At 32.1% G+C, this 72,089-nt stretch overlaps 3 protein-coding genes and 1 long non-coding RNA gene across 7 annotated transcripts; 3 read left to right on the top strand and 1 right to left on the bottom strand.

Moving 5' to 3' along the window:
• The first annotated feature begins 35,468 nt into the window (after positions 1-35,468).
• Positions 35,469-38,823, top strand: LOC128280727 (uncharacterized). Its single transcript, XR_008270857.1, has 3 exons — positions 35,469-35,603; positions 36,757-36,842; positions 38,482-38,823. It is a non-coding gene; the product is annotated as an uncharacterized LOC128280727 (long non-coding RNA).
• Positions 38,824-44,719: 5,896 nt separating this feature from the next.
• LOC108469857 (endoglucanase 6) lies at positions 44,720-48,764 on the top strand. Its single transcript, XM_017770926.2, has 8 exons — positions 44,720-45,535; positions 45,626-45,838; positions 45,979-46,179; positions 46,635-46,724; positions 46,856-47,020; positions 47,105-47,738; positions 47,823-47,897; positions 47,975-48,764. The coding sequence occupies exons 1-8, from the start codon at positions 45,338-45,340 to the stop codon at positions 48,271-48,273; spliced, it is 1,875 nt and encodes a 624-aa protein (XP_017626415.1). The 5' UTR covers positions 44,720-45,337; the 3' UTR covers positions 48,274-48,764.
• A 64-nt stretch (positions 48,765-48,828) lies between these two features.
• Positions 48,829-50,364, bottom strand: LOC108469858 (protein phosphatase 2C 51-like). Its single transcript, XM_017770927.2, has 3 exons — positions 49,598-50,364; positions 49,398-49,503; positions 48,829-49,314 (listed from the first exon to the last, which is right to left on the bottom strand). Exons 1-3 carry the CDS (start codon positions 50,210-50,212, stop codon positions 49,013-49,015), a joined length of 1,023 nt encoding a protein of 340 aa, XP_017626416.1. The 5' UTR covers positions 50,213-50,364; the 3' UTR covers positions 48,829-49,012.
• Positions 50,365-53,253: 2,889 nt separating this feature from the next.
• LOC108469936 (receptor-like protein 53) lies at positions 53,254-63,208 on the top strand. 4 transcript variants are annotated; one of them, XR_008283100.1, is made up of 9 exons: positions 53,254-53,678; positions 53,910-54,064; positions 54,265-54,482; positions 54,920-55,529; positions 55,721-56,230; positions 56,325-56,405; positions 58,490-58,601; positions 62,567-62,654; positions 62,971-63,208. XR_008283100.1 is itself a non-coding variant. In XM_017771066.2 (8 exons), the coding sequence occupies exons 1-7, from the start codon at positions 53,503-53,505 to the stop codon at positions 58,564-58,566; spliced, it is 1,827 nt and encodes a 608-aa protein (XP_017626555.2). In that variant the 5' UTR covers positions 53,254-53,502; the 3' UTR covers positions 58,567-58,601; positions 62,567-63,208. The 4 variants fall into 4 exon arrangements, 1 of the variants encoding a protein (XP_017626555.2); XR_008283098.1 differs by having other exon boundaries at positions 62,943-63,208; XR_008283099.1 differs by lacking the exons at positions 62,567-62,654; positions 62,971-63,208 and adding an exon at positions 59,814-60,159 and having other exon boundaries at positions 58,490-59,185.
• The last annotated feature ends 8,881 nt before the right edge of the window (positions 63,209-72,089 follow it).

The raw sequence follows: 72,089 nt of genomic DNA, 5'->3' as shown, positions 1-72,089 counted from the left end.
ATTGATTCAGATTAGAAAAAAATTAATTGAGCAACTAATTTTTCAAGGACTGTGAAAGAACTAGAAAATATAATAATTAGGAACAATAACAGTGAAAGTAACAGCCCTTTTCTGAAAATTTTAAAATTAGCTTGAATGAAACATGTTTCTGGTTCTATTTTATGAGATGTCTACTGACGCAAAATAAAATACATGTTTACAAATAATTTCAAAAAGTAGAAGAAAATATGAAGAATTTTAATTTAGGGTTTTCATTAAACAATAAAAAATCTATTATTTTATTTTTCAACATTGAATAAAAGAGATAGAGGAATGCAAAGAAGACATACCTAAACCCTCCATTGAATCTATTTTTATGAAGCAGTCAATTTGATTTCAACTATTTTGATCTTAATAATAGTTTTTCCAGTCAAATGAGAAAAAAAATATTGAAAAAAAGAAGAGGTGGAAGAAAAATTAAAAAGAGGAGATGAACAGTTTTTTTAGTTAAGGTTTCGGTTTAAAAATTTTAATTAATTAAATTTTTTAATTAAAAATTTATTTTTATCCCATTTAAAAATTCAAGTTGGCACTTAAAATCTAGTTGGACTGCCACGTAGGATTACCGTTAGCGAGATAACGGAACTCAACGGTAGAGTGATCACTTCGTAACAAAATAATAACATAAGTGACTAAAACGTAACATTTCAAACATAAGTGACTAAAATATAATCTGAGACAAACAAAAGTGACTATTTTTGTAGGTTATCCTTTAAGATGACATGCTACTTTCAATCATAAGCTTTTAATAACAAAAATAAATAAAATTTTAGAAAGGGTTAGTTTATTCTTTTATTTAGTATATAAAATTTATTTATTTATTTTTAATAAAAAATAAAATATAATTTAACTTTTCATAGTACTTTTATTCATAAACTATTTACAAATTAATTAACATGAGTAAAAATTAATATTATATAACAAACCGTATCCTGTGTTACATATATTTTCTTTTTATATAAAAATAAAATAATAAAAATATCCTCAAAATAATAAAATATTATTGTGTAATTAAGTTAATACAAATCAATAAAATATTCAATATATAGATATAGATATTATTTTGTTTCATTGATAAACATTAACTGCATTCACAAATAAAAATTCAACTGGAAGTGTAAGTTTTTCCTTTTTTTTTTTTTCTTATTTTTCTTAAAGAAAAAAAAATTGGGAGATTGAAGTATGGAAAATGATTGGAGATGAAGGTGGAAAACCTACTTCATTAAAATGACATCCAACAATTAATACATCGTTGCACGTGGAAACGGAGAAATATAAAACCAAAAGAAAAACTATTTACTTATCATTGTTGAACATGATGATGGGATGGGATGGTTTCTTAGATTTCCATCTCAGCAATCAATTACCAATTTTTTAAATAGAATATTGATTTTAATTAGTTATGATAATATAAATTTTGAATTTACTGCCGCCAGCCATGTGAGAAAATCCTACTCCTTTAATACCTTTCTTTACCTTACCCACGTACAAATTAAAGCACTTGTTTTTAAAATACTTTCAATTGCAATTTTATTTGAATTAAAAATTGATTGAAGCATTGATTTTAAAAATAACATTGATTAAATTGAAAATTGATACAAATCGATTAAAAAATAGATAAATTAGCAGTTGGATTGGTTGAATTAATATTTTTGAAGATTTTTAAAATATTTTAATCAAATTGGTCAAACTAGTAAATTGGTGATCCGATCGATTCAACTTATATGTTTTAGTTAATAATCATTTTTATATGTACACAAAGGAATTCATTTATACCAATGTAAAACTTAAATGATTTTATATCATTTAATATCTTTTTATCGATTAATATTTTAATAAATTAATCAATCATATTTTTAATTGAGCAATTGGGTCACAATGATACAAATTTTGATATAAGCATATGAGGGATGAAACTATTTGTGTTGAACATTCAACTGGGAATGATGGTGTATTTAATATTTGACAAGTTTCTGGTCCAATAATTCACCTTTGTAATCACAAATTGATTAGAGTTTTTAGAAGGAGAAATTCTCTCTTGGATAATCCATAGTTTTTCCAACAAGTGTCCAAATTCTCTAAATCTTGCCACACAGACATTAAAAATCCCAAACTTCTGTCTTTATTTCCATAATTCATTCTTTAATTTACTTTTTAATTCTAACCTGCATTTTCTACAAATTTTTAAGGCTTACTTTGGATGTCATCCCATTTTTGGTGTGATTTATTTCCAAGGCAAAATATGCCCCCATTTAAATGCACCTTCATTTCTGGCTGTGTTTGGCACACCTTCAACGAGGTGTTTCTATTTCACATGCACAATCTTTCCTTCCTTCTTTTTTTAATATTCGAATTTAAATTCATAAATAATTCAAATATTATTATAAAAATTAATTTCAAATTAAATTTGATGAAAGTTAAAAGATAATTTCATTAAAGGATATTTTTCAAAATTAAAAATCTTAATTCAAGATTTGATTTTATTACTTTTTTATTATTGGAAATCATGATTTTTCAGTTATAAACAAAGCTTTAATATATTATATCTTTTAGTAAATATAAACCAAGAGTGTTGGCCTTCTTAATTCGAATAAAATTTCAACAATAATAATTTTATTTCAAAGTCGAGAGATTCAATTTTGATGGTTATGGATGCCACCAAATATAAATTTCTTTCACTCTAACTAAATTAAACAATAGTATAGAGAAGTAGGATCGATCCCACAAGGACTGAGATTCCTAATATCGTTTTTTGCATGATCAAATTTCAAAGCCATGGTAGCTGTTGTGCCCACAACTTGTAATGTGTTGAGCTAAAAATAAAACGAAGGAGTTTTAGTTGATCAGGGTTAAAATATAAATAGAATAAAATAATAATTGAATTATAAATGCAAAATTAAATAACCGAAATTAAATTAGATAATCAAATGTACAAATTCTTAGCCTTAAACTCGGAATATTTCAAACTCGAGTCAATCATTGAAAGTGATTTTTTCCTTCCAAAAGATAAGCTGGTTATAGCGATCAAGGATGCCTTAACTGCCAACTTTTCCTTGTGTAGTTGATTTCGGTACGCCCTGTAAATCATCTATTTAACCACATAACAAGCGTTCACAATTTAAGATCTCGACAGCCTTGCGATCTAGAAGAATCTAACTCAAATTCACGGCATCAACCGCGTGGGTCATTTAAATCTGATCACTATCTCCCTTAACAGAATCAAATTGAAATTTTCCCACCTGGACATGCCAATTTGTTCGCGAGAACCCGAACGCGGTAGACAACCGTCTCATTTTCCCAACTGTACACCAAACTACTCCAACCCAACGTGCACTTTTTGAGTTGAAATTAAATTAACTTTAAGGGAAAATTGTAGCCATCCCATGTTCCGAAGAGATAATAAATATCATGTTGTAAGGTTTTAGAGCAAGTTCATTTCTCACGATTCTCAATCGAAATAATAACCGGCCTAAAGCTAAAAGGATATTAGTTGAGCATGAAACTAATCATGCTTGATTGGATTATGAGAGTGGATTTCAATGAAAGATAATAAGTAAAGAAGGGAGAGGACTAAAAGGGCAATTGCTCCAAAGTATAAAAAGAGGAAATAAATGGTAAAATGCTTGACGCAAGAATATGCTAATTGCCTTTTTAAATTCAAGTTTGTTATAATGCCATAGTTACAAGCGTTTATATGCCTCTCAAATAACCAATTTCACATGATTTACTCCAAGAATCATGCTTAACATGTAACACCCTTTACTGTATTCACTATCAGAATAGGGTTACGAGGTATTTCCGAACAATACACATCATTTATCCAACATATCTCATACATTTAAGAATTTATATTCAAATACCATTCAACACAATCACATTTTCCCTTATAAGGGCCTACAAAGCCTTAAACATACATTAGAAATGGTTCGAGACTAAACCAGTAACATACAAAAATTTTGGAAACTTAGAAAAATTTCAAACATATAAGGGTCACACGCTTGTGTGAACAGGTTGTGTGCCTCACACGGCTTCAGACACGCCCGTGTCTCAGGCCATGTGAAAACAGGGCATACATACTGACTTGGGTCACACGGCTGACCACACGCCCATGTGTCTAGCCCGTGTGCTTTTCGAAATGGCCACACACCCCATGTGCCAGGCCGTGTACTTGGCCGTGCCAATCCTGTAGGGTATATTGACTTATGCAACACAGCCAAGTCATACGCCCATGTGCTAGGCCGTGTGCCATTTAAGGGGGTATACTGACTTGTGCCACACGGCCAATCACACGCCTGTGTGTGAGACCGCGTGGAACATACTGACTTGATTTCAATTTCAACACTAGGGGATACACGGTCGTGTAACATGACCGTGTGTCACACACGACTGAGACACACACCCTTGTCTCTGCCCGTGTGAACAAAAATAGGCTATTTACCAGGTCATTTTGCCAGCCATTTTGCACATACCTATACAAGCTCAAATGATACCATTTCCATATATAATTAAACAACCAAATCAATCTCAATGCATCACATTATAAACCATTTCAATACCAATCTGTTCAAAGCTTATATCACAATCATTTACTTGACTAAATGACATACCAAACAACAAGATTAATAAGCCAAAATTCACACACACATATATATATATATATATATATATATATATATCATATACTAAATCAACATACTTTATTAACCAATTTGGCATTCAAATACCAAATAAAAACCAAGCACATCTCAAGCTATTACACAACACTTACCAGATGGCTATTTGATTATCTTAAACCATCATTAAGCTTACCAAAATAACCCAAATCACATAGGAATATATATAATTTAAACCACATAACTTAATCATGCCATTTCAGATAGCCATCACATTTATATATATAATCAATTAAACCGTATGAATTCTCATAATTATACACTTACTCATCATATAAAATTCACTTTTAACACTTACTTGTCAATTTCTGTCACGAATACCTCGACTGAGTTATACCATTACTTGTAACCACATTTCATCAACATTTCCCGTTGAACCATTTGGAATACTAAAGGATACTCGGGAATCTCATACACATAGTACCGTACCAATGCCATATCCTAGTTATGGTCTTACCTGTAATCTCGTATTGATGTCAATAGCCCAGCAATGGTCTTACATGAAGTCTCATATCGATGCCGTATCCTAGATATGGTCTTACACGTATTATAATCTTGCACACTAAGTGCCATATATAGCCGAAGCTATTCCGAATCGCACACTAAGTGCCATATATGTCCGAATCATCGTCAAACATGATTACAATCTCATATACACAATTTATGCAATATTAAAGCATTAAAAGAATAATTGTAACAATGCTTATTAAACATCAGAACTTACCTCTTTCGCTGTAATGACGAATTAGGTCGACTAATCCGATACTTTGTTTTCTCTTGTTCTATATCCAAATCTCGTTTATATCAATCTATATAATATAAAAATTTACTTATTTAGTCATCATTTCATTCAATTTAGCACAATTTACATATTCTAGAAAAATTCATTTTTGCCCCTATTATTTCACATTTTTGCAATTTAGTCCTTATCACATAAAATCACAATTCATTCAATTTAATACAAATTCATGCTGGCCGAATATTACCCATTCTCATATCAGCCCATATTTTTCATTTATTTTAAAATTCAACCACTAAATTTTCATGTTTCACAATTTAATTCAAAATTGACATTTTTACCAAAATTCACTTTACAAAACTTGTACATCTAACAACAATGATTTATTTTCCATCATCAACTAAAAAAATACTCATGCATTCAACAATGGCAACATTTAAATACTTTAACAGTTTTGAAATCGGAGATACGGGCTAGCTAGATTAAGCTGCAACGATCTCAAAAACATAGAAATTATTAAAAACCAAGCAAAAACGGACTTACATGCTTGGACAATAGGTGGCCGAACCTTGAAGCTCATCCATGGCTTCCTTTATTTCTTCATTCGATGGAAGAAATGGAAGAAATTAAGAAAGATGATAACCTTATGCATTATGCTATATTTTACTATATTATTACAAAAATTACTACTTTAACCTTAAATAAAAACCATGAATATCATCCATTTAAAGTCCATAATTGTCCACTTACTAAAAAAATGGTACAATTACCACTTAAGGACCTTAAATTAAGGTTCCATAGCCATTTAACACCTTTAGCTATTAGAACTCCACTTTTACACTTTACGCGATTTAGTCCTTTTTACCGAATTAAGCATTTAAACTGTAAAATTTCTTTACAAAACTTTCACGTAATTAATCTATCAAGCTGTTAAATTTATTAAAATAATAAAATAAGTATTTTGTCTTCAGATTTGTGGTCCCAAAACTACTATTCTGATTTGACCAAAAAACAGGCTGTTACATAACAACCAACCACAATATCAGATTTTCTAAATATAAAATTTGTCAAAGTCAAAAGTCTGATATTTTTTATAGGCCCAAAAAATAATTTTGCAATTTTTAATTTATCCCCCAACTTTCTTTTTGTTCCAATTTAGCCCGATTTTGCTTGTTTTTGTAATTTGGCACTCCAATTGCGTCTCTGATAAAATTTAAGCAAGAAATCACAAGCTTAGTAGTATTGTATTCAAAAATTGACAAAAATTAAGTACATTAAACATATAAAAATAACTTTCTATCAAATTCCCCTTACTTAGCTGATGCTTGTCCTCAAGCATGTTGTGCATTCTCATACTAGAAACCATTCAATAATTTTGTTCCAAAATCAAGTCTTATTCAACAATCATGACCAATGCAAATAATTTAGGTGTAGCATGAACAAGAATTTACTCAATTTAACCAACAAGTGGTTATAAAATTCTAATAATGTGCAAAATCAATTATTTCACTAAATTGAAGCTCAATCAAACATGCAAGACAAATGTACTTGATCAAATTATTCAACAAGTTTGGGACATAGTCAAATCTTTTTACGTGAGATAAGATGACAACCCAAGCATCTTACCTGGTTACTCAATTTCATACGCCTCCAAACGAATTGTTTTTCCTTACTCATGGTAGCCTAGTCAGCGGAGTGTTTGCAAGTTTCGGTTCATCACTCGGATCTTTTTATGCGAGGTAAGATGACAACCTAAACACCTCATCTCGGTTACTCAATTTGATCACATTCTGAAATCTTCACTCATAACTAAGCCATCAGTGGAGTAGTATATATATACATACATATTTTTTATTATGTATATTTTATATATTTTATATATTAACATAACATAAAATGACTAAAACGAGATACGAGTACTTTTGTTAAGCAAGTTTAAAGAACTAACAATTTTTGTAGGATGTTGATTTAACCACAATATTTTCAATTCAACAAAATAGTTGTCAATCAAACCAAGTAATGAGCAATTATTCATGAATCACCAAATTAATGAATAATCTTAGTATAAGAATTAACACATACAGTGAAGAGCAAATAATACCATGGCATGTCCTACAAATCCCTCTTACTTAGCCTACATTACCCTAAATGTGCAATAATAAAAGAATAAGAAAAAGAAGGGTCAAGTGTACTCCCCGTGTATGTTTAATTTGGTGGAGGGTGGTGGAAGTGACCTCTTTGTAATGTAGCAAGGATATTTGAGATTTGAGCCTCCACCATTATTCTTAGAAAACAACACATTAAAATAGATTAAATAATAAATTTTTTTTATTTTTATTTTTAACATGAATTAAATTGAATTCAAAATTAAATAAATTTAAATAAATATTTATGGGTTGCCTCCCAAAAAGCATTTTTGTTTAACGTCGTTAGCTTGACGACCTGAAAATTTATTCGTTTGCTCTTCAAGAATTAATTCTTCCACCACATGCACTTGGAAGTTCTCGTTAAAAGGTTTCAACCATTGCCCATTGACCTTGAAGCATTTTTCGGATCCCTCAATCTTAATTTTGACCGCACCATGATGAAATAATTGAGTAATAATGAAAGAACCTAGCCATTTGGTTCGAAGTTGACCTGCAAAAATCCTTAGTGTGGGATCATAAAGGAACAATTTTTGTCCTACTAAAATTTTTTTATAGGATATCTTCTGATCACGAAATGCCTTGGTTTTGTCTTGATAAATTTGGGCATTTTCATATGCATCATGTCGGATTTCTTCAAGCTCTTGAATGTGTAATTTTCGATATTCCCCTGCGGCATCCAACTCCATATTGTAGTATTTAATAACCCAATTTGCATTTTGTTCTAGCTCTACTAGAAGATGACACGGTTTATTGAATATGAGTAGGTAAAGAGACATGCCTATGGGTCCTTTGTAAGTCGTGTAGTATGCCTACAATGCATCATTTAGTTGAAGGCTCAAATCCTTCCTATCCGGTTTCACAGTCTTCTCTAAAATCGATTTAATTTCTCGGTTCAAAACTTCTACTTGACCATTTATTTGTGGGTGATAAGTTGTGGCCACTCATTATTTTACCTCATACTTCTTCATAACTACATCGATTATCTTATTACAAAAGTGTGTTCCTCGATCGCTAATCAACGCTCTTGGTGTGCTAAACTTGGAAAAAATAGAGTTTTTCAGAAATCCCACTACAGTTTTAGCATCATCACGATGGGTAGCTTTCTACCCATTTAGATACGTAATCAACAGCGAACACATTATAAATATTACCAAATGATTAAACAAATGGACCAATGAAATTGATACCCCATACATAAAAAAGTTCACACACATGTATAGGCGTGAGAGGCATTTCATTCCTTCGGTTCAAATTACCCGCCTTTTGACATTTTATACATGTCTTACTGTAACATCTTATACTCGACCTAGTCGCTGAACTCAAATATTAGGACGCCACATCACCACCACATCATACACATTGCAAATGGTCTCATTATTAAGTAAACATATTCCATTTTAGCATTTGTAAGAATTTTAAGTCAAACATATTCTAATAATCATTAAATCATGCTAAACATTCATCAATCAAACTTAAAACAAAAGTTAAACATGTTAAATTACTAAACAAAAATTTTGAATTATTCACGTAGGTATTGATACTCATTCGATGATATCGATAATTTCTTTAGATGGTATTGATACCGCTTGAAAAATCGATACCAAAACAATATTCAATTTCTAGCCTAAAATCAAAATACAAGAAAATATTGATACATTTCAAAAAGTATCAATTTTATTACCTCGAGTATCGATACCCGTGATATGGTATCAATACCAAACTACATTACTAACTTCCTACACTTTCGAAAATCATGGAGGTATCAATTTTAAAACCCAAATATCGATACCTCTGCTCTAAGCAACAAAAATACAACATATTAAAGAAATTAGTCCAACCTAACTTAAATCTATTCAACATGCAACTTTCATCTCATCAAACAATCGTCAAAACAACTATAATAATAGCTCAAAACATCAAAAACATGTCCGAGCAGAAATCAACATATCAACGTCCAAGTCCTCAAATCCTAAGAACAAATAAGTTGTGAAAATCTCCAAAACATCATGGCATTAATTATGCAACAATTCTACCAGATTGCCTTATTCCCACTATTCCAAAATAATAACTATAAACACATACTCAAATGCTAAAATACTTGGATTAGTCTCTTGGAAAATTAATCCGCACCGCTCACCTCGCAAAACTAACAGCCTAAAAATGTTTAAAAAGGAGTGGGTAAGCTTAAACAAGCTCAGTGAATGACTAGAATAACTATCATGCAAACATGTCATCATGCATTAACGAAACATTCAAATAGCACAATCACAACATTTCCAAATTTAGTGTCATATTACTTATCCATACATTATTTATTGGTTTATTTTTCATAGTAATCACATACTCATTTAGATAAATATCACATTACACATAATCACGTTTAATGATAATTTGGCACTTAAGGCTATAAAACAATAAAGTGGGCTCTATCATCACACATTGGATATACGGATCTCCAACATACCAAATGACTTGTAGAGTTGAACATATCCCAAAAGTGTAGAATATAGCTAATACTCTCCAACACACAAATATATCCCGGTGAATGGAGTTTAGCTTACATTCTTTTATCTCTAAATTTGTCTCGGGCCTTAATACCCTAAAAACACAATACAAAGGTGAGTACTCACAATCTTATGGCATGCCAATTATATCCAACGGTCTCATAAGGTCACAAGGTAAAATATCCACAATATAATACACATTTACTTACCTATTTTTCGCTCATTATCACTGTATATTTGCATTATTAGCATAACATTATCACTATCATTTGGCACATATGACATGCCCACATTTACACTTTTACAATAGTCATCACAAGCGTATAACACATGTCATAGCATCACATTTTGATTCTTATTTTCACAATCTCATAAGTACATATTTCACAAATTAAACATGAGAATAATAAAGCTTAGACTTAAAATTTAGAGTAGGGGTTTATGCTACTTCTAAATTCTCAATTAACGTAATGAATCGTGTCTATAAGTAGTGATTCGAAACACTCACCATTCACGCTTTCGCTTAAACGCCGAAAGCTCAAACTAACTTTTCCTTAACTCGTAGAATGTCCTAATGGATCTGAAGCTTCAACTAGTAAATCACACAATAAGCACAATCAACATATAGTCAAAGACTCTCCTAAATCAAACAAAAAGACAAGCCTAAGCTAGATTCTCTTTGGAGCTAAAACTTTCGACATAACAACTTGAAACTTAATTATCTCAGCCAATACATAATATTTTTGTGTAAAACTAATTCTTTTCATCTAATTATTCACCTACGATTGATTCTCAACTTTTAAACCACGCAAAACTACCCAATTCATGGTATCAAATTTTTTCGACATGTTATGATAATTTTCACGAAAATTCATTAAAACATTGTTATTCTTTCACGAAACTTTAAAATCAGTTTAGAAACCTTCTATTCACATCAAAACTAATTGAAAAATACTTTGAAATCACATTTTTTGTTCAAAATCCCACAATACACCATTAACGACCCAATTTTCGACTTTTATTCAAAACTTACGATTTAATGGCTAAAAACTCAATTTTGAAAGCTTGATAACATTAAAAACTAATAAGGAATCGAATCGTTAGCTTCTATAGAATAAAAATAAATGTTTGGTTGAAAATCTGAAAAAATCCACAAACTTGAGAGATGACAAAATCAATGGTGTTTTGGGTGTTTTTCTTGAAATTCTATGGAGATTTATGGCTTGGGTGATGATAGAAATAAAAAAAATAGAGTTTAGGAAACAAAATTTGATGAATCGAGCTTTGGAAATTCAAGGGACGACAAAAACAAAGCAATGAAGAAGTTATCGTGAGTTTGCTGTAATTGGGGAAAAGATTAGGTTGAATTTTAAAATTTGGTTTAACTGCCTTATAAGCACTCAAAATTTAGACCCTCTTACAAATCAACCCTTATATCAAAATTGAAAGTCTTTTCAGCATTATTTTCAAAAATTGATTTGATTTTCAAAAGGCCATATACAAAAACATTTTTGGTTTATCATGCTACAAAATTCTCAAGCATACTAGAGCTAAAATTCTATTTTTACCCTCAAAACTTCTAGGCCCAATTTTGGGATGTGACACTTAGAAAATAAGTAAGCATTACAAAAAATGTGTGGCCAAAATAACTCACACTCAAGTACTTTATGTACAGTACGTTTAGGATCGAAATGCCTTCTATGAGCATAAGAATGACAAAAGCCCATAATAGATTGTACCTCGAGTTCTGTGACACATCGTTGGATTACCTGATTGGAACAATGTTTCTATAGGTAGGTTTCGTCACAAATATAGTATCGTGAATTTTGTTTGATTTTGTTCTTTTCAGAGTATGGTAAATCAGAAGAGATAATACCTTTAGAAAGGTAATTTACCATATCCGCATACCATGGGAAACCGACTTGCGCCGAAAGTAGATTGTTGTCTAAAAATTCATCCTTTAGTGGCGAATCTTCTATTGAGAGTGGCAATCGACTTAAGTGGTCTGCTACTAAGTTCTCATATGCTTTCTTATCTTTAGTCTTGAGGTTGAACTCTTGTTAAAGCATAATCCATCTAATCAACCTCGATTTTGCCTTCTTCTTTCCGATGAAATATTTTAAAGTTGTATGGTTCGAGGAAACAATGGTTTTAGTTCCTAAAAAATATGATCTAAAATTTTTCAAAGCAAAAACAATAGTTAATAATTTTTTTTAGTGGTCAAAGTGTTGCTTTGGGCGACATTTAAGGTTTTTGAGGGGGAAAAGATAATGTAGGGTTCTTTCCAATTCTCCACCCAAGGACGACTCTTACACTGTGATCACTTACATCACACATGATCTTGAAGAGATAATCATAATTCATTTATTGCACTATGGGAGTTGAAACAAGCCTATGCTTGAGAGTATCGAATGCATCCCCACATGCTTGATCGAATTCAAACCCTTTGTCTTTTTGCAAGAGATTACATAGCAGTTGTGAAATCTTCAAAAAATCCATAATAAAATGGCTGTAAAAACTTGCATGGCCTAGAAAATAATGGATTTCCCTCATACTCGTAGGGTATGAAAATAAGTTAATTACATCAATTTTGGTCTTACCAATTGCAATCCCTTAGCAAAGACAACATGGCCTAAAATTAATCTCTTATAAACCATAAAATGATATTTTTCACAATTCAGAATGAGATTAAATTCTATATATCTTTCCAAAATCTTAGTGAGGTTTGACAAACATTCACTAAAAGAATTTCCATAAATCGTGAAGTCACCTACAAATACCTCAATTATTTTCTTGACATAGTTGGAACATATGCTTACTATACACCTCTAAAATATGGTCGGCACATTGTAGAGTCCAAACGGCATCTATCTCTAGGCGAATGTGCCAAAAGGACACGTGAACGTCATCTTTTCTTAGTCTTCTGATGTCACTAGAATCTGGAAGAAACCTGAATAGCCATTAAGGCAACAATAGTGAGATTTATCGGCTAAGCATTTGAGTATTTGGTCAATAAAAAGAAGTGGAAAGTGGTCTTTTTGAGTTAAAGCATTCAACTTTCTGTAGTTTATGTAGACTCTTCACTCGTTTTGGACTAGAGTGTGAATCAATTCACCTACTGAATTTTTAATTATAGTCACACCAATTTTCTTAGGTACTACATGAACTGGGCTAACCCAATTACTGCCTAAAATTGGGTATATCATCCCGATGTCTAGTAATTTCTAGATTTCCTTTTTCACGACCTCCATCATCAGTAGATTGAGGTGTCTTTGAACTTCTTTTTATAAGCTTGCATTTTCCTCTATCAGAATCTTGTGCATACAGGTTGAGGGACTTAAACCGTTAATATCGACAATCGTCCATCCGATCACCCCTTTGTAATCCCTTAAGACTCGAACTAAGTTATCTTCTTCCAGTCTCGAAAGCGTACTTGAAACTAGTACCGATAAAGTGTTTCCTTTTCCCAAGAAGATGTACTTTAAATGTTTCGATAACAGTTTGAGCTCCAATTTTGGGGCTCGCAAAATGGAAGGAATGAGTTTAGTTTGCGAATGAGACAATTCAAATTTTTTACCTAGACTTTTTGGGAACTATGGTGCTTCCATGCGAATAACAGCTTCACATATTGATTATTCAATCGTCAATAATTCTTTTAGTTTTTCCATAGCATTGAGATCTAAACTCTTGCAAAGCACAGTTTTTAATTCATCATTTTTGTGATATTTGAAATGTAATTTGTAAATAGTTCAATTATGTTAACACTAGAGACATTCCTCATTGCACTAAGGTGGCCCATGGCCTCATAAACATTGAACTTGACCACTTCACTATCAAATTCTTTATTATTTCATTCAAATTCTTTAATTCTTTTAATTTACTAATTCCAGTCGATGCTATTATTGTTCTCTTGCCTGCTCGATGTAGCACGATCTTTGTCTTTTGTTTATTTTTTTGAAGTACGTTTTCTTGTCTTTTGTTTTCACTTTTGCAATTCTTCTCCTTTTTCCTTCTCTCAATTTTGTGTTTTCATTGTTTACTGGGCTCTTAGCCATGGAAAATGAGATGGCAGGTTTAAGTATTGATTATGGCGAAGAAGAGGTGTGGCTCCTGCCCATTGACTCTGAATCCCAAAAATTGACATTTAAGCTCTGTTAGTAGGATGTTTTCTTACGATTAGTGTGGTTCACTTTTTGGCAATGAGGAATACAATGTCAAATCTTTGGCACCCTTTAAAGGGCGTTCAGATCTTAGGTCTAGGGATAAACAATATTTTTTTAAATTTTACAATGAGGTAGATATTAATCAAGTGATAAATGGGGCTTCATGGACTTTTAATAATCACCTAGTATTTATTCATCGATTAGTGGAAAGTGAAGATCCGATGCAAGTCCCCCTAATATTCTTGTCGTTTTGGATTCAAGTGTACAATCTTCCCCTAAGATAGTTTTTGGAAAATGTTGCAAAACAATTTGGTTGTTTCGTTGGTAAATTTCTGGAATATGATAAAAAAAATCAAATCGGGGACTAAAGAATTATCTCCGTATATAACACCAATAACCCTTATCCATCGTTGAATTAAAGTTACAGAGTATTACCGTACAACTCAAAACAATTAATAAAAAGTAGAATCAAATTTACCAAATTAATTAGAAATTTATATTAAGGTAGAACATACATTTATAAGCCTTAAATCAAGCCTACGAGGCCCTAAAAATAGTTTAGAAATAACCAGGGACCAATTCGAAACAAATAAGAAAGTTTAGAAAAAAATAAAAAATTTCAATACAGGGGTCACACGGCCATGTGTCCAGACTGTGTGACAGAGCCCAGACCATGTGGGACCGGACATGGCTGTATGACTATCCACACGCTCGTATAACTCTCTGACTTGGGTCACACGGCCGTGTCGGCCATACGCCAGCCTGTGTGTGCCCAAAAATGACTCAAAACTTGGCCATTTCCCATTCAATTGCTTAGGAACCTAAACATATACAATAGTACATGTTCTAAAGACTTTAAAGGGCTTTCAAAATCACTCAAAACTTGCCAAGCCATCAACCTAAAGTCCAACCAATGTGTCATCGGTGACACCATAATTAAATCACTTAGCATTTAACTACCTTAGGTACATTATACAAGCCACATCACCTATACAAAACAAATTACTTTCAGTTCAAACATACCATACCTAAATCATATCAAGCTTACCATTTCATGCTTGCCAACTTATGCTTAAACTTGGTATTAAATAATGCATACCACATTTAGTTACTCATATCATAACATCAAATACACACTAAAAACATTATAAATACTTAGGAACTTTTACAAACATAACCAAATGCTCCTATTACATGCCATATAAGCCAAATGTAGTTTGAAATCTACCATAAGATCATCGGATAGTATGATTCTTCAACTTAATTAGATCTCCCGATTTTCACAAAATGTATCTACAAAGAAAAGATGAATAACACAAGTAAACTTTCATAAAACTTAGTAAGTTCATCGATTAAACGATAAATCTTACCAAATTAAACCTAATAATTCAATTAACATGATTAACAAAACAGAGTTGCTATCAATCATGGTTCACAACAGGTGAGTAATGCTTGAACAATAGTACAAATCAACTTTCCACATTTTAATAACATTCAATGATTAATAAAACATTGTCCGATGAACGATATAAAGATATGAGTACACAATTAACCATCTAGAACACACTAAACGTTCATATGAGCCAATCCAACTGATAACACACCTTAACACTAAGTGCCTAGCCTGTAGGCTAACACTTGCCTCTATAACACACTAAAAAAAAACACTAAAATATAACACGATAGTCTGCAACAAATATAGGACCCCGGTATATTTAGTGAATAGAAGATATACAGAAATCATCGTCACATCTCATATCGATCTCGTATCGCACACATAACAACCTATTGGCATGTCAATTGTACTCTATCCAATATTCATCGGCTTAGGAGATATCAACAATAACCAGTGATATATCAATCCATTACTTCAATTTTTTGTTTCATGGTGTCTATACATCATCCATCAATCAACGATTTAATTCATGCAACAAGCATTTAAGAAAAAATGTGTTAAGATTAAACCGAACGAACTTACCAGATTAAACTGCGGTAACGATAAAAGTAAAAGGGCTATTTCATAATTTTTTTTCTTTTCTTAGTTTTTCACTCGTTCTAGATCTAAAATAATAATTTCATTCAATTAACTGATTCCAATAGAAAATTAATTCATTTTATGCAATTAAGTCCTTTTAGGCATTTTTACAAAATAACCACAATATTTTACCTTTTATGCAATTTAGTACCTAAGTTCAAAACTTGCAATTTAACCAATTTTGTCTAAAACCTAGCTTAGCTGAACCATGGAGGAGCTCACTACAGCCCATATTTTTTTTGTTAATTCAATTAAGTACAAGTAATTTTACTATCTTTACAATTTAGTACTTAAACATTAAAATCATCAAAATCCACTTTACAAAATAGTACTATATAAGAACCAAGCTTACTAAAATAACATAAAATTTCAAGAATAACTCAAACTCATCAATGGCATAATCCACAAAATTTAACAGTTTTACAATTTAACCCCCAGTTTAGCTAGATTGAACTAATATGAGCTCAAAAAACATAAAAATTATTAAAAACGAGCAAGATTTACCTACCCAATCAAAGTGCCCTGCCTGGACGAAAGCTCCCTTATTTCATCTATGGCTATTTAGTTATTTCAATAAGAAGAAGAAAGGAAAGATTATGATATTTACCTTTAATTCTTTAATTTTAACTTACCATTTAACTATTTACAACTTTAACCTTTTAATTTAAACTTAATAATTTTCTAAAACATGTCCATAAATTTCCACTATAATTACCTAGGGTATAATTGCACAATTATTCCAACAATTATTTTAAAATTTAACAAAACAAGCTTAATTTCAATTTAACCCTAAACTAATTAGGACTTAATAATCAAATATCCCAAAATCAAATATCCACCACCGCTTGGACTTTTTAACCATGGTTTAATCACCATTTCGGTCCCTTTATTATTTTAAATCTATAACGACTAAATCCTACCTCTTTTACAATTTAATCCTTTTTATTAATTAACTATCTAAATGATAAAATTTCTTAACCAGAATTTAATACGACATTAATGATCTTGTAAATATTAAATTAATATCTACAGACTGACTCGTCAGAGTTGTAGTCCTGAAATCATCATTTTCGACACCACTGAAAAATGGGTTGTTACATCGTATCCAAGTTCAATTGGATAGTTGTCGACCTTCGAAGTGACGTAAAAAAATCATGATTTTTCAATTGAAGTTTACTTATGGAAATTTTTGGTATGATAAGTTAATTCTCTTTTGTTTCTTGTGTGCCTGTTTGGGCCTAGTGTTAACTTTTTCCCCGTCACACTTAACAATGGCTTGAAAGAGATGGAACTTGGATGGGATCTGTCCTTGAAGGCCCAACCGAGAAGAGCCACCACCATAAACAGTGTATGGCTTCGAGATGAAGGCGATGAAGATTTTCGGGATGCAAATTTGGAAGGCAAGATTTAAGGCAGAATTCAAGGGATGGGATTAAACAAGAATAGTGGATGAAGATCAATCTTATCTTGGATTTTAAATAGGAGGGATTCCCAAATCAAATTTATTCAAATAAGGTGGGATCTTCTAGTGGGTTGAGTTGGGTTGATATGGAGAAATAGGGGTGAGCAAAATTCGATTCGACTAGAAAAAATTGAAAAAAATTCAAATTTAGAATTATTTGAATCGAGTTAATAGAATCAACTCAATTTTTTTTCAAATTTTGAGTTCGAGTCGAGTTGAATTTTCAAATTTGAATAAACCGAATAAAAACTATATATTTTTTTAAAATTTAAATTTATATTCTCCAAGCCCAAACCTTTTTAGGCTTTTACTTTACCCCAATTTTCCCCTGAGCCCAAACCCTTTTATTTTTCCCATATTTCCCCCAAGCCCGTCTACCCCATAAATCCATTTGTTCCAATTTCCTCCCCCAAATCAAACCCTCCAAGTTGGAAACTCCATCATCCATTCATTATTCCATTCAATTCAAACCCCCAAATTTATCTTATTCTCCAAAAAACCTTAAATTAAACGCCAAATCTATCATTCTTCATTTTCAAAAATACCTAAAATAAACTTTCCATTCTTCATCCTCTTCTTCTTCTTCTTCTTCTTCTTCTTCTTCTTCTTCTTCTTCTTCTTATTATTATTATTATTCTTCTTCTTCTTCTTCTTCTTCTTCTTCTTCTTCTTCTTCTTCTTCTTCTTCTTCTTCAGTTCATTTAAACTCCCTAAATCAAAATCCCTACCTCCAAATCAAATTGGTGTTCCTTCTAGCCGGCACACTTTGTTCTCTTCAGTCTAAGCTTGAATTTTTTGCATCTCTGAGGTTTGTCCCGAAACACCATTTTATTATTTGTTGAAAAGAGAAAAGAAATATAAGATTCCATTTAACCATTAATCAATCTAAAAGAAAGCCTTGAAATGAAAAAAAAATCTCTAAATTAACTTTTTAATAGTGGCAGCCGCCAATTTTAATAAATAGGAAAAACAAAAGGCAATAGTTTTAAACCAAAAGCCAAGATATGCTGGATGCAGAAATAAAGAAAATTTGACTCTTTTAACAAGTTATTACATATCTTCAATTAGATTCTTCATACATATATATAATTGGGAGTGTGGATTTGGTTAATATATCCAATGAATATAATTAATGTTGTGGCTGAATCTCATTGGATGAATATTTGTTTATTGTCATGTGTTTTGCTATGATGTTGGGTTTATGAATGGTGGTTTGTCCTATATTACTCTGATATTCACTATATATATTTATATTTGTTTTTATTTTAAAATATATAATCCTTTTCAGCTGGACTAGGTCACTGTGTCAATGTCCATAGCCATATCAATTATTTTTTTATTTAACTATTTTATTTTTAATGAAACATTACTATGAACTACAAATTAAAGGTTACTTAAAAATAAATTTAAAGGCTACAATTCTGAGACATCTCTTGGATGAGCCTACAAAAAGTTGAAAAAGATATTGCAATCCTAGCACTTTTATTTGAACCATGTGGATTGTTTTAATTACTAATAGATTCTTTACCCTACAATACAAAAATAGCTAAAATTTAATCTTATTTATTTTTTCGAGCTTTTCTTATATCATTAATAAATTTAATCTTCCATTAGATAAATCAGTTATTGGTCATAGTTAGTGATTGCAACAAATGTTTACTTATAAATGGGCAATCCAAAGCAAGATGGTTCAAATCAAAGTTCACAAAATTCTTCCCCAAGTACAGATGATCAAACAACAGCCAAGGAAAATGTTCAAAGAAAGATTACTCCAAAGGCAACTTGTTGGAACCATTTCACCAAATATGTAACTGAAGAGAAGGAGAAGAAAGCAATGTGCAATACTTCTAATGCTACTTACACCATAGAATCGACTTCGAGTTATACAAAAAATTTGAATAATCATTTGAAAACATGCTTAAAAAGACCTCAAGGTAATACTTCTGACCCGAAGCAATCAAAATTAGCATTTGTGAAGGCTAACTAAGAAACAATGGATATATCAACTTGGGTGTTTGCTGAAGATGTTGTTAGAAATGCATTGGTTCATATGACAGTTGTGGATGAATTGCCTTTTAAAATTGTAAAGGAAGAAGGCTTCAAACACTTTCTTTCTATAGCATGCACATGGTTTAGTCTTCTATCTCGTTGGACAATTAGAAGGGATTATCTTGCTTTATTTAACTCCATGAAGTGTGTAATGAAAGATTATTTTGAAAAAGATATAAGTAGAGTTTGTTTGACGACAGACACTTGGACTTCATTGCAAAGGATATCTTATATGGTTTACAACACATTAGGTGGATGATGAGTGAAGGTTGCAAAAAAAGATTATAATTTTTTTCCCAATATCTATTCATGGAGGTGAAAGCATAGGTCAAGACCTTGAAAAATGTCTTTGAGATTAGGGGATTGAGAGGGTCTTCACTATTACGGTTGATAATGTATCTGCTAATAGTGTTGCCATTGAATACATGAGAAAGAAATTGAATCATTGAAATGATTTTGTTGTAAATGGAAAATTTATGCATATGAGATATGTTGCACATATTCTTAATCTCATTGTGCAATATGGTATTAAGGATGCTTATGTTTCTATAGATCCAATTAGAGGTGCTGTGAGGTATATAAGAGCATCACCATCAAGGTTGACAAAATTCAACCAACGAGTAAAAGAAGAAATGATAGATAGTAAGGTTCAATTGTGTTTAGATATGCCTAATAGATGGAACTCAACATATATGATGTTAAAGATGGTAGAAAAATATGAGCGTGCATTTGAATCATATGTTCGCGATGATCCTAATTTTTTTTCTTGACCTCAGTGCTGGAGATGAGAGTTCCTACATTTGATGATTGGGAAATTTTTTGAAGAGTTATAAAAGTATTAGAGCTTTTTTATCATCTTACATTAAAGGTGTCCGAATCTTTGCATGTTACCTCTCATTTACATTTTGAAGTATTGACGGATATGCATTGTCTTTTTGATGGGTGGTAAGATTATGGAGATTTAGACATAATTTTTATGACTTCCAAAATGAGGGATAAGTATAATAAGTATTGAGAGTGAAGGAAACAAGATCAACATGCTAGTTTAATTAGCGATTATCTTTGATTCGCAATGTAAAATGAGCTTTTTGGACTTTAGGGTTAACTTGCTTTTTCCTAATGTTGCTAATGACATTATGAAAACGATTGATAAATAATTACATTGCTTGTTCAATGGGTATTCTTATAATGCGGGAGAATTCACTTGTTTGAAGATAGATCTAGTTTTTCAACAAATCTTTTCAGTTTAATGGAAATAGATTAGTTAAAAATACAAACGAGTTAGCCAAGCAAAAATACTTTAGAAGAAAAAATAAGTTGGACTAGAAAGTAAATCTGAGTTGGATAGGTATTTGGGTGAGGAGAAAGAAGTAAACAATTCAAGTTCATTTGATTTATTATTATGGTGGAAAATAGATAGTCCTAGATTCCCTATTCTTGCACAAATGACTCGAGATATTCTTGCTATTCATATCTCAACAGTTTCCTCAGATAGGTGGGCGTGTTCTCCATAGTTTTAAAAATTCTCTAACTCCTCTCATGGTTGAGGCTTTGGTTTGCACATAAGATTGGCTTCGTAAATCTAGTGATGGCATCAATCTTGAAGACTATGTTGATGAACTTCAAACCATGGAAGATGGTAATATATTAATTTTGATTTATAAATAAGCTTTTGTGTTATTTATATTAGTAAGTAGGGGTGAGCAAAACTCGATTCGACTCGAAAAAATCGAAAAAAAATTCAAATTTCGAGTTAAACGAATCGAGTTATTCGAGTCAACTCAATTTTTTTTCGAATTTCGAGTTCAAATCGAGTTGAGTTTTCGAATTCGAATAACTCGAATAATTCGAATAATTCGAATATTAAACTATAGTATTTTACATTTTTACCCCAAACTCCCAAACCTTTTTACTTTTCCCTCAAAATTTTTACTCCTTCCTACTTTCCCCCCAAAACTTTTATTCCCCTTCTATCCCAACCCCCCAATCTACCCAAAATCCATTTCCCAGCAAAATTTCACTCTCCCATTTACTTTTTCTCAAAATTTTTATTTTCCCCCATAATTTTTACTCCCTCCCACTTTCCCCCTAAAACTTTTACTTCCTTCCAATCCCACCTCCCATCTTCCCCAAATCCATCCCCCCTAATTTTTTTTTTAATATTTTCCCTCCAAAATTTTGCTCCCCCTATTTACTTTCCCTCAAACTTTTATCCCCCAAAACTTTTTATTTTCCCCCTAAATTTTCACTTCTCACCTTTTACTCTCAAATAAAAATCAAAATTATCCAAAAAATCACTAAACATAAATAGTAATAATTTTATTTATATCTACTATTTATATTATTAAATTAAATTTCACATTTTATATTATTTATATTATTAAATTGTTTAGTCATATTGAATATTTATATTAAAATTAAATTATTAATTATGCCATTAAATATTCATGTTAAAATTTTATATTGGTATTCACATTTTATCTTTAAAATAATTTTTATTAAAGAATCATATTTTTACATTTAATATATTTTTAATTCTAAAATACATAGTGACAAGAATCTAAAGATAATTGAAAAAACTAAGCAAGCAAATAAGCTAACTCAGTATATAAAAGATTAATAAATAAATTATGAGGTGATGAAAGTTAATAAAAATTTTGATTAAGGTGGATAAATTTTATTATGATGGGTGACAGTGATTACAAGGACCCAAAATTATTTTTTAAAATTTAACTCGAACAAATAAATTCGATTCGATTCGATTCGAATTCCATCTCACTCGACTCGATTCGAGAAAATTTCAAATCAAATTAGGATGATAAAATATGATTCGTCAACTCGATTAACTCGAAATTTTTTCATTCGATTCGATTCGATTCGATCGAACGCTCACCCCTATTAGTAAGCATTCCCATAATTTAGCTTTAATTTTTTTAGAAAATCAAGAAGGTAATACACTTAGCATTAGTTTATAAAGTTAAGTATTTATTTTATTTTATTTTATTTTTGCAAATAATTTTTTTATCATTTAACTAACTCATTCAATACTTTTACTAGATGCTTCAAGATTATCGACAGTGTTTGAAGCAAAACAAGAAACTTAAGTTATTCTTGTAACACCCTAAACCCGACCTAGAAGTCTAGACCGAATTCGGAATGCTACATTGATCACCAAAGTGATGGTAGGAAAATTTTACAAAACAACTCATCTCAGTGAACAAAATTATTTAAAACCATTAATAATCAGTCAATAAAATTTATAGTAAGACTCAATATAAAACCCAAAATAAACGTACGCATGAAAATCTAGAACGGAAACTGTACCAAAGTATTATAAAGCCTTACAATTCAAAGTTAACCAAATAACAAAATCGTAACGAAAAACAAAACTGATAATTTATTTATTTGCGAGACTGTCTAAGACCTCCATGTGCGGAGTCCATCAACAAAATCCAGAACTGTACCTGAAAAGGGAAACGGAAGAGGGAGTGAGCTACTTAAGCTCAGTATGAGATCAAACCAATTAAACTACAGAGACGGAAACAGGGAGCTAAAAGCAGTTCAAAAACAAAACATACTTACAGAGCTATTCAGAACCAAAGAGTAGACATATATTTGTTAAAGCATATTAAAAATTACACTCAGCTACACAAGTACAGTACTATTCTGCCACTAGTTTTAACTTAATCAGTTAGATACACTCAGTCACAAGTACCACCTAGACAAAGCAGCAACAAATCTCAATCAGCCACAGTAACAATCCAGTCAGACAGTCGCAGTCAGAGTCTACAAAATTCACATAGGCACAAGTGCCTCTCAGTCGAACAGTATCACATTCAGTCACAGTAACAATAATTCTCAACCATTCACAAATTCTAGTTCAGTTAAACAGATCAATCAGGTGCATATGAGTGCAAATGAGTTCTAAAAAAATACCTACCCATCCAGCCAACACCTCTTCATCCCCCATCACTCCTCATAAGAGCTTTGAGCTTGTCCCACCAAACACTCCATACAGGGCTTCACAAAGCCCATCCAACCCTACACTCTGTATGATGTCATTCCGAGTTGCCCAACAACGATGATCATCAGCATTGTCCACAACCCTCAGGGTATTAGGACTACCCTCGACCCTCTGGGAATTTGGGCTAACAGTATACAGATAAACTGCCAGTCACGTAAATTACATAGCAAAGCTAGCGTATAGTCTGTACTATGCAATATGGTGAACCGCCGCACAGACATGCAGTATGAACTACCAGATCAAATAGTGGTACATAGCGTAGCTAACGTACATTCAGTACAGTGCAATGTGGTAATCTGCTATACCAATAGATTATAGTAAAATTGCCAATTCAGTCAATGGTACGTAGCGTAGCTAACGTACATACAGTACAGTATAATGCGGTAATTCGCTATACCGATATGATGTCATCCCGGGTTGCCCGACAATGATAACCATCCGCATTTTCCACAACCTTCAGGGTATTGGGACCGCTCACGACCCTCTGGGTATTAGGGGCTCACAACCAGTAGATCAGCTACCAGTTCAGTCAATCTCAATCTCCCTTCTCTTCAAAATCCCATCCAAAAATAGTATATGTATATGTATGTATGCAGTCAGAAGTACACAATCAGAATACCGGTTTCAGACAGTCAATCAAAAGTAGACATTCATATCCAATCATTCAGTTATAGAAGCATACATGTGCACACTCATAACTCGAATTCAGTATCAAGCTTATCATACAATCAATCACAAATAAGCCATGTACGTGTGCCCATGTGCGTGTGATCAACATGGCCATGTCCTAACGGACATGTCCTTTGGCCCGAAAACCCTAGTTTCCAAATCCACACGGACATGTGCCCAAGGGACATGGCCGTGTAGCACCTTACTTGGCCCGAAAACCCTAGTTTCCAAATCCACACGGTCGTGTGCCTCGGCACACGCTCGTGTAATCGTCGAGGAGGTCACGAAACCACCCTAAAAATAGCTCAAAATTTTCGTTTAAGCCATCATAATAGTCCCTAACCTTTGCCCTATCAAAATACATTAGAAAATAGTGATTTCCCTTTACTTCCATCGTCTAAAAACCCAAAACTGATGGGTTAACACACTCGAGAAAAGCTGCACATTTACTTGCAAAATTATAAGAGAAAGTAAAATAGACTGAGTTGATTCCCACACCTATTTTGACGGTGAAGAAGATGACTGAGGAGCGAAGTTCCAGAATCTGCGGTGAAAATCGTATTCCCAAAATAGAGACGAACCAAAAGAAAGAAAACCCAGAAAAGGCAGAGGAAAAGAACGTGCAAAGCAAAATAATAATTTAAAAATAAATAAAATAAAAATAAAAAATGTATATATTAAATAAATAAATAGCTAGAATACTTTCTTTAAGCCATGCAAAATAAAATGTTTCTAAAATTCACTCATAAGACTCGAACCCCGAACCCATAGACAAATTACACACACACAACCACCAGACCAACAGGCCCATTCTGTCACTTAAACGCACAACTTAACTTATGTGTGCAACCTCCTCGTTGTCACTACACCCAAAACCCAAAACTTCTAGGCCCAAAATTCGGGGCGTTACAATTTTATAATGGTTCTTAAACTGATTTGTTATTGTTATTAGTTTGTTGTGTCATTTTGTTGGTTTATTGGATTTTTATTGTGATGTTTTTATTTTTTGTTTTGTTGTTTGGATTGGTATAGGTTTTTGTTGTATTTTGGACTTTTGCTTATGTTTATTTTATTATAATCTTGTTGTGTTGTTGTTTATTTCAACTCAAGTTGTTTACTTGGACTATTACTTATGTTATTTTATTATAATCTTGTTGTATTGTTGTTTACTTGGACTCATGTTGTTTATTTAGACTGATATTTTGTTGCTTTTATTTGTTCACTTTTTACTTCAATTTTTTGTTGTATGATCATATTTAGAAACTTTAAAAAATATTTTTAAAAATAAACAATACCCAAGTCATTTTTTTTTAAATTTAACTCAAACAAATATATCCTATTTGAATTCCATCTCACTGGACTGAGTTCGAGAAAATTTCAAATTAAGTTAGGATAATAAAATAGGATTCAAAAACTCAATTAACTCAAAAGTTTTTAATTCGATTCGATTTGGTCGAATGCTCACCCCTATGGAGCAAGACTTGGAGGATAACCCGATTGAGAATGGAGATGGAAAAAAAAGGCCTCGATCTGAAAAATTGGAATATAACGTTTTTGTTAGCTTGTAATCAACATATATCGACGGCTACCAGTAGGCAAGCCGACTGGACGCAATGAAAACGTTATGTTGGAATGTTTATGGTTTGGGGAACCTGCAGGCTATTCGAAGACTTCAACACATGTTGAAGATTTATCATATTCAACTTGACTTCTTTATGGAGATGAAATTAAACAAAAAATGGATGGAAAGGGTATGCAAAAGATATGGTTTTCAAAATGGCATTGAAGTTTTAGTTGAAGGTACGTGTGGTGGACTATGTCTATATTGGAGTGGAGGATATATTGTTCAACTTCGAAGTTACTCAAAAAACCATATTGTCGTAAAGATTCAAGAAGATGGGGAAATTCAAAAGTGGAGGTGGATGGGTTTTAGGGGAGGCCCTGATAATTATAATAGAGCTGAAACTTGGAACCTTCTAAAATGATTAAGGTGAAACTAAGAAATCCTTTAGATGGTATGTGGTGATTTTAATGAGATTTTGTATTCTTATGAGAAGGTAGGAGGAATATCGAAAGAGAAAAGATGTATGGAGGAGATCCAAATAGTGTTGAGGAATGTCAATTAAAGGATATCAGTTATTTGAGATCATAGTTTACTTGAAAAATGGGGAATTTTCCAAAGACAAATATCAGAGCAAGACTTGATAGAGGAGTTGCCAACATTGATTGGATTACTATTTTCCAAGTTTTTCAATCTGCTATTTACTACATTTCTTTTTGGATCATTGTCCTTTCTTCATAAAAGCATATTAAGAAGATAAAAGGTGAGGTAGGAAGTGACTTTGGTTTGAAGCCAAGTGGGTCTTGGAGGATTCATGCGAAGAGGATGTAAAGAAACTATGGGAGACTAGTTCGGGGAGTCTCATGGAGAGACTTGCTACTTTAAGTACTAGATTGCACGAGTGGGCGACGCATATTAAAGAGAAGTGTGCTAGGATAACACAAAATTTTACAAAGAGATTGGATTATTTAAATAACTTAGATAGCGATGATAAGGTGTTTGTAAAGTTAACTGATATCAAAATGCATCTTAATTTGGATATTGAAATTGAAGAGGCTTACTGGGAGCAAAGGGGACGGGCAAATTGGTTGTAAATGGAAGACAGAAACACAACTTTCTTTCATAATTTTGCTTTCCAATGCTAATGCATGAGTCAAATCTGTGGTTTTTATAGGGATGATGATAATATGACTACAAATTTTTATGAGATGGAAGGCATTGTTCAAAATTATTTTAAGAACTTTTTCTCTACAAAAGGAATTGGCAATTTAAATCACATTTTATCAAGAGTGGAATAGTTTATAATTGATAGAATGAACCAGATGTTGACAGTTGAATATATGGGATAAGAGATTTATTTGGCTTTGAAAGGGATGGGTTCAACAAAAGCGTTGGGGCCAAATGGTTATCCAACGCTCTTTTTTCAAAAATTTTGCACATCTTTGGCTGAGATGTTATCTTGTTCTACTTTGACATCCTAAATCGATGTACTTCTTTGGAATCCCTTAGTATTACTAATATTGTGCTAATACCGAATGTAGCCCAACTGTAACAGCCCAATTTTAGCTAAATCAGAACAGTGGTTTAGGAACCACAAATTCGAAGTTGTAAAATTATTTTAATATTATTTTTTGTGTTTACAGTATGTGAATTAAAATGTGTAAAAATTTCGCGTGAAAAATTTATCGTTTGTGTGCTCAATTTGATAAAATAGCTTAATCACATAAATACAAAAGTTGCATGCTATTTGTTAAAATGCTATATTGCTATGTTCTTTTTAACGTGGAATCCTTAAAATGAAATTAGGCCATTAAATAATAGCATGGATGGCAATGGACAACCATTATAAAGCTTTTATATTATTTCATTACGGGTAAAAAAGGTAAATTATGAAATAATATGTATTATAATAAAACATAAATTTAAATGGTCATGCATTTGTTCATCTTTTGACCGAAATTAACAAATAAAAAATAAAGAAAAAGAGCAAGCTAGGTTCGGCCATTGTTTTCCTTGATTGAGGTATGTAATTTGTTCGGTTTTTTATAATTTTTACGTTTTTGAGATCGTTGCTTCGTGTTTTAGTTAGTCCATGCTTTAATTTTCGGAATTGATGATGAATTTGAGATTTGCCATTGTTGATAGCTTGATGATTTTTATGTTTGATGATGATGTTAAATTGTCCTGTTCAATTAAGTGAGTTTTAGTAAAAATGTCTATTTAGGATTAAATTGTGAATTTTTTTAAATTGAGGGGTCAAAATGTGAAATAAATTAAATAAATGGGCTGCTAGGGACCTAATGTAAATTTGGCCTAATTAGAGCATGTTGAAATTTTGAATATTTTGAGTTGTTTTGAAATAGGGACTAAATCAAAAAAATGTGAAATGTTAGAGGCTAAAGTGCAAAATGTTCAAATTATGTATTTTTGGATGAAATTGAATGAATGTGTTATTAAACAAGTCAAATTTGAATTAGTTTAGATGAAGAGAGAAAGAAATCGGATTTGGATCGGGGAAAGTCGAAAGTTGTCGAATAGCCGTTCCGGTCTGTTCGTCTCCGTACGATTTGAATGTATATGTATAATATGTGCCGAATTGATTTATAATAAATATATGTGTATATGCCGAATTGAATCACGCATTGGAGAATTAGTTAAGAGCTTGAATTGGTCGAATTATGATGTCTGAAAGCCCCGTATGAACCATAGGAATAGTTAGGATACATATGTCATGACATAGGATTCCGAGATGTGTTTTCGTGTAAGAGAATTCCAAGATGTGTTTTCGTGTAAGACTGCGTCTGGGATGTTAGCATCGATTTGAGATTTACGTGTAAGACAATGTCTGGGACATCGACATCGTACATGATTTCATGTAAGACCCTGTCTGGGACAGGGGCATCGATATTTGATTACATGTAAGACCACGTCTGAGACGTTGGCATTGTACGAGTTTTCCAAGCTATCCAAGTATCCTATTTAATTCCGAATAGTTCAACGGGCAATGACAAGTCGAGAACGAATATGAAATTGAGCTAAATGAATCATGTATGTATGAAGTTTATATGTTTATGATAAGTATAAGTAAGTAAGGTACTTAATGTAATTTTATGAATTTCCAAGTGTGATGAGTGTTTATGTGGTTTAGATTTGTTGAATTTCGACCTAGTTGAATTGAATTACTAATAACTTGAGATGATTTATTTGCTTATGACTTACTAAGCTTTTAAAGCTTACTTTGTGTATTATTTCTTTGTTTTATAGATATTTAAAGCTAGCTCGAGCTCGGGATCGTCGAGGAACGTCATCGCACTATCGATATATATATTTTGGTACTTTGAAAGAAAACTTGTGTTTAAGATATATGGCATGTATAGTCTAGTTTGATATGTTTGGTCTTGAAATGCATATATATTTAGCCATGCGAAAATGACTTAATCTTGATACTAATGCTTATATGCATTCGGTTATGGCATAGACTTATTATGAAAGTATATTTCATGGTGTATATATGTGTGGTATTTGGTTATATGGTTTGGATTGATTAATAAGTTAGTTGATGGTTTTGTAATTTTGGCATGGGATAAGTACATTTTGGTAAGTATGTTCCATGCAATGTAGGGTTGATTAAATAGAATTCTTCGCATTCCCTTTGCACGGATTCATATGATGGTCACCTTGTGTGGCGAGGCAAAGCATCGGGTGAATATTTTGTACATAGTGGACACAAGATACTTTTATAAGCTATTACAGATCCTACTCCTAATCAGAATGCTTACACAGATTTCTACAAGAAGCTTTGGATATTAAATCTACCATCTAATCTTAAAATTACAAATTGGAGAATTGCTATGAATTTCTTGCCTACTTTTAATAATTTACTTCCCAAAAGATTAATTAGATCGACAAGGTGTTCTAGATGTGTTAAGGAAATAAAGACAATAGAGCATGTATTCCGCAACTGTCCTATTACAAGGGAGATTTGGCAACAATTAAACTTTGTTATGCCACAATTGGTGCCAGGCTTTGAATATATGGATTGGATTGCCTATGGTTTTTAAAACAATTCTATCTATTAGTGTAGAATGTTTGTTTGTACTTTATGGACCATATGGACAGAAATGAACAAATTGGTTCGTAATGGAGAGAAAAAGGCAGGTTTGACCATAGAGGGTTTTATCAGAAGCTATCTACGATAGTTGGATGAATTGAGCAAAAACTTACCTGTACAAAGGGTGGAGCCCAAGCGATGGAGGACGTCGAAGAGTTCATATGTTAAGATTAACTTTGATGTTGTATTTAATAAACAAGGGAATAAGTTATGCTCTGGAATTGTTATAAGGGATTTGAACAGTCTGGTTCTGGGTTCTAAAGCAGTGTTGAATGTCAACATACCTACAATGTTTGTGGCGGAAGCCCTTGCATGTGTTCAAACGATTCAAATGGGTTTAGATCTAGGTTTCACAACAATGGAGGTTGAAGGAGATGCGCTATCAATGGTGAAAAAGCTTCAAACGGATGTAAAGGATAGACCGAAAGTTTCTACCTACATTAAAGATTTGAATAAACTCAATACATGATTTCAAATCTATTTTTTCAAGAATGCATTAAGAATAGTGAACGGCGAATGAAGTTGCTCACTCATCAGCAACAGAAGGTATGAGGAACGAAGAGTCAACTTATCTACTAGGTGATGTGCCCCATTATGTTGTTGCGACGGTGGAAATAGATCAATGGTGGAGGGATCTACCCGACTGAGTCGTATTGTTGCCAGGGGCTAATGATGGAAGGGTTCTCTGCAATTGTTTTCTTCAAGAGACTATGACGTTTCAAAGATAGTTTTCTTTGTTGTTGTTTTAAATGCTTCAAGAGAAAATTGGCTCTTTTTAGGCTGGGTTTTTTTTTTAAAAAATTTTCTTTTAATGTAATTGTTTCTTTGCCCAATGGCTTGTGTCTTGGAAACTGTTTATTTAATAATATAATCCAACCTATCTTACTTTAGAAAAAAAATTTCAAGCCAATGCTTCACATTAGGTTGATTATTTGTTTGTGTCAAATTATAGAGTAAACAATTTAAGATTAAAATACGTTCTATGTCATTATACACTTTGCACATTTGAAATTTAGTTCTCCTACTTTTATTTTCAAGAATATAGTTCTCTACTTTTCAAATTTTTACCAATTTAGGTTCAGCTGTTGCCATCATTAATATTCTTCTATTAAATTCCTTGGTGTGAAATTTTAAAAATTTAAAAAGTTCACTTGATTGTTGTATAATAATGTTAAAAATATTTATTATGATTTTTCTTAAAAACACTCATTCAAAATTGTGATGATAAAATACTATATTTTCTGTTGAAATAAAGTTCTTGAGAAAAATTGACATTATCATTTTGATTAAAATAGTTAACAATATTAACTATTTAGACTAACTAATGATATTATTAAAGTAAATGGACGAATTAAGTCAAAAAATGAAAGTTTCAACATAGTTTAGGGGCTAAAATTGAAATTTGACCATTGTCTTAAAATATAAAAAAAGTGACGCAAAACCTCAATCTCTAAGACTGTTGTGCTACTTTTGTTAGGAGTATTTTTTAATTTTAACACATGTTTTAATATAGGGCTTAGTAATAAACTAACTCTTATATGGTAATATTTAACAACTCCCATGACTTATTTTTAGCAAAAAGAAGAATTTTTTTGCTTATTTTGAAGAGGTCTTACTTTTTACTAGAGTTTTAGTTACCCTTTTAATTTTAAGTTTAAATTTGTACTAACTATTCTTTATTTTTTGTCTAACTATTGTAATACATATGTAATAAATAAGCTTTTTCCACATGTTATTATATTAGTAACTAAATGAGGCATTATGATATTTAAATTATATATAATCATGTAATGTTTTAATCGAAAAATCAACGATATTAATTATTTAGACTAATTAATAACATCATAAAAATACAAAAATCAAATTACATTATAAATTTAAAAGGTAGATATTAAAACTCAAATCTACATTATTGGAGAGAATAAAACTAAGATTTAACCATTTTTCTGAAGTGTAAAAAAAATTGAAAATTAAAAGGAAGAGAGTATAATATAATGGATGTACCATCTGTCATTCTTTTATATATAAATATATAAAATTTAGATGGATGAATCAAAATCTAATCTTTTCAAGTAACTCAATTAATTCAATATTATGAGATTGAGTTGTGCATTAAGATTAAAACCAATTACCTATTAATTTATTATCATCAACTTTGTAAATTTTCTCAAATAATGGTACGTTTGTTTCACTGAAAATAATTTTCGATAAATAATTTTTGGTGTTTGGATGAATTTGTGTAAAATATTTTTGTTGTTTGACAGATTTTTAAAATATTTCATAAAAGTTGTTTTCAATTAAATAAATATTTGAGATTTTCTTATCTTTTCATTATTTAATTGAGTTTATTTTATATCTGTAAATTTATATTTTTATTATTTTTCATATATTAAAAATATTTTGTTAAATTCAAGTTCATTACAACGTCATTTTTTAGTTATATGACTACGAATTTTTATTTAAAATGTGACATCAACAAAATTGACAAAAAATTAACAATGTCAACAATTGGACTTTATTTTCAAATCTGAAAATAGAGGACTAAATTCTTGAAAATAAAAGTACCGAAATTAAATTGCAAATTTGTGAAGAGTACATATACTTATGACATATTTTAACTTTTATGTGCAAAGCATTTATTATTAATATATTTATAATTGTAATAAATATTTATTATTAAAATATTAATATTGTATATTTTCATAATATATGAAGAATATTATTTAAAATTATTATTTTTAAAATTTATTATTAAAATAAAATCAAAATATTAAATGATTTATTAAAATAATTTATTATATTAGTAATTTATTATATGACTAAATATAAATAATTAAATATGTATGTTTAATAATATTAAAATATTATATTTTATATTAATTTTTAATAATTTTAAACATTTTAAAAATAAAAATAAAAATAAAAATTAATATCAATATAATAATATTAAGTGTGATTTAAGTTATTGTTTATATAAAATAAAATTACCTATAGAGGAGTTTTTTCCGGAAAATGACTTACGCTTTTTAAACGGGTAATTTCCAGAAAGTGACTTAAATTTTTCAAAAGAGTAAGTCATTTTATATGAAAAATAGATTTATTTTACGTTAACTAAACTGTTTTTTGTGAAAAAAATACAGAAAAATGTAAAAAATATTTTCCGTAAAACTTTTACATGTAAACAAATGGACCCTAAGTAGACTCTTCAAATGGGTTTCAAATTAAAGTGATAATGGCATGTGTGTGGAGCTTCCAAACCATTGGCTTGAAGCTTAGAGAAAAGGATAAGGGACCCTTCCTTCCTATTAGAGTTGTGTGACCTAAATTCCTAATAAAATAAAATACAAGTGGCAAGATAAGGGATTTGCGAGGGTGAAGGTCAAGGGCCATACAAGTAGAATCCATATAGAAGTTTACTTTCTCTATTTGATATTTGATTAGAATAAGTTGTTTTAACCATATTGCATTACTTCTATTAGAGTTTGATTAGAATATGATTTTGCAAACCTATAAATAAACATAGTTTATACTCATTTTCTATTATTCGAATTCGAAATAGTAAATTTTCTTCTCGTCTATCCATAGGATTCTACTTAAAATTTTGAGTGTTCTATTTTCTCTCTTTCTTTATAATTTATTATCATTATCAACATTCAATTTTCATAGCTCCATTAAAGATTTAAACTCCCATCATTCTCTCAATAGGAGATATGCATGTATCACCTAAGATACATGCAAAGGGGAATCACCCCCTCTATCACCATATAAATTGCTATCTACTTACTGATTTCTAATTCGATAAAATTAACGTTTTCACTAGTCTACAGTTTATTATAAAATCATTGAGTAAAACAAGAAAATTCACGTAATTCACAAACTTCAAAATTTATATGATTACAATTATGTATTATATAAACACGAAAACAATATATATATGTAAGTTCAAACAAACCTTTTTATGTTCTTACAAAAGACCACCCCCCAACTGTGTTTTAGTTTTCGTTCTTTGTACAGAGTCGATCCACGTTCCAAGTAACATAGAATTAGCCACTAATTGGAAGGATGGGTCTATAAAACTTGAACTCAATTCGTTAGGGTTTCCAAAGGGAGACATGGAAGAAGCTGCATTTCTTTTTTGTTTATCTTTTATGTTTTCAAAGCAAAAGTTGAAACTGTAGCATGCTTGTTGAATGACAATGGCCAAGGAGACCTTGCCTAGGGTTCTCCCTATTTACAAATAACAAAGTTAACATCATCACGAAGGGATCATATTTCTTTATGCTTGCTTTCCTTTCATGCTTTCCCTTTCTAACATAATGAAAGCGAAAAAGTAAAAAGAAAAAGTTGATGTCTCCCACAACTTTTTAGGCACTCTCATTAGTTCCTTGCTTCTTCAACGCTCTTCTTCTCAATTACATGCTTCTTTTGGGTTCCCTAATAATTACACTTTCTTTGATATTTTCTATAACAAAATGAAATGAGGAGCAACTTCTTTTTGTTCCCAAAGACATTATTGAGGTTTCCAGAGGTTGTCTCTCTTTGAATATGGGAAACAAGGTCAATTCCAGATTCCACCCCCATCATCTTTGAATGTCTATAATAAAATTATTTAAAAATTCAAGTCTAGAATGTATATGGATAAATTGGTATATAAGTTTATTTGAATTTAAGAATTTATTTTTCTAGATTTATCTTAGACATGATATTTTAAATTTATAAAAAATTAAAATTTAAGAATATTGTTAAAAATTGTAAAACAATATAAACATTGTTAAAAATGAGAAATCAAAATAAAAATTATTTAGAAAATTAAAGTTGAGGATGAACGTGGACAACTAAATGTCCAAGTTCATTTGAATCAAGACATTAATTTGTCTAGATGCATTCTAGACTCAATTTTTTAAATTATAAAAGATTTAAAAAAATGATTAAGAATTCATAATGTGACAGCCCTAATTTGACCCTAGTCGGAAAGTGGTTTCGGGACCACAAAACTGAGTCATAAAAATAATTTACCATTATATTTTATGCTGATTACATGTGTAAATGCAATTGTGAAAGTTTCATGCTTTAATTTTGTCATTTGCATGTGAAATTTCAATAGGACTTATGTGAGACAATTGTGAAATGTGATAGGCTAATTTTAAAAGTGATCTATTAATGCCTATTAATAAAAAAGGGGACTTGCATGTCATATTATCCATTATTGGATAGTGGCCGGCCATGATATTGTTAATATATATAATATATATTTTATATTAACCTTTTTATTCTACTAAATGATTTAATGAATAAAAGATAGTTGAATATTGGTTAGTGGGAGGAGAAACCAAAGTAATTCATCTTGTTCCTCCATTGTCGAAACTTGAAAGGAAAAAGAATAAAATTTTTTGTTTGAGTTTCGGCTATGGTGATTGCTAGAAGAAGGTATGTTTAATGCCACCTTTAGAAATGTATGCATAATTTGGATGATTAGTTTGAATTCTACCTATTTCATGGATTAAATTTAGGCTATTTGGAAGTTTGAAATTTGGCTAAGAAGCTTGAAATTTTAGTTGAAGCTTTGATGTCATTAGCTTGGAAAATTTTGTTGGATGTGTTAAGTTACTTGTTATTTTAACTTAAACGTTGAGGTTAGCATTTGGGTTGTTGAATATGCCGAATTTGGATAGGTTAGCATTTGGGTTGTTGAATATGCCGAATTTGGATTTAGGGAGAGAAATAGGTAATCGGTCATGCTATTTTATTGATAAAATAATTGTTAAATGCTTCATATGTTATATAAATGAGCTTGTAAGTGAATTTGAAGACTTGGAAAATTTTGGATGAGAAGTGCCGAATGTGATTTTTGGGTGTGACTTAAGGGGTAAAAATATGGTGGCTTGAGTTTAGTAATATTCGGCCATATGTGATGATATATTGAGCCTTATATATTCGGTCTTATAGATACGTACCTATGTAATGATATAATGAATTTGGTATATCCGGTTATATAGGTAAATATTTATGGAGTGTTCCAATTGAACTTGTAATTTCGACCACATATGTATATATAAATAAATATATATTTGTAAAGATATGTTTGATCTTGCATATTCTACTAAATAAGTGATGATGATATATGAAGTTAAATGTGGTTTTGTAAACTTGTATAGATGTGTGAAAGTATATTTTAATTTATAATTATATTTGGCTCTGGAAGTGATTTGAAAACTTGCAAAATGCTAATCTTATAAGTATTCGGCCAAATTGGTAGATATGATAATCATGTGTGGTTATGAAATTGTTAAGTTAAAATTTATTATTCATTGATTTAGTAAATTAGTTTATTAAATTCGAATATGCAAGGTAATAAGTTAGTAAAATGTTCCTTGATAGTTTTAATCTATTATATGGGGATAAATGTAGTTGTTGAGTGTAGCCTAGTAATATATTCGATTTTGTATGAGTAGGGCATATGTATGATGTTTAAATAGCTAGTTAGTAAGGTCATTTGTACCTTAAATATATGATATACATGTATTAAATTAAATTGCTTAATTGATAAGTAATTGAATAAATCTATTTGTTTTAAATAAAGCTCAAGAGCAGAAAGTGTCGAAATCAGATAGGGGAAAAGAGGAAGCAATGGAGTATTCTATCCATAACTGTTCAAATATATTCGAGGTAAGTCTTTGAGTATTGAAACTTAGCTTATGATTTGAAAAAAATCATGGTATATAAGCATAATAAATAAATTGTGACCTATTGGTTCTACTTGAATTATGTAGTGGGATAAATAATTTGTGCATATGACTTGTAGCCGAATGGTTATAGAAATCATGTTGGGTAGCGAAACGAAATCGTGTTCTTTGTATGTGGCTATTGAGCCGAAAGTGGAATGGTTGATAAGCACATTGTGCTTGTGTTCAAGTAATGTAAATGAAATGCTAATGTGTTATGATATATATATATATATATATATATATATATATATATATATATATATGTGCATGATAATGGAGAATTATATCCGGCTAAGTTCAAGGCATTCGTCTGGTGTTATATCCGGCTAAGTCTCAAGGCATTCGTCTTTGGTGTTATATCCGGGCTAAAGTCCCGTAGGCTTTGTGCTGGTATTATATCCGGGCTTAAAGTCCCGCATGCTTTGTGGTGGCAATTGGATTTGGGTTTTAAACCTAGCAGACTTAATGTCGATGATTGGAGTAAGATTATGATTTCGAATGTTCGTAGTAAACTACCATTGAATATGTCAAATACATTAAGTTGGTCAGGTATGTATTATATACTTTTATATGTTAGATTGATCGGAATTGAATCATGAATGCGAAATGAGAAGTATATGTGAAAATCTCATATGTGTATGTGTGTATTCGGTTATGGTGAAAGGTTATATGAGATTGATTTGGTGATACACATGTTAAATAATATGAATGCAAGAATGGGTAATAAATCTGCTTGGGACAGCAGCAGTAATGTGATTTCAGAAAATCACCATAAATTGTGGGAGTTGAGTTAGAAGCTGAATAAATTATGTTATGAAATCTTAATGAGTCTAGTTTCTTATAAAAGAAACCATGTGAGCAAAAGAATTGCCAATAATGAGATATTTGAAGTGGCGTGGAATAGAGCAAAATGACTTCGAGGTCCCCTGTTCTGTTTTCAGAAAGTCATTATAAATGGTACAAAAATGGTTATAAGATAAAATTTATATTCTTAGACTCCTTAATGAGTCTTGTTTCAAATGAAATAAACAATAACATATTTCAAATTCTGTATAATGAGAAATTTGATTCGTAGTAAAGAGTGGTCAGAATAGTCAAACAGTGAAACAGGGGAAAATTCAATAAAAATCTGGTATTGATTGGTCAAACCAAAAATTCTGAAAATTTGATTGATGGAAGATATATGAGTCTATTTTTAGGGAAAATTAACGGCACTTGATTTGGAGTTTCTTAGCTCCAGTTATAAATAATTTAGTGACTGTTGCTCAGGAAGACAGCTTATAATGAATTTGTGATTTTGTTGCAAACATGGTTAAAACTTGTTAATGAGATGCTTTTTGAGTTTTCATGATCTTATTTGTGATTTCAATATTTGGTTTTAATTGAGTTCAGATTCAAGTGAGGTGAATTTGCTAAATATGCATTATGTTCACGGATACTTGGCCAAAATGGCAATTATCTAGGAATGATTTCTTGAAAATTTGAAATAATCGATCTATAAGTAAATTAATTGTTTGCATTGCTTAAAACTTACTAAGCATTGAAGCTTACTCCGTGTTCTCTTTTCCATTTTTTTATAGGTTTATACTACTTTAGCTCGAGTTGGAATGGCCGGAGATATCATCACACTATCGAGTCATTATGTGAGTTGAGAAGATTGTATATTATCATGGTTTAAGGCATGTATAGGATAGACTATAGGTAGAATGATATTTCGACTTTGTATACATTATAGCCATGCGAAGATGGCTTGCTCATTTTGTTTAGAGAAGCCTTATAATTGAACTAATGTGGTGAAATGTTTTAGTTATAACTTGATAGTAGTTAAATTGTTATTAGATATTCGGTTATGTTTTGATAGTGAGTCATTTTGGAAATTTATAAGAGCTCTTATGGAAAATCAATGAGACATGTTTGCATTGTTGATAATTTATGTCTGGTAAGTATCTTTGACCTTATAGAAGTTTTGTTCAGTCAAGTAATACCTCATAACCTTATTCCGGCAACGGATACGGGTTAGGAGTGTTACACATAAAACATTGTAAAATTATAAAAATGAGAAATAAAAATTCAAAGAAGTCAAAGTATTATTCACTTTATTTAAAGAGATACTGCACTTGAAGCTGTTAGAGTGAAGAATATCCCTTTTATTTCATGTCATAATAAAGAATCTAATTGGGGCACAATTTCAATGTTTTAAGGCAATCATACTGGCTCAATTAAACAAGTCGAATAACACCTTTATATTGGAGACTCGGTTATTGTTATGGGAACCAGAAAATAGCTAGCAACTATTGTTTTGAGCGCATATTATTTTGTAAATAAACTCCTTGTGATTAAGCTTTTGATAGGAAAATACTTAGCGAGAGATTGAATCTTAAATAATTGTACAGGAAAGAGACTACAAGATAATAAGAGAGTAGAGCTTAAATAATATCTTGTATTGTTGCATTATAGTGAAATATTTTTGGGTAAGACTGTTTATAATATAAGAAAAGATTTTGAAATATGCAACTAATTTGTGTGCTCATTATTTTACTTTTCTCGTTTCAGTTTTTAGTTATAATTGACAATTTAATGCTAAAAATTTATATTAAAATTAAATACCAAATGAAATTGAAAGCTTGGACTCTAGACCCCTATTGCTCCAACCATACTTAGTAAAAAACACACATGAGGAGGTTTATCAAGTGGTTTGATGAGAGAGTGTGGAGAGTAATACTTACAAGAGGGGCACCACGCATAGCTGTTGTAAATGGTGTTAGCATTCCTAGAGACAATCTGGACCACCGAGGTGGATAAAATTGGCAACAATACCTTAAAGGTTTTGAATGCCATTTTTAACGAAGTGGACCCCTAAAAACTTAAGAGAATATCCAAGTGCTCACGGCTTGAGAGGCTTGGAACATTTTCGAGATAGCATAGGAAGAATTTTATTTTATGATATCGATAAAATTGTTTGAAACAATAATTTTTAATCCATTCAATGGCAAAAAAAAAAAAAAGGCATGTAATTGGTTGTATTATGTGCAAAACTATTATCTCCTACTACTATGATTGTTTCTATATTTGCCATTTATCCAAAAAGTAAAATAAAAATCAGGACCTCACATTTTTGCCCAGCAAAGATTGCTATAACTCTTCATCTAACAATTCCTTACATCTACCCTTTATAATATAACAAATATTTCATAGAAATATATATTTTACTAAACAATATAAAGGGTTAAATGTGCAAATCTCACATATAATTTTTTTCAAAAAAAAAGAAGAGTAAGAAATAGATATTAAGCACTTTTCCTTCACATTCAAATGATTAATTTACTTTATGAAAAGTCATTATGTTACACCTTTCCAAAATTATTCAAAAAAATTTTAATTTACGACTGATAAATTTTAATCCTTTTTTTCATTTCAATGTTAAGTTGATATCATTGAATCATATAATATCATATTCGATCATATAATAAACTCTCAATTTTAGTTCTACTTTTTATTTTAGTGCATTTATATTTGTAATTTTACAGCCCTATTTGTTACTAAATTCATGTCCTATTGCTCAACCTAAATGTTAAAATAAAGTTTTAATTAACATAAATTATTGAATTAAGCTTTAACAAAATAAATTTCTACAAACAGTGATAAATCACAATCAATCACTAAAATTTTATTCTTCACATGAAAAAATCCTTCTAATCATGTAATGAAAAAACAAAACAAAATATTTATCTTTTCAAAAAGAAACGATCGAATGACATCTCGCCACGTCAACGTGGTAACATGGCTTGGTGGGGTCTAAGTCATGACGTGGCGTTATTTTAACAAGGGTAGCTGTGACTTTTATGGAGGTTTACTGTTTAATTGGGTTTTCTCGAGATCAAAACCTAACTAACGCCAACAACCGGTGACGGAATTGGCTAGGCACTACTGCCGATACCGTGACAGAACCGCCGTTAGCCGGTCATTTCAGAGGCCTGCCTCTTTGACTTCCATACGTGTCCACATCTCTGCGGTTTTTCTTAACCTGATACTAAAATACAAATTTATTATTTACTTTTCTAAAAGGGTAAAACATAAGGCAAATGAAGACAAAAAAAAAAAATCTTTAATAAAAAATGAAGATTTTAATTTATTTCTTTTCCGGCGAAAACCGTTGATTGCGGTTGGGAATAAAGTGCTCTGACAGGGGACCACTTCTTTTTGACTGCATCTTGCAATGTCATTTTCTTTCCTTTTTCACTCGAACAAAAAATGGTAAATCTTAAATATTTGATTTTACATTGTTTTACCGGATACTGTCGGTGGACTTTAGAAAAATATTTGTTCCAGTTACAGGCCAGTCTGGTTGTCGGGTTGTCTGGTTAAGCGAATCCTGGTTACACGCCAGTCTTTGGCGATACTGTTGCAGAGGCCAGGCGTTACCATAAATACACCGCCACGTTTTGGGGCTGCAAACGCCATTTTTTTATTCATACCAATTTGTATCATTTTTATATTTTTATAAATATGATATTAAATAAGTTTTAAACATAATACTAGTAATTATTTTTGTGGTATAAATTTTGATGTATTTAAAGTTGAGGACAATTTTTTTTTGTTAAAATGGGTAAAAGTTTCGTTAAGGTTCTTATATTAGGGTGGATTGTATTATGTTTATTTTACTAAGAAATGGGTAAATTAATCATTATATGTTAGATCAAACATTAAATTGATCTTTTGTGAAAATTTTCATCTATTTTAATTGTTAAAATTAGTCATTAAATGTTAGTATAAGATACATGTGTCATACCACGTGTAATTATTTAATTATTTTGTTGGCTACTTCGATTTTTAACAGTAAAAATAGATGAAAATTTTAATTTAAAAAATAAATTTACTCTTAATTTAACATATAAAGATTAATTTATTTATTTTTTGAGTAAAAAAATAAAATACACTTTAAAGACTTCTATCATACTTTTACCACTACAATGGAAATCTTGCCATTTACACTTTTGGTGGTTAGGTTGCAAACAGTGCCCAAATTAAACATGGTCTGCAATTTTGGTTGTCCATTAATGCTGAACTTTTCTAGTTTATCATGGCTATTCTTTTTTGTGTGTTTAGTTATTATTATTTTTCTTAAGATCTACTATAATATCTATTTTAAAATATTTTTACATATTTAAATTAATTATATTATTACAATAATATTTTATCTTTTTATTATTTAAAAAGTAATAAAAAGTTATAAATATTAATATTTGAAATCGTATTATTAGTGTCTATAAAATATATTCTTTATTTAAACAGATTGTACAATTTAATGTTTTTAGACAAATTGTTTTACCTATATAATTTGTTTATATTGATAATATTATTGATTAAGTTGTAATTATAAATCAAATCGATACCAACTAAAAAAAAATGACAATATCATAATTATTAGCGAATATAAGGGGAAGGTGAGAGCCATTGTCCCCTTAACTTTTTAGAAATTTACATAGTATCCCCTTTATTACATTAAATCTCTTAAAAATTTAAATTCTGCATCAAAAAAAAAAAAACCAATACCTTTTAAAGTTTACCTCAAGTCGTATTTCTAGATCATCATGACTATGATAGACAATTGAAATGCATTTAATATTCTTAATATAATATATTTAACTATTTAAATTTTCTTTTACTCACAATTAAAACTTATTTGTTTTCCTTTAAAAAAATAGTTTTTCGGTTAATTCAAAACACACATCTACTTTTAAATGTATAGTTTCCACACACATAATAAAATTTTAGTATATTATTAATTATTTTAAAAATAATATATTATTATATTTCTTTAAAATATTAATTTAATTATTTTAGAAACAATTCTTGAGCAATTTTATGGATAAAAACAAAATTGTTGAGTGATTTTAAAAACAATAGACGTAGGTGGAATTAATTGATTTTAGGTTGGATCTGAAACATGATTTGTTTTTACAGATTAGTTTGAGCAGAATTATTATTTAATTATAAAAAAAGAAAGAAATGGAGAAACAAATAGATATGATTTGTTTGAAGTAATTTAAGTTATAAAATAGCAGTATTTCAAAAATTGGATTCAAATTGGGCGTCATATTTTAATCAGAAACTGGTAACGGATAGAAACAGGCAAATTAATGGGCACTGCAAACCGTGATTTGCCCGGAAGATTCGTGACCGATCCAGATGACTCCCAGATTTTGTGGCAATGAAGGAAATGTTGCACTGTAAATTGACAGCGGGGTTCACCCCACAATATGAAGAGCAATATGTGGCATAATTTTCAGTTTTCCTCTTTAATCTCAAACTTCATGTGATGTTTGTTTAAATATAATATAATCAATGGTTCATACAAACGGTAGTTTCGATTCTTCAAAATATTTATAATTTATCTATGATCACTCTAAAATAATTTTTTAATTCTGCTCCTGATTATATTAATTAATTTTTTTCATTTTTTTATATTTTTTAAAATTTATTTTATGATCTATATTTAAAATTCGTGTCTATTTATCTCAACCAACTTACATTCTCTTTTAAAAATACAACCTGTAACACTTGTTTTTTTTCTCTTTGGTAAAGAAAATAAACCTAAGATTAACTTAGGAGTAGTTACAAGTCCTCACTTCCTTCTTTGTCGGCGGCTACAAGGCATGAGAGGTGGCTAGCCTTCTGCGAATCTGAAATGTGCAGCTTAGCCAAAGCATCAAGTGTTCCATTGACACATCTGGCAACATGGCTTATAACGAGTTATTCTATGATTCTGATTTATTTGTTAAATAAATAAATTACATATTCAATGTTATAGGTGTATAGTAATTTATGGTGATAATAACCTTTTTATATATTTTCAAATATTTATAAAAAGATGAGACAGGGCGATGTCGGTAAATGAAGTAAAATTTTAGGTATCGTATTGTATAATTTATTTTGCACGTGTTACATTGTACAAATTTTCATTAATGCTTAAATATATGTAGAGGCACCCATGCATTTTTAACACCTTCATCCCACCATCCTAGTTTTAAAACCTGAATCCCTTTTAGCTGGACAAAAAATAATGGCTTTTTGGTTCAATTTCTTTTGCTTCATCATCCAACCTTCTTCAATAAATGGCATGTATTAAATATATAAGAAATTTATTTGGAGTTCTGTTTTATAATTTTAAAGGTTACAATATGATAAAAATAAATTAAATTGCTTATAAAATTAGAATAATCAGTATGCAAAATATTAGCCTTATATATAAATATTAAGTTATTAGTTTAAGTTCAAAAGCTTACTTGAATTTATAAGGATTTACTTAAAAGATATTAATCTCAAAAATGAGCTCAAATAAAAGTTAGACTCATTAAAAATTTAGGTTGAATTTAAGATTTTAATATGTAAAGTTCAAGGCTAGATTATTTTCTAAATTTATAATATATTATGTAATTTATAATAAATAAAATTAAATATATAATAAATTAATAATATATTATAAACATTAAAAATTGTATATTAAATTGCTTATATTTAAAATTTAATAAATAAAACATATAAATTTAAAATAGTAACTTGGGTTGAACTGAGTTTAAATAATCATAAAATCTATTAATATTATATATAAATCAGGCAACCCCACCCAACTGGGGACATCACTTTTAGGTCTTAGTTGTAAAACTTTTACCTAATAACATAGACCTGTAATGCCAAACCCAATTATTTGCAAAGCCGAAATTGTCCAATATTTGTAGCCACAAGTTTGTGCAGTGCAGGTTTTGGTAGCAAAATGAGACATGTTGTTCTGACCGATTTCTGGGGTATTATGGACATTCAAAATCTTGAAACCTTCGGCTCCCACAGCCCTGCGTTTTTTTTTCTCCTACCTGTTTGGTTTGGCAAATGAGAACTCAGTCTAATCAAAATCAAAACATCAACTTTAAATTTTGTACGTAATAATATTTTCAACATCAGCTGCTATTTTTTTCACCCTAAAATAGCATTAAAATCCACACCGACTCTTCCCAGTAAAGAGCCAGAGACACCCACATGATCCTGTTCTTTTCTTTTATCAGCCGTTTTCCTCTCCTCCAAAATGGCAAAAATAATTTTATTATGAAATAAAATTTAAAAATATTGCATTTATTGATCCCTTCCTATTTCTTGCCTCTCGGTTGCTTCCTTCCTTTTGCAATATATAGAGGCTTCAGCTCCTCTTCCATTTCCCATTCTCACTGCTCTCTCTTCCTCTCTATCTCCCTCTTGTTGGTGGGTTCATCAGGAATTTTAAACTGATAAAATTCTACCCACATTGTGTGTTTAATCCAAAATGGGGTCCTCTTATTAGTTTTAGAAAGTTGAAGGAAATCCCATTTTTGCAGTATAGAAACAGATTTGGTTTTCACTCTCTTGAAATTTGATTTTTAGTGTCTTTCTGATTACTGTGAATACATGGAGAAATCAATGTCAATGGCTCCTCTGCTTTTAATGGTACTCTGTCTTCCTTTTGCATTGGGTTGGCATGACTATAACCAAGCTCTCAGTAAGAGCATACTCTTCTTTGAAGCTCAGAGATCTGGTTATCTTCCTCATAACCAGAGAGTCACATGGCGAGCTAATTCCGGCTTGAATGACGGCAAAGTCAGTGGGGTAAGCTAAACTTACACTCCCACTCCCATAGTCCCACTTTTTTTTCTTTTGAGAGTTATGGGGTTGTAATTTGATTGTGAAATTTAACAGGTGGATCTGGTAGGAGGGTACTATGATGCAGGGGACAATGTGAAGTTTGGTCTTCCAATGGCATTCACCATAACAATGATGTCCTGGAGTATAATAGAGTACGGCAAACCAATGGCTGCAAATGGAGAGCTCGGCCATGCCATGGAAGCCGTCAAGTGGGGTACTGACTATCTTATCAAAGCCCACCCGGAACCTTATGTCCTTTACGGAGAGGTGTATATATATATATTTAAATGCACTATTGTTTTTTGTAACTAATATGTCCAGATCTTTTTCAAATCACCAACTCGAAAGCAACATTTTAAGGCTAAGATCCATTTCCTATCAACTTGTTCTTTTTTTTTTTTTTTTAGGTGGGAGATGGAAACACTGACCATTACTGTTGGCAAAGACCCGAAGACATGACAACCGACCGTCACGCTTACAAGATTGACCCGAGCAACCCCGGGTCGGATCTTGCCGGTGAAACTGCAGCTGCCATGGCTGCCGCTTCAATCGTCTTCCGCCGCTCCAACCCTGCATATTCCAGCGAGCTTCTTCACCACGCTTATCAGGTATTATTTTCCTACTCCCTTTAGCTTACAGTTACAGTTCACGATAAAATTTTTATTTATAAATGAAATTAATTTTTTTAATTTTAGAATTTATTTATTTATTTTGGTAGTAACTGTTCAAGTTGCTTTTTCCCCAAAAACCTGTTTAACATTTTGTCTCGTCTTTAAAGGAAACGTTGTCGTTTAAAGTAGTAGTAAACTTTTTCGGCGTATAAATCGGATCATGGCGCCCTTGCACCTTTAACACGTGTAATAAGTTATCTTATGACCGTGTAGATCTATTGTACTAGTAGATCTCAATCGTTCATTGTACCGTAAAGGTCTCAATTTAAATTTTCGTTTCTCACGTACTAACACTATGTCGACGGTCCAAATTAAACCCGCATATCCCAGAATTACCCTTCCTTCTTTCCGCATATTACATACACATTTTGATATTTGGTTTCTGTTTTCAGCTATTCGATTTTGCTGATAAGTACAGAGGCAAATACGACAGCAGCATCACAGTTGCCCAAAAATACTACCGATCCGTCAGCGGCTACAATGTAAGCTTCTTCTTTTAAAAAAAAGAAAAGAAAAGAAAAGAAAAGAAATTGTTAAACAAACTATTTGATCCATGTTACTACAAAATGGGATGCTCATTTTTATTGATTTTGGGATTTGAAATTTTGTATAGGACGAGTTGTTGTGGGCTGCTGCATGGCTGTACCAAGCTAGTAACAATCAGTACTACTTGAACTATCTTGGAAAGAATGGTGACTCAATGGGCGGAACCGGCTGGGCCATGACTGAGTTTGGTTGGGACGTCAAGTACGCTGGGGTTCAGACCCTTGTCGCCAAGGTATATTCGTTGTCTTTGTCAACAAGTAATTATTGTTTATGCTACAATTACTAAGTGGTAATAATGTTTTTGGTTAACCTGCAGTTCTTAATGCAAGGCAAAGCTGGTATGCATGCACCGGTATTTGAAAGGTACCATCAGAAGGCAGAGCATTTCATGTGTTCATTGATCGGAAAGGGTACCCGTAATGTTCAGAAGACTCCCGGTGGTTTGATGTTTCGACAGAGATGGAACAATATGCAGTTCGTGACTAGCGCGTCGTTCTTAGCCACCGTCTACTCTGACTATCTCGCTTCCTCTAGAGGAACTTTGAGGTGTGCTGCTGGCAATGTTGCACCAACCCAGCTTCTTTCTTTTGCTAAATCTCAGGTGGATTACCTTCTTGGGGACAATCCAAGGGGTACAAGTTACATGGTTGGTTATGGGAACAATTTCCCTCGACAAGTTCATCATCGTGGTTCTTCGATTGTTTCCATCAAGGTTGACTCTAAATTCATAGCCTGCCGACAAGGTTATGCAGCTTGGTATACAAGGAAAGCAAGTGATCCTAATGTCCTCACTGGTGCTGTGGTTGGAGGGCCCGACGCCTATGATAACTTCGCTGATGAAAGGGACAATTATGAACAAACCGAGCCAGCTACCTACAACAATGCTCCTCTTCTTGGCATACTAGCTAGGCTCGGGAGCGGTCATTCTGGTTATAACCAGCTGCTTCCCGGTATATACAGCTTATATCTCCATTATGTTTCATGGTTTTAACATTTTGCAATCATGATGATCATGGCTTTGCCTATTAATGCAGAGGCTGTCCCAGTTCCTAAACCAGTAGCTGCTAAACCGAAGGCAGAGCCGAAAGCCAAATCGACTCCAAATCCTGGTACATGTTTCGTTTGATGAACATACTCGTCATCGATATTAAATCATGAAATCTAATTTGGGAATTCTGTTTTGCAGCCACAACTTCTAGTCCAATTTCCATACGGCAAAAGATGACAACTTCCTGGAATGACAAAGGAAGAACTTATTACAGATATTCCATAGTGATGACCAACAAGTCTTCCAAGACACTAAAGGATCTAAAGCTGTCTATATCAAAGCTTTATGGTCCAATATGGGGTCTCACTAAATCTGGCAATTCTTATGGTTTCCCAACATATCTCAACTCTTTACCTGCAGGGAAGAGTCTCGAGTTTGTATACATCCATGCTGCTTCTCCGGCTGATGTCTCAGTTTCAAGTTACAACGTGGCTTAACAACAGAAGAAAATTGCTACAACTTGGTGTAAGATTTGTGCAGCTATACAGAATGCAGTCCAGGGGAAAAGAAAAGGGTTATTTTTCATTTTCTTGTTTAAGGGTTTTCAACTTACTTGTTGATTTGAGGTAAAATAACAGCCGAAGATGGGAAGAGAAAGGAGTGAAGAGAGATTTTAAAAAAAGGGAATGCTCATCCTCTTTCTCTTTTACTTCATTTGTTATTATATATATATATATGTAAGAGACAAGATTGAGAAGTTAGCTAAATGACTTCTCATACAGATTGCAAGGAGTCTTGTTTTTTTTTATATGTACTTCAGAGCAGCTGATTTCCTTCTTTTTTTTTTTTTTTAATCCTTTTTGGAGTTGTAATGTTGCTAGCTTTTGCAGCATTTTGTATTTCCAATATAAATATAGTTTGTACAACAATGTTTTGTTTCACTGCTGTTCAAGTTTCAATTGAGTTGCGTCTCTTTTCTAGACAAGAATTACATGGCTCTGCTACCATGAAAGAGAGAAATAAAAAACAGTTATCATTTAAGCATCAAGAAGTTTACAGTAATGGATCTTTTAATTTATTAAAATTGCTATCTCCCTTATAATCTAACAGAAAAATATTTACTGCTATTGCAGAACAAACGTTGTATGTTAACCCGTTACCCCTCTGTGATATTAATATTACAACTTGAAAACAAAGTGAAACATATAAAAAAAGAGGGAATATAGAAGAGTGATTTCAAGCTTTCAACTCAACTACGATGACACTGATATTGTCGGTGCTCCCTCGAGCTACTGCTAACTCAGCTAGCATGGCTGCCGCCTCTGCCGCACGATTTCCACTACAGCCGTCGTTGTGGTCTGAAAATGTTATCTTTATATGTCCATCTAAATATCTTTTCACAACTTCGCATGCAAGTTCATTGGAAACTACATCCCATAAACCATCACTGGCTAATATAACAAAGGTGTCGGATTTTGTTCGTTCAGTCACAGACACCTCTGGTTTGGAGATTACATACGGTTTCAAATATCGATCTCCTGAATCAGATTAAACACCATTTCATCATCAAATGATTTTTTCCTATATAAGAAGGGATCAAGTATGGAGTTTTAGGCAATACCTATAGATCTTGAAGTGGCAAGAACTCCTAAGATACGATTGCCATTAATGTTTATGACCCTTCCTCCAGCTGCTTCCACTCTTTCCTTTTCATCGGGTCTGTCAGGCTGTTAGAACCAAAACCATGAAAGGCGTTTATTACAATATTAATATCCAAGGTCCAACATGTACGTGTTCTTAGTTATGAATGAAGAAAATCACCTTATGATCATGGGACAAAGCCACGGCGGTGCCGGCACGACAGAGAACAGCTCTCGAGTCACCGCAATTTGCGACCACTACTTCTTCCCTGCTTACCAACACCACCACAGCCGTTGATCCCATCGTTTCCATGACCTCATCGACTGCAGCCGTCGTCCCACACTCAACACCGGTGACCTCCTCATCCATCTTCTCGAAACAAGCTGACATCACCTTCTCCCATCCTACTCCCTTCCCTCCACCACCACCACCACGTGTCCTTTCCTGCACCTCCTTTACCACCAACCGGTGCATCCTGTCACGGCAAGCGTTAGCGACTCCTGCTCCACCATGACCGTCGTACACAGCGAAAAAATCATACCCTTGTATCACTCCAATCGCCACCTTCACCGCGTCTTCCATCGCTCTCCGCCGTCCGATTACCGATATAAACCCATGTGACAGGCACGTGACACTCTCCCCTTTATCTCCTTCCTCGTCCCTCTTCTGTTCTTCTTCAGACAGTTCTATAAACCCCCCAGAGTTTAACTCTTTGAGACCCCTTTTTTTCTTGGTAACATTTCCTTCCATCATCACTTCAGAACCAATCACTCTTTTCGCCTTGTAACCCTCCATTAATTACATCTGAATATCCTTTTTTTGATCGTTCGTTGACAAGCCAGTTTTGGCAATGATATTTTTCTTCACTTCATATAAATTTTAATGCAGGAAACATGGAGGGCAGCAAGAAGAAACGATATTGAGCGTTGGATTAATGGCAACTCAATCCGATGAATGCCACGAGTTCCGAAACTTGGCTCAGGATGTTCTAAAAGAAGACGTGGCAGCTAACTAGGAATACACGTGGCTTATGTATGTATAGACAAGAGTTTGTATATTGAGAACATTTTCGGCGGTACGGATTGAGCCGCTGATTTCCTTCCATACATTCCTTGTTAATAGACAACATGGGTTGGCGTCATTGTATTTTGCCGCTTCCAGCTTTTATAAATTTATAATATGTTTTAGATTAAATGAAGTTTTTGTTATCTAATTTCGATATTTCAGTTCTTCATGAGGATATTTTTTACAGTAATACATAACCCTGTTTTTAAAAACCACACACAGTTTAACTCAAGAACAGTTAGATTATGGACATTGTTTTGAGACAAATGTCAAAGCTTATGACATAGAGACTTTTCTTTGAATATGGTCTGCTGGATAGTCGATAAATCGGCTGTTCTGATACATTCAAGCCGCCGCAATTTGTTTTTACTTATCGACTACTACGCAATAGATTCCAAGGGCAAGTAGCTAAATTGGTTGACCTAATTTGCATCGAAACTCGATCAACTTTGCATGAAAATACACCCAAATTAACATGCACAATTTGCATGTTTGTTAGGTCATATGAAAGTGAAGAGTGTGTTTGTCGTCGTCCTTTTGTTTGAATGGCTTTTGCAAATTTGAAGTGACTATATATATATATCTCCGTCGCTTTGTTAATTGCAATGGCTTTTGCTAATTAAATTTGAAGTTTACTTGTTGGAATTGTTGTCCATGATATAAAATATCTGAAGCATTTGTTTAATATATATTCAAGTAGGAAATATCATTTATGAGCCTCTTTCAAGATAGCTGGATAGAGTGCTGATCAAGTGGTACGTACGAAATATCAAACTTGATTGTTCTTGTTTTACAACAGAGGAGATTATAAGTCAACCATATTCTCTATGAATGGAAACAAGGCCCCTAGCCTTGATGCATACCCAACCAGATTCTTCCAAGCCTCCTATAGCATTTTTGGAGGAGATGTAGTGGAAATCATTCTATGTTTTTTTGCCATTGGAAATATGGTAGCCTCCTCCAATAAAACAATCAAGTGTCTACCCAGCCTTATCTCTAATAGCCAAAGTGCTTTAATGGAAGGAACTTGTGGATAATTTGCTACTGGCTCGGGAGTTGGTTCATGGATGTACCTTAGAAAGACATTTGGAATTTCATTATCCAAGTTCTGAGAGTTGTTGGATTCCCTCGTCGATTCAAGAACTGGATAATCGGTGGCTAGAAATGGGGTCTAGTATGGTGCAAAAGAGTTAGAGAGGGGGGCCATTTTTCCATACCTAATCATATTTAGGGATGAGTGTGCTCTTAAGTGTCTTGAATATGGCTGGAATTCATGGGGTATTTGAGCATCATCCCAAATGCAATAGCTGCAACCTACTCATTTCAATTTTTCTGTTAATCTTCTATTCATTAAAGGGTTTGCTAAATCGGTCATGATTATTAGCAACATCTTAGAGTTCATTTAAAAAAACTTTCCATTGATTTATGTAGGATATTGAGAGAGAGCACTTAGTAGACCTGTTCATGGGTGGGGCCACTTGGCCCGGCCCGAAGGCCTATTCGAAATGTAAGAGGGTTTGGGCAAAAATATATGCCCAAAAAATGGGCTTGGACAAAAAATAAGGCCCGTCTAAAAATGGGTCGGGCCTCGAGTAAGACATTTTTAGTCCAAGCCGGCTTGAATTCACTAAAGGATAATTTTTTTAACATTATTTTCTATTGTTTTCTCCCTATTTTGCTACCATTTTACTATTATATTACTACTATTTTGTTGTTATTGTTTGTATATTGTATAAAACTTATTTTATTGTTAATTTTATTATTATTTTAAAAATATTTGTTAATTTTGTTATTATTTTAGAGGCATTTGCTTGTTAAGTTGTATCTATCATAGTGTTATTTAAGTATACATATTTTGAAATTTTATTTTCAATTTGTTGGGAAATATTTATTTTGGTGTTTTTAGTATTTTGATGTATTATATATATTTTAAAATAATATAAAAATTAATATTGGGGGAAATCATTGGGCTGAGTTATAACATTTTTATCTTGGTAGAACTTAGAAAAAATTTTAGGCACATTTTTAGAGTTGGGCCGGGCCCGAGCATAGCAAACAGGCTAAAATTTTTAGTTGAGCCCAGCCTAGCCCGACCCATGCACACCTCGCAAATGCATTTTGTTTTTGTTTTTATATTCTGATTGAATGATTTCTAAGTTTTAAGGTATTTCTTTTTATAAATATTGTTGTTATTAATTTTTAAAATTTGGAATTTTTCATGTAAAAATTGCACTTCCAAAGTAATGAAATTCCAAGAATTAAATTTTTTCATTGCAACACTAATTTTCCACTAAACTAGAATATTAATTCAGGTTCAATATAATATTATTTATATAGTTACATGGTTGTTAAATAATTTTTATTTTAAAATGTTACATTAATAAATTTTAAAAAAATTAACAATTAAATCTAAAAGTGTAAAGATTAAATTTATAAAAATAAAAGTATAACGACTTATATTATATTTTAACATCTTATTAATTTTAATCCATATTTTATTATTTAATATAAACATAATTTGTAAAAGAAAAATTATATTGTTTATCCTCCTATTATGATCAATGATCAGCATTCGTAATTATCTGTCTCTAAAGTTCGATTCCATGTTTTTTTTTTAGAAATTCAATATGTTTTATTATTGCATGCGTTGGTAATTTATAAAATATTTTAATATTATTATTCATAATCCAAGTATTACCAGTTACCACTATTATTGATCTGGCTATCTATCCTGGGGAGCTTATACGCTTCGTTTTGGCATTTAGACAGATGTCAAAAATCTTGGACCGATTACATTTTGAGCCGAGTTCAAACGCGAATTTTAACCGCACCGCTTTTAATAATCCTTTTCTTCCACATTTCACAGTTCGTGAAGGGCAAGCAAACCAAAAAGCCTAAAATAGTTATTGACTTTGAACTTTATCTTTTCTTAGATTCAAGGATTGAAAGATCAAAGAGAAGCAAAACGAGAGCGTGATTTATCAAATTCGACAAAAAAAAAAGTAATAAATCGAACGGAAATGGAGAAAGAGAGCGAGTTGATTCGGCGATGTATAGAAGCAGCTTGCCAAAGCAAAGAGAGCGTGGAGAAATGGCGGAGACAAAGAAGAACTCTGGAGCGATTGCCTTCTCACCTTTCTCAGTCTCTGCTTCGGAACCTCCTCCGTCGTCGCCTTCTCTTCCCTTCCTTGCTCGAGTTCATTAACATTCCTTCATTATCACTTCAATTTTTCTTATATTTTTTTTCTGTTTTCTATTAGCTCAATTGTTAGATGTTACATTTCTAAACTAGATCTGAATTGTCTGCCAAAGAAGAATAAGCTGTGAATTGGAATTTATGTATTTTTATTTATTTTTCAGTTTAATTTTGAAACTTTGCTAACTGGTCCCTGTTGAAGTAGATTATTCATTTCATTTGATAATGCAGAGTGTTCAAATATAGTGTGGAGGAGATAGATCTTAGAGGAGAGAATTCTGTTGATGCGGAATGGATGGCGTATTTAGGCGCATTTCGTTATCTACGATTACTTAATCTCGGTGATTGTCACAGAATTAATAATTCTGCTATTTGGCCCATAGTAGGTATGTTTTTGAGTTTTTCATTTTTTAAAAATGTACAGAAATTATAAGAAGTTATCTGTTTGAATATGAAGCTATTTTAGATGCACTAAAAGAATAACTATTAAAAGAAATGGAGATCAAAGCTCATTTTTTTTTTCATATTGATAAGCTCAATATCTTTTAAAAATTTGTAGTTTTTTTTCTTTCTTTCGTGGTTTTAGGGATGACTAGTCTAAAGGAGGTGGACCTTTCGCGATGCATGAAGGTTACTGATGCTGGCGTTAAACACCTTATATCCATTTCAACTTTGGAAAAGTTATGGATTTCAGAGACTGGGGTAACTGCGAATGGGGTTGCGCTGCTTGCATCACTTAAGAATTTGTCTGTATTAGACTTGGGTGGTTTGCCTGTTACAGATTCCTCATTGAAGTCTCTTCAGGTATTCTTTCTTTACATGTACATATTCTGTATTCTTGCTTGAAAAGTTACTCTATATTTTATCATTGGCTGAAGGATGCAATAATCCACAATCATTTCTGAAATTACTGAGCATCTATGCCTCTTGAGTTTTGCTGGAGTCTGTGAACTTTGTTATGGTAAATACTGTTTCTTGTACGTACTTCATTTAGATGAGAACTTGGGTGTATCAGTTGTTAAATTGTGTTAGTGAGTTTCTTCGCAGTTGAAATCATTGTAAGAACTAGATGAGCTAAGTTATGTTTCAATTACCATAGATTGCTATTTTTAGCTCAAGTTTGGTGGTTCAATTTTGAAAGATTGAATTTTAAATGATTGATTCTAAGATATTATAGTTAGTTCCATTTTCAGGGTAAAATATTCAGGTTAAAATGAGTTATGGTGGCTGTTTTGTTTTAGGCATTGACAAAGCTACGGTACCTTGATCTTTGGGGGAGTAAAATATCTAACCAAGGGGCTTTGGTCCTTCAAAGGTTCCCTAAACTGAGCTTCCTCAATCTTGCTTGGACCAATGTTACACGCTTTCCAAATTTGTCTGCTCTTGAATGTTTGAATATGAGTAATTGTACCATTGATTCTATCCTTGAAGGCAATGGTGATAAAGCTCCTTTGCTGAAACTTGTTTGTGCTGGAGCAACTTTCATGAATGAGGCTGAGGCCTTTTTATATATCAAGACAAGTTCCTTATCTTTGTTGGATGTATCCAAATCTTCCCTTAGCCGGTTTGGCATTTTAGCTGATATGCAAATGCTTGAACATTTGGATCTCAGCTCTGGCACCATGGGGGATGATTCTGTTGAAATGATTGTATGTATTGGAGCCAATCTGAAAAATCTAAATCTAAGCAGCACAAGAGTCAGCTCTGTCGGAATCGGGATTTTAGTCGGACATGTTCCCAAACTTGAAAATTTATCTTTATCTCACACAGCAATCGACGATGTTGCCTTGTCGTATATCGGCTTGATGCCTTCACTTAAGTTTATCAACTTAAGCAGCACAAACATTAAAGGTTTGGTTTCCTTAATACAAACCTTAAGTTGTTTCTCTTTTGGATTAAACATGAATATTGCTGTAGTCTTGGTATTTTCATGGCTCTATAATCTGTTTTGCTTTTGCTTTTGTTCTTCATTTGTGGCCATAAACCGAATTATTAACCCTTGGCATACCCTTTTAGTTTAACAATTCTTTTGCAACTTACAGGTTTTATTCTCCAGCCAGGTACTGAGTCGCATGTGGATAGCACACTAACAGCACTTCAAAATCTTAGTTATCTGGAGAGCTTAAACTTGGAGCATACACAAGTTAGGGATCCGGATTTGCACCCTTTATCGAGTTGCAAAAAACTGAGCCATTTATCTCTCAAATGTGCGTCTCTTACAGATGCCACTTTGCATCTCCTTTCGTCTCTCCCAAAGCTGACAACACTTCATGTCTGTGATGCTGTGTTAACAACTAATGGTCTGGACGCATTTAGCCCACCAACAACACTGAGAGTACTGGACCTGATGGGTTGTTGGCTTTTAACTGAAGATGCTATCTCACAATTCATAAAGAAACATCCTCAAGTTGAGATACGACACGAAATTGTTCAAAACCTTTCAACAGAGCAGCAAACAATTTCGAACTGCCTATCCACATCACAACAATCTTTGAAGGGACCTCAATGGAACAAAAAGCAGGGAAATCTGCCTATGCCTCAGTTTTTTGTTGGTAAGACTTTCACAATGATTTGCTTTTAACACAAAATATCGAATCTCTTTTATAATCTAAATTTCCTTTCCTTTTTTTCTCTCTGAAATATTAGATCAAAGATTGAAATATAACAGAGAGGAGCTACTTGCGCTACAGTTTTCACCTCTAGCCCTTCAATCTCCCCATGATGCAGGTAGTGTCACACCCAATATATAATCATATCAAATGGTCTAATTCAATTGACAACAACTTCTTCACATAGTGGTAACATGAATATTTTGAGGCACGTAAGCTTGGTTTTGGTTTAAGCATCCCACCCTGGATCCCCAAGGTATATATATGCTACCGTAGTCGTGTCCTTGCACTTGTATGATGAGCTGTGTTTTTGTCCCCCTTTCTTCTCTAGTATTTTGAGTTTTGAATGAAGTCTTTGAATCCTAGCTGGCCGATGAGGAAGATCTGCAATTATATTTACTTGAATTCAGTAATGGAAAGTTGAAAACTGGATTGGCTTATCATTCACACCCTCTCCATCATCCCTATCGTTAGCCTTAAATATTTTGTGGGTTTTCATTTATAAAAATTCTGGGCCAAATTCTCATTCAATGAAAGTGTCACCTCCCTCTCTCGTTGTTGATCTACTCTTTGTCTAGCGAGCACGATGTCAAGCCAAACATTAGTTTCTAAGTTTTCGTTATATTGAAACTTGACTATCTGTGTGGTTGCATTGTATGTTTCTTTTTCATCCAATAATAAATATATCAAAATTATATGAAGAATATAATTTCTCTATTACATATTTTGTTTAAGTTTAGTGTTACATATACTAGGAATATAGGTTTGATTTTTAATAATTTAATTATATTATTTTTAAAATATAAAAAATATTTTATATGTTAAATTATTATGAATTTAAATTTTATGTAATTAATAAAGTAAGTCATAGTAATTTATAAATTTAAAATTATTTTAATTGAATTATAATTGATGTTCAAGATTAAATATATCATTGGATTCAACAAAAATATTTAAAATCCAAACCATTAATCGAATTTATGAAATCCAATAAAAAAACAAATTAATTTAGATTCAGATGATTTTAAACGCCCGATAACTTTACGCTGTATCATATTATTTTATTTTATTTTAATTTGAATAAACAAAATTAAATGCCAAAAGAATCGTCTACTCTCACGGCTTGTAAGTCTTAAGAGAACTAATGGCTTAATTTCAATTTTATATTTGTTTTGGTCGGTGTGAGATTTAATAAAAGAATTTAACTACATAACATATCACATCATATCTTTTTAGTCTCTATGAGTAATATAATATATTAAGAAACATCAAATTAACTCTTTTATCATTATATTTTTACTCTATTAAATAAACAAATCAAATGCGCAAAAGGATTCTTCTTCCTCACCTTTTGTAAGTCCCAAATGGAGTTAAAACTAATTTGGATTCTATATTTTCTTTGCATGGTTTTCAAGATCAAGATTTAATAAAATTAATTTTTTTAATAATATTCTAAAATCCTAAACTTGAAACTCTAAAATTATAATCTTGGAACCCTAAAACTTAGTCATTAGATTTTGAAAAGTAAACCTTAAATTCTAAATATCCTAAATCTTATCTATCTTAAAATCTTAACCTCTAAAGGCATAATCCTTAAATTAAAAAAAAGAAAAAAAAACTCACCATATCAAACAATAAATCTAGTTAAACGTAAAAACCTAAACCTTGTGTTACTATTATTATTTATTATTTTATTTAATTAATCAACACTAATTAAGATTAAAATATTATTAAAGAGAATCAGTCTATTATTAGAAAGTGCATTACATTAATTAGAATTTCTTTTTGAAAATTATGAAGTAAACATTTTTATTAAATGTCTAAAAATGACTTTTTAAGATCATCACAATGTAATTTAAATTTATAAACAATATATATTAATATATATTAGGAGAAGCAACTAAAAGCGATTAGAATACAACGATTTCATAATCGGTTATCAAATCATTAGAGTATCTGTTAAATAGCTATGAGTGTATAAATACCTGTAGTTTGTATATCAGTGATATACATGAAATATATCTTGAAATGTTCTTATGATTCTTTAGAATTCTAGCATGGTATCAGAACTTCTAAATCTTTTTGCTCTTGTGTTTTAGAAAGTAGCCATTTTAGTTTATGATAGTAATTTTTTGGCCTGGAAGTAGCATGTTCTTCTTGTTATCAAGACTCATCGACTTCAGTCTTTTATTGATGGAACAGTTACTGTGCCACCGCGTATAATCGTTGATAGTGACGGTGTTTCGCTTGACAATCCAGCATATGTTCAATATGAATAGAAGACTCTGTTCTCTTGGCGTGGCTTCTCTGCACAGTAAGTGCCTCGCTTCACAATTAACTAATTGGAAGTTTTTCATTTGCATATGTTCTGTGGGAAGCTTTGATAAGAATATTTGGCACCTAATCGACAATTAAGGCTATGCGATATCAGTCTCTTCTTAATCATTTCAAAAAGAATGATTTTTCCATTTCGACATATCTGGTAGAAATAAAATATCTTTGCAATTCCTTAGCTGGATGTGGTCAACTTGTGTCAATCGAAGAGCAACAGTCAGCCATTCTCAATGGTCTTCCTCCAAAGTTCGATCATGTGGTCTCTATCATCACCATAAGTCAGGTTCCTTTTGATTTGCAAGGAATCGCAACAGCTCTACTTGATGTCGAAGCAAAACAACAGGCTCATCTTTCTCATGTTAGTTTCTCTGCTAATTTTGTTGAAGCAGATAAGACGTCTTCCACTTCTTCGAATCTTCTTGGGTATGCTGGTCACCCACCGCCACAATTATTTAGGTTGACTCGAGGCTCTGGTTATTTTTGTGGAGGGGGTCGTGGTCGTTCTCGGTCGCAGTGTTAGATTTGCGGCAAAATCGGGCATTTAGCTCATCGGTGTTACTATAGGTATGACTCCACCTATGATGATACAGATACATACCCTGGTGTTTATGTAGGCTCTGATGCTATTGAGTCGTCTGCGTCAATCTTTAGAAATCAACCTTCGGCCCATATTTTTTGTGTTCGTCACAACTTATCTGGTCTTTCTCAAATTGGGCCTTCTTCACTTGGGCATTTTCCATCTGAGCATTCTTCACCTTAGTGCTATCCACCTGGGTTTTCTTTTCCACATTCATCCTAACATGAAATCCCTAGTTCCCAGTCTCGGTGTGTTCGTGTTAGTTCTTCCACTGGTGTTCATGTGAGTCTAGCGTCAGTTACGGCCAATCCTATTGTAGTGTCTGATCAGGCCTGGTATCCGGATAGTGGAGCCTCGACACATATAACCAGTAACCCAGGAGTAATTTCTGATTGTAATTTGTATTCAGGAGTAGGTACTGTGGTTGTAGGTAATGGTCATCGAGTTAGTATTTCGCATATTAGTAATTCTGTTTTATCAAATGGTTCTGATGAGTTTCTGCTTAAAGATCTCTTATATGTGCCTGATATCAATAAGAACCTCTTATCTGTTTCAAGATTTACATAGGATAACAATGTGTATTTTGAATTTTATCCCACCTGTTGTTATGTGAAGGATCTGGCAACTCACAGGATGATATTTCAAGGTGTTGAGTCCAATGGATTGTATCGTTTTTTTCCTGCCACCTCTAATTTTTTACTCAACTCTACAACAACGACGAATGCTGACTTAGGTCAGAAATTTGATTTGTTTAGTCGATGGCACCAGCGACTTGGTCATCCATCATGCGATGTTGTTCGTCAAGTTTTAAATTCTTGCAATATTAGTATACCTAAAAACAAATCATTTACTCTTTGTAATGCTTGTGGGCTTGGTAAAGGGCATAAACTACCCTTTGCTGCTTCTTCATCTATGTATTCTTCTCCTCTTGAGCTTATGGTAACTGACTTATGGGGTCTTACTTCGTGTTTCTCATCTGGTTTTTCATATTATATTTCTTTTGTGGATGCTTTCTCTAGGCGTACTTGGATTTATTTTCTTAGCAATAAATTTGATGCTTTACAATCATTTATCATTTTCAAAGCTTATGCTGAGTTGCAATTAGGAGTTTCGACTTAAATAGCTGCAGACTGATAGTGGGGGTGAGTTTCAGAGTTTTGCCCCTTATCTTCAGAAGTTTGGTATTGCTCATTGTTTGTAATGTCCACACACGTCTGAGTAGAATGGTCTAGTAGAAAGACGTCATCGACAGATTGTGAAAACTGGTTTGGTGTTGCTTGCACAAGCATTACTTTTTCTCTCATTTTGGTTTGATGCGTTCTACTCTGCAGTGTACCTTAAGAATTTGCTTCCTATTAAGGGGTTAGATGGGAGTTCTCCAGTGAAACGTTTGCTTGGACATCAATCTAATTATAAATGGCTTAAAGTATTTGGTTGCTTATGCTATCCACTGACCCGGCCCTACAATTAACACAAGTTACAATTTCGATCTACTCCTTGCACGTTTTTTGGCTATGCACCAAATTATAAAGGGTATAAATGTCTTGATTAGGGTGGTCATATTTTCATTTCAAGACATGTAAAGTTTGATGAAACAGTTTTCCCTTTTGCAAGAGTACAATCTTCTTCTGAACAAAAAGAAAGTTCATGTTCAGTCAATACTCTTCTAGCTTTTTTGCCTCTTGATGAGTCTCAACATTCTAGTGGGATGAGTGTTCCTTCTATTTCATTGTCACCCGTTGCATCTTCTTTTGCAGTTGGTTTCGATGCAAACTCAAGTGATTCTGGTACTTCTCATTCTGTTGGTTTTGATAATCAGGTAGTTGGTTCTGACTGTCAAGATACGTCTTTAGTTTTAGCTCCTGCTACTCGTAATGCTCATTATATGGTGACTAGGAGTAAGGTTGGTGTTTATAAGCCAAAAATTTATATTGCTGTAGTAAGTATTACTAAGCCGAAAAACATTCATTAAGCCATGAATATTCCTGCATAGAAAGATATTGTCTATGATGAGTTAACAGCTTTAGTCAACAACAACACTTGGGAATTGGTCACACCACCTCTAGATCGTTCACTTGTGGTCTGCAAATGGATATTCAAGGTTAAGAAGAATCCTGATGGGTAGTTTCTCGCCATAAAGTTCGCTTGGTAGCTCTGGGGTTCTCTCATTCTACTGGAATGGACTACTATGGGACATTTAGCCTTGTAGTTAAAGCTAATATGGTCAGAACAATACTTGCCTTAGCTGTATCACACAAATGGAAATTAAGATAGGTAGATATTAATAATGCTTTTTTGAATGACGATTTAGCTGAGGATGTTTATATGAAACAACCACCTGGATTTGAAGTCCGTGATGTCAATGGAAATTTGTTGGCTTATAAATTGAAGAAAGCTCTCTATGTACTAAAGTAGGCTCTAAGAGCCTGGTTCGAGAAGTTGAGAGGCTGTCTTCTCCAACAACTTTAATTTCGATCATCTCATGCTGATCCATCTTTGTTTTTTAAAAGGTCATCTGCTGGGAGTGTTTTTTTGCTGGTCTACGTTGATGACATTATAATAACAGGTGACTCTTGTTCTGCACTTGATGAGGTAGTTCATTGTCTCAACCAACACTTCTCCTTAAAAGATTTGGGGGAGCTTGGTTACTTTCTTGGTTTAAAAATTACACGCAATGGAGATTTTATTCATGTTTCTTAGGGAAAGTATGTCTGAGATCTATTAGAATGTGCTAATATAGTAGATGCAAAACCTATTAATACACCAATGGTCAGTTCACCCACACTTACTTCTCTGGTTGGTGTACCATTTGATGATGGCACCAAGTATAGACAGGTGGCTGGTGGTCTTCAATACTTGTGTTTAACTAGGCCTGATATCGCTTTTGCAGTTAATAAAGTAAGTCAGTATATGCATAAGCGGCATTATGTCACTAGACTGCTGTGAAGGAAATTTTACGGTATATTCGTGGTACGATTGATCATGGGTTGGTTTTTCAACCTTCTCAAATTACTCTAACAGGGTTTTTTGACGCTGATTAGGCTAGCTCTTTAGAAGATTGAAAGTCTACTTCAGGGTTCTGTGTTTATCTCGGCAACAATCTTATTGGTTGGTCTTCTAAAAAGCAGAATGTGGTCTCTCACTCTACCTCAAAGGTAGAATATCGAAGCTTAGCAAATGCAACTTTTGAACTTGCATGGTTTCGATCTTTACTAGATGAGATAGGAGTGTCTCTTCATGGTATTCCGGTACTTTGGTGTGATAATACCAGTTCTGTGTCTTTAGCTGCGAACCTCGTGCTTCATGCTCATGTTAAAAATGTGGAATTTAACTTTCATTTTGTTTGTGACAAGGTTCTTGGTGGTCAGTTGTAGGTGAATTATGTCCCTGCTCAGGATCAAGTTGCAGATGTTCTTACTAAACCATTGTCTGAGTGATCCTTCTCGCGATGTCGTGGTAAGTTGAATATTGCTTCACTAAGTATTTTTTAGCAGGAATCTGCAGAGGGAATATCAGGAGAAGCAACTAAAAATAGCTAGAATACAACTGATTTCATAATCAGTTATCAAATCTGTTAGAGTATCTGTTAAATAGCTATGAGTGTATAAATACCTGTTGTAACACCCCAAACCCAGCCCAGACATTATGACCGGATCCGACATGCCACATCGAAGCGTTCAAAACATTTTATATTGTTGATCCAGAAAAACTTACTTACTGTTTTAAAAGATAATTTCATTATAGGTTAAAGTGAATGGAAGCTGTGCACCAGGTAGGAAACCGGAAAAGAGGTGGTGAGTCCATCGGACTGCTTAAGTACCAAGCTCCCCTCGGATCCAATCCTAGACATGCATACCGCCATTGCCACACCTGAACGTCATGGATATTTCTAGGAAACTGATTTTGATTAAGTCATTTTTAGGAAAAGTGATTAATTTTGGAAAATACTTTCATTGTGGAAGCTTTGCTTGTTGTCGTATTATTTTGAAATCAATTGTTGTTTTTGAAAACGCCTAAAGCTATCCAATTTCAACAGTTAAAATAAGTAATACCTATCTTAGTAATACATATTAAAACCATCAAAAATAATTAAGCGGCCTTATTACATTTAAAAACCCAAAACTTCAAACGTAAATAAAAGGATGTCCAGTTCACGAGAAGAAAATCAAACTTTCGAGCGGGTGGCCACTCAAATTCCCTCATAGCTCCAAGCCCACTATGGTTGGGGATTACTGCGTGGAAGAAAATAAAAGGGTGAGTTTGGGGAAACTCGGTGTAAAATAACCCAACCATAGTCTAAATCACTCAACCCACGAAGCGAATAAGTTGGACTTAGCCCAGAACAGAAATTCAGAATAAAGCCCATAGGCTCTTAACAGAACAGAACAGATATTACATGTTTATGCAGAAACCCAACCATATCCAACCCTATACACCCCCGTACCAACCTTATACCATGTGGGGAGACAACTCGACCCACCCAATCGCTACACACCACAGAAATCGCAGCGAGGCTGCCAGATATTGTGATGGAGTCACCAGATACAGATATTGTGGCAGAGCCACTAGAACAGATATATGTGGTAGAGCCACCAGATCAGATAATTGTGGCATAGCCACGGGCGAATATATGTGGCGAGCCACGGATCGATAATTGTGGCATAGCCACCAGGACGCTTCCTCCATAATATAACCCATGTCCCCATACAACAGATATATAATCATGGCATACATCATACAGAATCAGATCGTCATGCTTTTCAGTCAAAATTAACCCTAGGGGTATAACGGTAATTTTGCACCTAGGGGTATAACAGTAATTTTCCATACATAGGGGTATTATAATAATTTAGCTACTTTTAGGGTTTTCATGCATATCCTAACTATTTACGTACTATCAGAACACTTACCGCGCATACTTACCGAATTGGGCCCGTTGGTCCATACATCATACAGAATCAGATCGTCATGCTTTTCAGTCAAAATTAACCCTAGGGGTATAACGGTAATTTTGCACCTAGGGGTATAACAATAATTTTCCATACATAGGGGTATTATAATAATTTAGCTACTTTTAGGGTTTTCATGCATATCCTAACTATTTACGTACTATCAGAACACTTACCGCGCATACTTACCGAATTGGGCCCATTGGTCCATGAACCCGATCTTTGGCCCATTAAGCCCAAATTATCAAAATGTACGAAATCGCGCGTACTGCAGTTTATTACTTTAGATTACCAAATATGCAAACCCAACTATCTTACGAGCATTACTTTTCATAAATTCCCAAAATACCGACTTTTCGGCATTTGACTTTTACTTTTGCTAATCTAGTCTATGAGAGGGTGTCAGTTACACACTTGTTTGCGACGATATGCTGACGAGATCCACACACGAACCGCCTACAATTGGATTACTAACACGTTAATCTAACTATTCAAATACAAACTACGTATTAACCCCTTACAATATTCAACCAACCACACCTACAGATCAGAATAAGCTTATAAGAAAACAATAAGCAACTCATTAACAAATTTTTGTCAATGTTTACCACATAATCATAATTTCACTGCAAGCTGTCTTCCTGAGCAACAGTCACTAAATTATTTATAACTGGAGCTACGAAACTCCAAATCAAGTGTCGTTAATTTTCCCTGAAAATAGACTCATATATCTTCTATCCATAAAATTTTCAGAATTTTTGGTTTGGCCAATCAATACCAGATTTTTCTTAAAGTTTCCCATGTTTCACTGTTTGACTAATCTGACCACTCTTCATTACGAATCAAATTTCTCATTGTACAGAATTCAAAATATGTTCTTGTTTATTTTATTTGAAACTAGACTCAATAAGCTTTAATTACATAATTTATTCAGCTTCTAATTCATCTCCCGCAATTTATGGTGATTTTCCAAAGTCACGTTACTGCTGCTGTCCCAAGCAGATTTATTACCAAATCACTCTTTCACACCTAACTTGCATGCTTGTTATTTAAACATGTATATCACCAATCAATCATCACATATCTATGATTTTACTTAAGTATAATCTCCATTTCATCATTTTAAAGCACAACATGTTAGCCGATTTTTCCCTTTAGCATCTAAGTCACATGCATGTTTATTTGTTTGGCTCAACTTCGCCTATCTTCCATTTTTCATCAAAAGAACATGAAACAACAACCATTTCCTTCATTTTAATTCATGACCAAATGCTCACAACACAACCAAAAACCAAAATATGCTTCAAGAGTTAAGGTAGAATCAAGAAGAACTCATGAACATTAAGATAGAAGCAAACTACCATGAACTTACCTTCAATTTTCTTCCCCAAGTGACCGAACATTCAAGAGCTTTCTCCCCTCCTTTCTCTTCTCTAACTTTAGGCTATGATGAACAAAGATGGACAAAACTTTTTTCTTTTCACCCTTTTTTTTATAAAAATTTCATATTTCATCCATTTAATTCTTTAATACAAAAGACATGAAATTCCCATCATGGAACATTTACCTAACCCATTATCATGGAACATTTACCTAACCTATTATCAATTTGTACCATGAATTATGGATATCAAGTGCTCATATTGTTTACAACAACATGATGGCTGGCCACTTCATGTAAAATGGGAGGTTTGTTATGCAAATCCTCCTATTTTGCACTCCTATTTATTTGGCCACTTCAATTTAGCCTATAGCATTTTCAAACATTTTCACATAGGTTCTATTTCATAATTTCACCCCCTTTTTCTTATGGAAAAAAAATTAACTAAAATTGCCGAGTTCTATCTTAAGCTTGGGCCTTCTAGAGGCCCACTAACATAATTAAACCTATGCCAACATTCACAGAATTCCCGAAAATTAGGGCGTTACACCTGTAGCTTGTATATCAGTGATATACATGAAATATATCTTAAAATGTTCTTATGATACTTTAAAATTCTAGCAATATATAAAAAATTAAAAATTTTAAAGATGAATAACTCCACACCAAAAGAATAAAAATTAAAAAACAAGAAATTGATTGATGAATGCCCCACAATTTGGAAAATAATGATCTCTAATCTAAATTTATTGAGCAACTATAATAAAAACTATCAAAATTGAAAGCTTTAGTGAATTTTGGTTTAATGTGCAATGTAATATATGAATTTTGATTTTGTGTAATTTTATACATAGCATTTTGATTTGATCCACTTTCCAAACTACTGACATCATAATTGATATAAGGAAATTTTGTATTTACATATTATATAAAAATAATTATACTTATCTAATGTAAAAATAAATATATGAATTCATTTATTTAAATGTGTATAAATGAATCAAATTTAAAGTTTAATGTGTATAATTGCACAAAATCAAAGTTTATGTATCAAATTACACATTTGATCAAAGTTCATTTATAATTTTGATATTTATTCCAAAATCTTATGATAAAAATTTGAAAGAAATAAAATATTGGTAAAAACTTCATGCTCAAGAATAAACTTTTCACAATGAAATAAAAGCGAAGAAAATTAAGGTTGCTTGTGTGAGAAAGGAGAAAGTTATTTTATAAAAAGACTTTACTTGTTATTGAAGCATGTTTATAATTAATTTTTACTTTAATTTTGTCGCCTCTCTTCTTCTATGAATTCCTTTATTTTCACCTTATATATATATATATATTTCAAAACAAAAGAAAATAATAAAATTATTTAACTACTTAAAATAATTTTAAATTTTTCATTTTTATTTTAAATTTTATCTCATGAAATTTCTATTTTCATAATTTAATTATTTAGATATAAAATATAATGTTATCACACTTCAAACATTTTGGAAGGTTTTTATCTTTGTTCAGTCTTTTTTCTTTTCTATTTTTCACGTTAAAATTCTTTTGGTTTTTAATATATGCATATTTAGATATCTAAAAGAATATTTTTTTCCACACATACCATAACTCGAATCCACAACATGGATCATGAGAACACATATGACCGATAGGCGAACACTAGGGTCTTTAAAAATACATTTAGAGAGAGATTTTACTTTTATAATAGTTGAAAATTAAAAACATTTTCAAATAGTTTATACTTAATACATTAACATATTTATTTATCTATTTTTTCATCTCACCATGACATATTGATGCTATTTTTAATTATAAACATACAAAATGTAAATAAAATAATTTGTTTAAAAGAAAATATTTTTGAGAAACTTTTAAAAGGAGAATTTAAAATATAAAACGTTTTAATTTTTAATGATTTTATTATCGTATTTTTCATTCATTCTCTTGAGATCTAAGTGTTGGCTTGATAATAGATCGAAAAACTCAATCAAAATAGCTAAGAGGGGGGGGGGGTGAATTGGCCTTTTAAAATTTTGATGGAAGCAAAGAAAAAAATATGAAATAATTGACACAATGATTTAGAGTGGTTTGACCCTAATTGCCTACTCCATTACCTTAACTTTCTAGAACTATGGATTTCCTAAATTTACTAATTTGATCAACCTTTGAGGATAAGATTTAACTTTACAACTCCCTTAAAATTTCTACACAAATCTTAAAACTCAAACCCTCTAAAAAAGAAACAAATAAGCAAACAAAGAAATAACCCTTACAAGATCAAAGTGTTTGCCAATTAAGCACAATTACAAAGTAAAACACTTGAGCTGATAGAAAAACAATGAAGTTCACAAGTGTATGTAAGAAAAGTATGGAAAATTGAGCACAAAGTTTGTTTGACTGATTTTTAAGCTTTAATAATCTATTGTTGTTATAGGACCTTTAGAAGATGGTATTTATACTCTTCAATGGTTGTTGGGATATTGAATAGAGTTGTTGGGGATGAAAATCCAGTGCATTAATTTCACCTGCAACAATAGATATCGATATTTTTCTAAAAGTATCGATATCAATAGCATTTAATGCCTAATTTAATGACTATTGGAACCAAAAATATCGATACTAATAGAGCTTTATCGATACCAAACATTAGGTATCGATGCCATATCGATACTTAATGAATCCTTTGGAAGTCAGAATGTCAATTTAGTATCGATATTAAAGAATGTATCGTTAAAGGTATACTTCTATCAATACTTAAATAAATTTATTGATACCAAGAAAAATGTATTGATACTGGATCAATACTTAGTAAACAGTTTGGAAAACATAATGCCATTTTCTTATTGATACCAAAAAATGTATCAATAATTTTTTGAATTTATCGATATTTATTTAAATTTATCGATACTTGACAAAAGTATTGATACTGGATCGATACTTTTTGGCCTGGAACAATTTTAACATATTTGAAAAATGCTTGAAGGTTTGTTTAACAACTTGGCCTTAAATTATTTTCTTAGTACGAGTTCAACCATTTTTCTTTTAGATGTCATTTGAAATGAAAATTTTTGCCAAGTTAAGTTTAAAAGTGATTTTTAATCAAAATATAATATTTGTTATATCAAAATTATTTGTCAAGTAAAGCTTAGTTTAACAATCTCCCCCTTTTTGATATAACTAAACATTTTGGTAAATTTGGTTTTGAATAAGTTTGCTCCCCCTTTCTAAAAGTCATTTTCAATTTAAGCCTTAGAAAAAAAATTGGCATTTATATAATGATTGGTCATTCATTTTTTGTTAAATAAATTTTGAAAAAGAAATGGTCACTAAATTTGCAATTTGGTACAATCATGATATCAATCATGAACTACAATTAAGTTTACCTTTCTCTTCTCCACTTTTTGTTATATCAAAACAAAACAAGTAAAGCTTAAGAGAGAGATAGAAATGGTTAGTTCAATAAGATGAAACAAATAGGAAATAGGAAATAGGAAATAGGAACTAACATAAGATAAAGCATCAAATGATCTAAATATACCAAAATGAACATTTAGATTCAAAAGACAAAGTCATAGGAAACAAATTAAAATAACCTAAGGATGCACATGAAAATATATGAATATGCAACACCTATCCTAATCCTCTTGAGGAGGAGGCGACAGTGGAGGAAAATTAGTCATAAGCTGAGCTAATTGATCCTTTAATGACAACAACTTAGAGCCCATGTTATCTTCCAACCTAGACACCCTAGAGTCTAAACCTCGAAAGTCCTCTGGTAAAGATCCAATAGCATCAAGTATAGCAAGAGTATTAGTAGAGAATGATGGTGCTTGCGGTGGAGCGAATGAGGAAGTAGGTGGCGAAGCTTGCTCGGGTGGAGGGGAAATGTAACACCCCTTACCCGTTACCGTCGCCGGAACAGGATACAAGGTATTACCAGAATATAACACATACCATTAAACATAACCGAGATATAAATATGCCATCCAATTTGATAGTGCATCGTATAACATATGTCTTGAACAATATTAGCCAACTTTAATGGCTTGTACAAAGTAGCTGGTCGAGTACTGTAACTAATATTTTAAACCTAGACAAATATGACACGTAACAAAATAATTAAGCCTACTATACATGCCATAATTCAAAACGTTTAGTTCAAATACCCTAAAGTATGATAGTGCGGGTAGATCTTCACGATCCTTAACTCCTGAGCAAGCCGAAGGACACTATAAGACAAAAGAGAGAAACAAAGTAAGCTTATAGCTTAGTAAGTAAGTATGTAAATACTAATTAAAGAATCTAACATGTTTACACAACAATTCAAGTATATCTACTTTAACTTCACTATTCATTCCACTTTGATTAAGCTGTCTCTGCTGCGTCATATTCACTAAATAAATCATAACTCGAGTTACAAAACTCGAAATTTAAATCCGTAAAATTTCCCTGAATCTAGACTCATAAAGATTTTTGCTAATTTTTTTATATAATTTTTGGTTCAGCCGATTAGTACAGTTTATTAGTTAAAGTTTCCCCAGTTACACAGCTCGACTGATCTGACCTCTGTTCACTACGAATTGAATTTCTCTCAGTACACAATTCAAACAACCCTGAAGTCTGTTTCATTTAAAACTAGTCTCAATAAGGAATTTAGGCATGTAAACTATATTTCTTAATTTTCTTTGTACAATTTTTAATGATTTTTCAAAGTTGGAACAGGGGATCACGTATTCATCCTGTGCAAGTCACATACAATTGTAAATATCTCAAAATATAGAATTCCTTTGCTTGCTCTGTTTCTTTTATATGAAAGTAAACTCATTAAACTTTAATTTCACATCTCATTCAACCTCTAATTATATTCCTCCTATTTTTGGTGATTTTTCAAAATCACGTCACTGCTACCATCTAAAAATAGTTTTAATGCTAATTTCACTCTTTCACACATTCTTTATGCTAACCTCATTTATCTTATATATGTATATACCACAAATCATTTTCACCACATTTCATTCACCATAAGTGTAGGTCCAAACCATAATATCACCACAAAACTATCCCGTTGAACAATTCGGATCAATCCTCGATATTTAATGGTTTCAGCACACAGCCCCACCATCATACTTCGTTTAGTTCGGCTCTCTTGTACACATGGTGAACACTTAGTACCACTCATGCGACCTAACCGATTTGTCTCGTAGCTCTCTTGTCTACATGGTGTCCTTCACTTGGAATCACGCATGCGACCTAGCTACATTTATCTTTCACGTAGCTCTCTTGTCTACATGGTGTCCTTCACTTGGAATCACGCATGCGACCTAGCTACATTTATCTTCCACGTAGCTCTCTTGTCTACATGGGATACATCTCGTATCACACATGTGACCTAGCTACTACAGGTGTCTCGTAGCTTTCTTGTACACATGATGTGCACTCAGCATCATACATGTGACCTAGCTACGCTCCTCTATTTCATTCGATCTCTCCAATGTTCAACCGGATCTCTCTCTATATTTATTTCCATTCTTCCAATAGTCGATTTATATTTTAACATCAGCTAGTATATTTATATAATAGGCTGAAATATAAGAATGTACATGAAATTATTGTAATATTTACATACAAACTTACCTTGGTACAAAATGTGGAAATTTTGCAATTTAGTCCAAAACTTTTCCTTCCCAGTTCGAGATCAATTCGCGTCTTTCTTGATCTATAATAACACATTTAGCTCATTTAATACTCATACTATTTATTTCAATCCAAAAATCACATCATGGAAAAATTACATTTTGCCCCTAACTTTACAAAATTACAATTTTGCCCCTAGGCTCGGAATTTAATTTCAGCCCTTATTCTTATATTTTATGATATGCTGAACATTTTCTCTTCTACAACAACATCAAATTCTCACTCTATCATATAGTTATGAACAATAGGTATTTTCTGGATTATCTTGCTTTTACTCGTTTTTCACTTAAAACCGAGTAGCACAAGTTATTTAACATAATTTAAAACCTCATATTCTATCATAAAACATCAAAATACACAAATTTCACCTATGGGTATTTTTCCAAATATGAACCCTAGGTTAAATTATTACTAGCATAAGCTTAATCGAGCTTAGGGATTCCAAAAGCGTAAAGAACATTAAAAGCGGGCTTGGAATCACTTACTATGGAGCTTGAAAATTGAAGAAACCCTAGCTATGGAGAGAGGAGAATTCAGCAGAAACTAAGGAGGATGATGATCAATTTTGTGTTATTTTTCCCATTTTATTTCATTTAATATCCAAATGACCAAAATGCCCTCCTTACTAAACTTTCAAAATTCCTTCCATGTCCTAATTTTGTCCATGAACTTAAAATTGGTCAAATTGCTATTTAAGACCTCCTAATTAATATTCCAAAACAATTTCATACTAAAACTTCCGGGATGCAAATTTTGCAACTTATTCGATTTAGTCCCTACTTTCAATTTAAGCACTTTAGGCATAGAATTTCATCACGAAATTTTCACACAATCATGCAATCATATCATAAACCC

This window comes from Gossypium arboreum, chromosome 1, assembly GCF_025698485.1.
Source record: "Gossypium arboreum isolate Shixiya-1 chromosome 1, ASM2569848v2, whole genome shotgun sequence".
Taxonomy (NCBI): Eukaryota; Viridiplantae; Streptophyta; class Magnoliopsida; order Malvales; family Malvaceae; genus Gossypium; species Gossypium arboreum.
This window is presented reverse-complemented; position numbering and strand designations above follow the sequence as displayed.

What these genes read in the sequence shown, in the direction of transcription:
- LOC108469857 (XM_017770926.2), top strand. Translation starts at nt 45,338, where the DNA reads ATGGAGAAATCAATGTCAATGGCTCCTCTGCTTTTAATGGTACTCTGT. An exon ending in GATCCGTCAGCGGCTACAAT is followed by an intron (nt 46,725 to 46,855) that starts GTAAGCTTCTTC and finishes AATTTTGTATAG; the next exon opens with GACGAGTTGTTGTGGGCTGC. An exon ending in TTATAACCAGCTGCTTCCCG is followed by an intron (nt 47,739 to 47,822) that starts GTATATACAGCT and finishes CTATTAATGCAG; the next exon opens with AGGCTGTCCCAGTTCCTAAA.
- LOC108469858 (XM_017770927.2), bottom strand. Translation starts at nt 50,212, where the DNA reads ATGGAGGGTTACAAGGCGAAAAGAGTGATTGGTTCTGAAGTGATGATG. An exon ending in CTTTGTCCCATGATCATAAG is followed by an intron (nt 49,504 to 49,597) that starts GTGATTTTCTTC and finishes TGGTTCTAACAG; the next exon opens with CCTGACAGACCCGATGAAAA. An exon ending in TGCCACTTCAAGATCTATAG is followed by an intron (nt 49,315 to 49,397) that starts GTATTGCCTAAA and finishes AATCTGATTCAG; the next exon opens with GAGATCGATATTTGAAACCG.
- LOC108469936 (XM_017771066.2), top strand. Translation starts at nt 53,503, where the DNA reads ATGGAGAAAGAGAGCGAGTTGATTCGGCGATGTATAGAAGCAGCTTGC. An exon ending in TGCTATTTGGCCCATAGTAG is followed by an intron (nt 54,065 to 54,264) that starts GTATGTTTTTGA and finishes TCGTGGTTTTAG; the next exon opens with GGATGACTAGTCTAAAGGAG. An exon ending in CCTCATTGAAGTCTCTTCAG is followed by an intron (nt 54,483 to 54,919) that starts GTATTCTTTCTT and finishes GTTTTGTTTTAG; the next exon opens with GCATTGACAAAGCTACGGTA.